The sequence below is a fragment of the Triticum dicoccoides genome, chromosome 6B (genome assembly GCF_002162155.2).
Source record: "Triticum dicoccoides isolate Atlit2015 ecotype Zavitan chromosome 6B, WEW_v2.0, whole genome shotgun sequence".
NCBI classification, from domain to species: Eukaryota; Viridiplantae; Streptophyta; class Magnoliopsida; order Poales; family Poaceae; genus Triticum; species Triticum dicoccoides.
In genome coordinates this window covers 667,754,874-667,825,952 of record NC_041391.1, presented here as the reverse complement: position 1 = coordinate 667,825,952, position 71,079 = coordinate 667,754,874, and the positions used below count along the sequence as shown (strand labels likewise).

Genomic DNA, 71,079 nt, shown 5'->3' with positions numbered 1-71,079 from the left:
AGTCATCAAAAATCAAGTACTACGCGCATGCTCCTAGGGGGATAGATTGGTAGGAAAAGACCATCGCTCGTCCCCGACCGCCACTCATAAGGATTCACAAGCCAGGTACACTTCATGTTTCAAATTTGTTACACAACTTTAACCATACGTGCATGCTACGGGACTTGCAAACTTCAACACAAGCATTTCTCAAATTCATAATCACCCAACTAGCACGACTTTGATATTATCACCTCCATATCTCAAAACAATTATCAAGCATCAAACTTATCTTAGTATTCAATTCACTCAAAAGAAAGTTTCACATATCTTGAATACCAAGTATATTAACATTAAGCAAATTACCATGCTATTAACGACTCTCAAAGTAATCTAAGTGAAGCATGAGAGATCAATAGTTTCTTTAAAACAAATCCACCACCATGCTCTAAAAGATAAAAGTGAAGCACTAGAGCAAAAATTATCACGCTCAAAAGATATAAGTGAAGTACATAGAGTATTCTAACAAATTCCAATTCATGTATGGCTCTCTCAAAAGGTGTGTACAGAAAGTATGATTGTGGTATACTAACAAGCAAAGACACAAATAATACAAGACGCTCCAAGCAAAACACATATCATGTGGTGAATAAAAATATAGCTCCAAGTAAACTACCGATGGAAGTGGACGAAAGAGGGGATGCCTTCCGGGGCATCCCCAAGCTTTGACTTTTTGGTGTCCTTGGATTATCTTGGGGGTGCCATGGGCATCCCCAAGCTTAGGCTCTTGCCACTCCTTGTTCCATAATCCATCAAAAGAATTCACCCAAAACTTGAAAACTTCACAACACAAAACTCAACAGAAATCTCGTGAGCTCCGTTAGAGAAAGAAAACAAAAGACTACTTCAAGGTACTATAATGAACTCATTCTTTATTTATATTGGTGTTGAACCTACTGTATTCCAACTTCTCTATGGATTATAAACTATTTTACTAGCCATAGATTCATCAAAATAAGCAAACAACACACGTAAAACAGAATCTGTCAAAAACAGAACAGTCTGTAGCAATCTGTAACTAACGCAAACTCATGGAACTCTAAAAATTCTACCAAAATATGAAGTCTTGTACAATTTGTTTCTTGAACAGCATCAAAAATAATCAACACAAAATCACGTTCCTGTGATTTAACAAAATTATATTCGTGCATGCAAAGTTTCTGTTTTTCAGCAGAATCAAATCAACTATCATCGTAGGTTATCCTATAGGTTCTACTTGGCACAAACACTAATTAAAAGACAAAACCACATCCAAACAGAGGCTACATGAATTATTTATTCCTAAACAGAAGCAAAAACAAAAAACACAAAATAAAATTGGGTTGCCTCCCAACAAGCGCTATCGTTTAACGCCCCTAGCTAGGCATAAAAGCAAGGATAGATCTAGGTATTGCCATCTTTGGTAGGCAATCCATAAGTGGCTCTCATGATAGTTTCATATGGTGATTTTATTTTCTTTCTAGGGAAGTGTTCCATTCCCTTATTTAAGGGAAACTGGAATCTAATATTCCCTTCCTTCATATCAATAATTGCACCAATTGTTCTAAGGAAAGGTCTACCAAGAATAATAGGACATGAAGGATTGCAATCTATATCAAGAACGAAAAAATCTACGGGCACATAATTCCTATTTGCAACAATAAGAACATCATTAATTCTTCCCATAGGCTTTTTAATAGTGGAATCCACAAGATGCAAGTTTAGAGAGCCATCATCAAAGTCACGGAAATCTAGCAAATCACACAAAGCTTTGGGAATAGTAGAGACACTAGCACCCAAATCACACAAAGCATGAAACTCATAATCTTTAATTTTAATTTTAATGGTAGGTTCCCACTCATCATAGAGTTTTCTAGGGATAGAAACTTTCAACTCAAGTTTTTCTTCATAAGATTGCATCAAGGCATCAACAATGTGTTCGGTAAAGGCCTTATTTTGACTATAAGCATGAGGAGAATCTAGCACGGATTGCAACAAGGAAATACAACCAATCAAAGAGCAATTTTCATAATTAAATTCCTTGAGATCCAAAATAGTGGGTTTAGCAACATCTCGGTTTTTATTTATTTCAATCCCACTTTCATCAATTCTTAGAACGCCTTCTAGGTAAAGGAAGATCATATTCAGTTTCATCAAGATTTATATTGCAAAACAAAGGTTTAATGGGGGACACATCAATAACTTTTAGATCTTCATCTCGATTTTCATAGGAATTAGAAGAACACGCTTTAATAAAGGCATCTTTGGAAGCATGCATCCTAGTGGTTCTTTCTTTGCACTCATCAATGGAAATTCTCATGGCTTTGAGAGACTCATTGATATCATGCTTAGGAGGAATAGATCTAAGCTTTAAAGAATCAATTTCAAGAGAAATTCTATCAACGTTCCTAGCCAAATCATCAACTTTAAGAAATTTCTCTTCAAGTAAAGCATTAAAATCCTTTTATGAATTCCTAAACTCTTTAACACTACTCTCAAATTCAGAGGGCATCTTATTAAAATTTCCATAAGAGTTGTTGTAGGAATTTCCATAATTATTAGAAGGTTTACTAGGATAGGGCCTAGGATTAAAATTCCCTCTATACGCGTTGTTTCCAAAACTATTCCTACCAACAAAATTCACATCCATAGATTCATTATTATTCTCAAGCAAGGTAGACAAAGGCATATCATTTGGATCAAGGGGAGTATTTTTAGGAGCAAACATCTTCATAAGTTCATCCATCTTTTCACTCAAAACATTAATTTCTTCCATAGCATGCACTTTTTTACTAGAAGATCTTTCGGTGTGCCATTGAGAATAATTAGCCATAATGTTATCAAGCAATTTTGTAGCATCTCCTAACGTAATTTCCATAAACGTGCCTCCCGCGGCCAAATCTAAAAGATTTCTAAAAGCAAAATTCAATCTGGCATAAAAATTTTGTATGATCATCCATAAATTCAAACCATGAGTAGGGCAATTGCGAAGCATTGATTTCATTCTTTCCCAAGATTGGGCAACATGCTCATGATCAAGTTGTTTAAAATTCATGATATCGTTCCTAAGAGTGATAATCTTAGCGGGAGGAAAATACTTAGAGATAAAAGCATCTTTGCACTTGTTCCAAGAGTCAATACTATTTTTAGGCAAAGATGAAAACCAAACTTTAGCACGATCTCTAAGTGAAAACGGAAATAACTTTAACTTGACAATATTGTTATCCGTATCTTTCTTCTTTTGCATATCACACAAATCAATAAAATTGTTTAGATGAGTAGCGGCATCTTCACTAGGAAGGCCGGCGAATTGATCTTTCATAAAAAGATTCAACAAAGCGGTATTGATTTCACAAGACTCATCATTATTAAGAGGAGCAATCGGAGTACTAAGGAAATCATTATTATTGGTATTCGAGAAATCACACAATTTGGTATTATCTTGCGCCATGGCAACAAGTAATCCAACACACAAGCAAACAGAAAGGCAATGGGAAAAAGGCAAACGGGAAAGAGAGGAGGAGATTGGGAAAGAGAGGGAAATAAAATGGCAAGGGTGAAGTGGGGGAGAGGAAAACGAGAGGCAAATGGAAAATAATGTAATGCGAGAGATAGGGATTGTGATGGGTACTTGGTATTGTTGCCTTGCTTGCGAGAGCCTCCCCGGCAACGGCGCCAGAAATTCTTCTTGCTACCTCTTGAGCACTGCGTTGGATTTCCCTGAAGAGGAGAGGATGATGCAGCAAAGTAGCGTAAGTATTTCCCTCAGTTTTTGAGAACCAAGGTATCAATCCAGTAGGAGACCATGCACAAGTCCCTCGTACCTACACAAAACGATAGCTACTCGCAACCAACGCGATTAGGGGTTGTCAATCCCTTCACGGTCACTTACGAGAGTGAGATCTGATAGAGATGATAAATAATATTTTTGGTATTTTTGATAGATAGATGCAAAGTGAAAAGTAAAAGGCAAAGTAAAAACAAAGCAAGTAAATAAAGCAATAGAGATTGATATGATGAGAATAGACCCCGGGGCCATAGGTTTCACTAGTGGCTTCTCTCAAGAGCATAGATATTCTATGGTGGGTGAACAAATTACTGTTGAGAAATTGACAGAATTGAGCATAGTTATGAGCATATCTAGGTAATGATCATGTATATAGGCATAACGTCCGAGACAAGTAGATCGAAACGATTCTGCATCTACTACTATTACTCCACTCATCGACTGCTATCTAGCATGCATCTAGAGTATTAAGTTAAAAATAGAGTAACGCCTTAAGCAAGATGACATGATGTAGAGGGATAAATTCATGCAATATGATAAAAAAAACCATCTTGTTATCCTCGATGGCAACAATACAATACGTGCCTTGCTGCCCCTGTTGTCACTGGGAAAGGACACCGCAAGATTGAACCCAAAGCTAAGAACTTCTCCCATTGCAAGAACTATTAATCTAGTTGGCCAAACCAAAAAGGATAATTCGAAGAGACTTGCAAAGATAACTCAATCATACATAAAAGAATTCAGAGAAGATTCAAATATTTTCAGTAGATAATACTGGATCATAAACCCACAATTCATCGGTCTCAACAAACACACTGCAAAAAGAAGATTACATCGAATAGATCTCCACAAAAGAGGGGGAGAACATTGTATTGAGATCCAAAAAGAGAGAAGAAGCCATCTAGCTACAAGCTATGGACCCGAAGGTCTGAAGTAAACTACTCACACTTCATCGGAGGGGCTATGGTGTTGATGTAGAAGCCCTCCGTGGTGGATGCCCCCTCCGGCGGAGCTCCGGAACAGGCCCCAAGATGGGATCTCGTGGATACAGAAGGTTGCGGCGGTGGAATTAGGTTTTTGGCTCCCCTTCTGATCGCTTGGGAATACGTAGGTATATATAGGAGGAAGGAGTATGTCGGTGGAGCAGCAGGGGGGCCATGAGGTAGGGGGGGCGCGCCCAGGAGGGCGCCCTCCACCCTCGTGACCGCCTCTGGCACTTCTTGGAGTAGGGTCCAAGTCTCCTGGATCACGTTCGGTGAGAAAATCACGTTCCTGAAGGTTTCATTCCGTTTGGACTCCATTTGATATTCTGTTTCTTCGAAACACTGAAATAGGCAAAAAAACAGCAATTCTGGGCTGGGCCTCCGGTTAATAGGTTAGTCCCAAAAATAATATAAAAGTGGAAAATAAAGCCCAATATTGTCCAAAACGGTACATAAAGTAGCATGGTGCAATCAAAAATTATAGATACGTTGGAGACGTATCAGATTTCTATAAGCAACGTTGTCCGCCACCTTCATGGATATGTTCTTCATTTTAAAGTGTAGCTCACAATTAGTGTTATCCATGATGTCATCCACAGGGTATATCTATCCAGCAGTGCCTCATCGCCCGGGGCAGAACCCACGCTGCTTCTCGACATGGATGGGACGGTGCTATCTAATGTTGGAACTGCTAGCTGCTGCCGCTGTTGAGACCCCCCTTTCCTGGCTAAGTGAGTCGATATGCTGCTGCTGCCGCTGGAAAGCAAGTGCCAACTCTGCGTGCCTTGATTCTAGGCCTTGAAGGCGGTCTGCTTCCTTCTTCCTCTGCTCCTCCTCCAGCTTCCTCTTCTTCTCCTCCTCCATCTTCTTTCTCACACGGCTTCTGTAGTCGGCATTCCAGTCTGCAAAGCCCTCAAACCACGGAACAACGCCTTTACCTCGTATTCTTCCCGGGTGTTCAGGGTTCTTCAGGGCGCGCGTAAGCTTGTCGTTCTCTTTGTTGGGCGTGAAAACCCCCGTTCAAGCCTCTTCTATTGCAACAATTAAATCGAGGTCGGCTCCTTTAAGACTTGCCCGCTCCAAAACCTTGCCTGTATTTGGGTCCAACATCCCCCCATGCGCATAGAACCAAGTCCTACACCTGGGGGGCCAGCTCAATGTAACTGGAGTGACCCCTGCATCCATCATCTGTTGCTTAGAGAGATCCCACTTAGGTCGGGCCACCTCGTAGCCACCTGTCCCCGGCTTATGGTGCCATATCTTTTCGCGGCATTGATCTTGTTTATTATCGACCGTTCCTGAGCTACTTCCGATTCCTTGAATTTCACGAAAGTGTCCCAGTGATCTCTTACCTTCTCCAGTGTTCCCTTGAATTCTTGAGCCTTCTTTCCTCCTTCGACGTACTTGTTCCATATAGTTCTCTTGTGGTTGTTGAATGTTATCGCCATCTTCCTAAGAGTAGCGTTCTTGACTTTCTCCACATCTGCATCTGTGAAGTGATCTGGTAGCGTGAAATGTGACATGAGAGATTCCTAAAGCCAATCTTTTGCTCTTTGGTCAACAAAAGTAAGATCTGGACGTTCCTTTGATGGCTTCTTCCATTCTTGAATGGAGATCGGGATTTGGTCCTTCACAAGAACTCCGCACTAACGAATGAACTTGCCCGCATTCTTCTTAGGCTCGCGCGGTTCGCCATTAGATTTGATGGCATCGATGTTGTGCTTTATGCCATCTTTCAACTCTTTGGCCGGACCTCGCACTGTCCTGCTGCCTGTAGAAGATCTGCTCGATCCGGAGGGATGAAAGAAGAAAGATCGATCCGTTAATATATATATATGCAAAAAAAATTAAAACATGTGATGATCGCCTGCTTCTATAAATATACCTTGCCGGTATTTGCTATTTGAAGATCATCATAGTTCTGGACTTCATCTATTCGTTCGTCTTCATTGAATATCATATCACCCTCCCCGGTATTGTTCAGATATTGTGAGCCTTCATCTTCTTCATTCTCATCTGGTCGGCTTGGGGAGCGTATGATCTCGAACAGGGCCTCTTCTACTTCTCTACCGGTATTGTCCGCCATAGTTTTTATTTAACTAATCCAGAAGAAATATAAAATAATTTAGTATTCAAATTAGAATGCATGCACCCAATCAATAAGGAAAAACTGAATCATAGTACATAATATGCATCTCGAATAATCCAGCTAACTAATATGCATCATCGAATATAATCTCGAATACGTACATCGTCTCGAATATTATCGGATAATATAATCTTGAATACATCGTCTCGAATACATCGGTAGCTAATACATATCAAATACTATCGAATAATCTAGTTCACCCGCGGTTCCTGAGGCGCGAGCGGTGGACACCTAAAGAGAAGGAACCATCACAGTATCATAGTTTGGGTGAGATCCCCGGAGAACTTGCCACGTATTGGAGAACCTGACGTCCAACGCAACCATGTAGCGATGGACATGCTCGTCCTCCTCCCTGACACGGTGACGTATCACCTCCGGTGGGGTCGGCTGCCTTCGCATCGAAAGTGTCCCAAGCAAACACCACCAAAGGAGCTCCGGGTCGACGACGGGACCCGGGGCCTGGTTCCTCACCAAGCGGCACGCCCCTGAAGGTAGCACCTCCTAGTGCCAGCCCGGCGAAGCCTAGTCCCGGACATCGCTCCTCTGAAGCAGGACGTCATCGCGAACGGGTTGACGGCGAGCATGCAGGCCGGGCATCGTTGACGTCGAAAATAAATTCTATGCAAATGTAACATTTTTTAAATGATTGGATTGTGATTTCTTATATACGAGGAAAACTTTTGGTCCTTGGCTATAGGAACAGGATTCAGAATCATAACAGATTCTCTTAACCTTTAAGGGATTTAACAAAATGGCTCCATGCAGGATGTGCAGAAAATGGTCCATATTTTTCCTGATCTCATCTACCTTTCTATATGTCACGTTGTCTAGCGTCAAAGGATTCAAGAAAACCATGGCTTCATCATTAGCCGGAAGTAACAGGCGCATAATGGTACGAAGCACTCCAAGTTGTTTTGGAACGGAGTCCCGGATAGGATAATTAGCTTTTTGGTACGAACTTCAGCAAGAGCCTTCCGAATATCGCTATTTGGAAGGCCTTTGCTGAAATTCGTACCAAAAAGCGAATTATTCAATCCGGATCTCCGTTCCAAAAACAACTTTGAAGAGCTTCGTAGCATCATACGCCTGTTACTTCCGGCTAATGATGAAGCCATGGATTTCTTCAGTACTTTGACAGACAATGTGACATATAGAAGAATATATATATATATATATATATATATATATATATATATATATATATATATATATATATATATATATATATATATGACTGGGCTATTCTGTTACCCCTCGGCCCTATATAGAGTAGCGACCGAACCGGCGGTACTGGAGTGAAAGAAAAGAAAACATGGGAGCCCAACTCCTCAAGCCCATCATCGTCCTCATCCACAACCCCACGACCCGCCTCGCACCTTCTCCCTCCCGGCCGCCGCGCGCGTCCCAGCCCCAGCCGCCGTGCGCCTCCGACCTCCCGGCCGCCGCGCGCCTCCACCTTCTGTCCACCGGCATGCCTCCACCTCCCGTCCGCCGCCGCACCTCGACCTCCCGACCACCGCGCGCGTCCATCCCTGACTGTCGGCACGCCTCCACCTCCTACATGTCGCCATGGACCTCCATCCCTGGTGCGCCGGCCCCCTTTTCCCCACCGCGCCACCGCCCCCTCTACCTCACCGGGTCGCACTGCGTCCCCCCTCCTCCGCCTCACCGCGCCTTCCCCAAGCGCAACGCCGTCGACACAATTGCAGGGCCAACTTGCCGCTGACCACGCAATCTTCCTCAAGGAGCTCGTGTCCAACGAGACTGTAAGGAACAACTACTCGAGTTCTGAACTTCTTACTCAGTCAAGCTAGTACTGAGGGAAAATTGACTGAAATGTATTGCAAATTATCTCTCCGAGACCCTGACAATTATTCAGTCCACGCCGCCACGCAGTCCAACTGCATCCGCCATCTCAGCGCGACCTCTTATACCTTTGCAACCCTGTGTCCTGCCATCCACCGAGTAGTCCAACCTCAGGTGCGGCCTTGTGAGCAGCATGTTGGGGGTCCTCTATTTCTCTTATTGTTGCTCCAATCCGCAACACCTCATGCCATCTTCATCTCTGCAGGGCCATGTTCTGAGAAAATCCCCTGAAGCGAAATTGTTGTCGATAGCCATTGACCATGAAGCTTCTCTGCCCTGCTGCTACTACTACATGAGGTGATCGTAGTGCTCAGTTATTTTCGTGTGATGCCGCTGCTTTAGCCAACTCTGAATGCATAGGTGCCGAGTGTGCTGCATTAGCCATTTTTATTATTAACACGTACATCTAGCTTGTCTTGAAGCTTCATGATGTGGAAAAAACATTGGGGAAACTTCATGTTCTACATAGATGGAGTTCTGTTCGGCTCCAATTTGTGTCATTTAGGTTGTTCTCTAGCTAGTATCTAACAAAAACGAATTAGTCACTTGAGCGTTTTAGAAGAAAAAACTGAAGCTGAAATATCCCTCATGTTTTGTCTGTGCTTACGTATGTAGACATGATTTGTATGACAAAGAAGCTCTGCTAACTTAAATAGATTCAGTCGCATATATCTTTGTATGAAAGTACAAGCATCGGTCAGGACTTCTTTTACAATGTTGCTTATGCTGAGTTCCACTACAAAAATGTATACTTTTTCTCTGAAAAAAGTTACTAATATAAAGTTTCCCTTCCTGTCTATTATAATCAGTACTGATGGACATATGAGGTCGTGTGGCCACACTTTTTTTGAAGGCGTATCTCCATGCAATTGCACCTTTTTCCCTGGTCCTTTGAGAGGTGACTGACCTGTTGTCTATGCTGCTCTTTCAGTAACTGGAATGTTTTCATGTGGAACTATTGCAAACCAAACATGCCCTAAGCTTGGTGCATATCACGACTAATGGCAGAACTAGGATATTGTGCACATTACAGTGTTGAGAAAGAGAAGTAGCTGGTTGAACACTCCAGCAAAGGTCAGGAATCCACTATGGAAGCTTAATCAGAGCTTGCCTTAGTATCTGGAATCTTGACTGTAGTAGTGGACCATGACATGAGTGTCCATGGTTGAAAAACCTTGACTGAACCATGACATTGTCGTATTTGTGCTACTTTTAAGTTATGCATTGCTCAGTGTTTCAACCACAGTGGGCACTAGTGCTCCCTTTCTTAAGAATTATCATCAATTATAGGTTTTTTGCACCACAAAATTTTGATTATATTGATACCTAATAATAGCATGTGCTCATTTTTGAATTGAAACAAAAAGAGTCTCTCTAATAATAAATGGGCTCTCTAATAATAAGTTCTAAGGAAATAAATATAGAAGTTCATATTTCAAAACAAATGAAGTATTTTGGAAGTAAAACAAACTATTTCAAAGTACATAAATTATATTTAGGTATCTTTGTGTACTTCAACATTACTGTACATGAACTTGTTCTTCAATGTTAAATATAGAAGCGCTGCAGGGGCGTTTGCCGGCGGAGGGCGGAGTGTCGACAACAACCACCTCTGCCCATCCTGCTCCTCCTCATCGTGTGACCGTCTCCTTGGCCGCCCTGCACCTCGACGTCAAGCACTGCCCTCCCATGAGAGATCGGACGGACAAGGTGCTCCTGCCATATTCTTCCCGTGGATCCAGCTCCTGTTCCCTGCCGACAGTAGGAGACATGAGGTCACCTCCGGCGCTGCTGGTGGCATGAAGGCCGTCAAATGGTAAATTTTCTGACCCTTGTAACCTCAGGTACTACTACAAAGCAGAAATGATCTCTGTAAGTTAGTTAATAGCACCATGATGTGCCTGTTGTGCTGCAAGACTGCTAGTTCTTCAACTAAAAATAAATATACATTTCGCTTGGCATGCTTTCTGGATGTGGTATTACATGATACAGTCCCAAAAAAGTATAAATTTCTTCTATTGTCAGTTCAATTTTCTCTAGTATGTATGTTCTGAAGATGATGAGAGAATGGTCTGGTGGAGATGATGCATGTTTGTTTGCTTTTTATCATGATATATAAAAAGATGCTGGTAGCTCTAGTACCTATACTACAACAGCTCATTGAAAAAAAAATCAGTTCGATACATACTTGGAAAAAAGTTCAATACTAAGTGTTCTCTGCCTATCCTTACATTAGCTAGTCTTCACCATGTCCAGATAGTGCCTAGAAGAAGTTAACTCATACATTTCCATAAAACTATGTACTGATAAATCAGAACTCGTGCATTTCCATAAAATTCTGTAAGTATCGTGTGTGTGCTGTTACAAATCTGAAATATTTTTCCAATCATACTATTGATGCAATCACCTAAAAATGTTGAAGAAAAACTCTGCAAGTTTGGTGCATGTGCTGCTACAAATCTAAACTTCTTGTCCAGTCATTCTAGTACTGATGAAGATCGAGTTGACTGAAATAATGTAGTCGATTCCTGAGACCCTTACTAATCCTTCTATATATAGAAGTTGTGCATGATAGCCATACATGACTTTTGTCTTTGTTCCCTGCTTGTTTTATGTAAAATTCTTTGAACTGATTTAGGTGATATATTTGGACCCTTGCCTCGTTAGTACAACAGCACGCTCCACAGCCCGTCAGGAGAAGAGTTGCATGCAGGCCACCCTCTGCTCCGTCCTCGATCCGGCGTAGTCATCTCCCTCTCATCCTCTCTCTGCTCCGTGTGTGTGTGCAGGGAGTGGAAGGAGATAGTGCAGGGGAGTGGGAGGTCCTTCCATGGTGAATTCATAGGCATCTTCCATGAAGATTGTGAACTCTCTCGATTATTGCTTGAGGATTTATGTTGGTCTGTTCACTGTAGTTCCTGTATAGCGGCGTCCTCTTTTTCTAGTGTTCCTCTTTTGATGTTGTTGCAGGTGTTTAATAACCCACTGATATGATTTCTGGAAACAAGCTTCAGTACAGAGAAGCTTCGGTATGAGAAAAAATGGGTCGTCACTTCATCCATATGCAACCTCCTGCGTGGTCGTACGTTTTTATTTGGAGCTACTTGCTGTGTGGTCATCCATATGTGTATTGTGTTGTCAGGTCATGTGCAAGTTTGTTACAAGTTCATTTATATGTTGGTAACCACTGTTATTGCTGCTAGCTATCGATCTGACTGTTGTATTACTGTAGCCCCTTCGCTGGCTTAATCTCCTACTATTTGCTAGCTTGGCATTGTAAAAACATGACAAGTTCACAACTACAAAAGTTGTAAGTTCAAACATGGCATACTACATAACTTTGGGAAAAAAGCTCAGACGAAAAGAAAACACAGAAATTCAAATGGTAAAAGTTCCAGTCGCAAAATGAGAGAAGTTCAAAACATTGTTGCAAAAAATATTGAGTTCAACAAAAAAAGGAAACACACATGATTTATTTTTTTGAAAAAATATCATTCAGTTCAATGATATAAAACATCCATGCTCAAACTGTTGACGAAGTTACGGGATAAACAAATTTTCCTATTCAAGTGGAAGCTCCCAGTATATGATGGATGTGGGAGTTATTTTTACATTCACTGTTCGATGCTTCTCTTTATGCAATGTTTTATGTTTTCAAGTGCTCGATGAAAATTTATGTTCCTAGTAGTTCATGTATTATTGCCTGAGGAGTTCATGTGTTACTGGCCAGTAAGTAAACTTATTAATCACTCTCTCAAGTGTGATGAAAAAAATGCTTGAAAAATTGTGAATGCCTCTCGCCCTAATAGAGCGTGATATTCGCTACTAAACGGGGCCACTTGGAACGTGATCTCTTCGGACCTGTAATTATCCGCGTGCGGAATACCACATCCAGTGTGATTTTTCCTGTACAGCATGCTTCCCGACTGGGGATTATTCCTCTAAAGGTTGTGCTGCTTCGCTCAATGCGGCTCCACTCTATTTCCATTTTTCGAAGGGTTTCCTCGTAAATGAGGTTCAATCCGCTGCCACCGTCCATGAGTACCTTTGTGAGGCGAAAGCCGTCCACTATTGGACTGAGGACCAGTGCGGCTGGTGCTCGTGCTGTTCGGAATTTAGGTTCGTCACTGGCATTAAAGGTAATAGCCGTGTCACTCCATGGGTTTATTGTTGCTATTTGGTAGACTTCGGCAAGGCTGCGGGGTGTTCGTTTCCGCATATTATTTGATGCAAACATCTCGAAGACTGTTAATACCGTACTGGTATCCTTAGGCTGATGCTCTGGAGCTAGAAGCTCTTCGCCACTTTTGGCCACCTGCCGTAGTATCGAACATGCTCTAAGGCTATGAGTTGGAGTGGCGCCCTCTGTACTATGAATTTTGTAGGGTTCATTGAGCCATCCCTCCAGTACGGTTCCATGCCCTATAGAGGGTTTCTGCTTTTTGGTATTTAACCCAGGTGCCTGGCGATGATGCATCCTTTTATTTTGGACTGGGATTGTATTCAGGGCCGGATTGTCCCAAAAATTGATTTCGGTTTTCCAGGCGCTTTCCATCTCACGGTACTTTCGTACTATGGATGCCAAGTCAGCGAAGCGTGTAATTTCACGACGACTTACGGCATTGAGGATTCCCTTGTCCGTGCAATTATTGCAGAAGAATGTAATCGCGTCCTCCTCGCGGCAGTCCTTTATCCTGTTCATAACCAGGAGGAATCTGGCCCAGTAATGGTGTACTGTTTCTGCGGGCTCTTGCCGGATTTGGGATATATCGCTTATGTTTGGGTGGGCGGGTGGAATTAAATCCGGAACCCCGTCCAATCTCAGGCTTAGGGGCCAAGAAGTTTCTGAATTCGGAAGCTTGGATTCTTGGATGTTGTCCAATGCATCTAGCCTGCTGCCTGACTTTAGGTTCAGGGCTTGAGTTACGTCCTCCCCTCCGCAGGAATCCGGCATGGAGGGATCGGGAATCCGGACATAGATAGTCCTTAAACTAGAGGAAGGGTCGCTGTATTGCTCCTCAACCACGGCAACGCGGTGGGTAACCTGGGGAGAATTGATCTCTCTCAAATTGGTTTTAGGCCCAATCTGATCGTAGTCTGTAGCGACTCCCAGGGCGGCGATGCGATCCAAAAGCTCGTTTACGGAAGAGAGCTCCGTCGGATCTAACTCCTTGGAAAGTTCGGAGCTAACGTGAAGATTGCTTTCGATGACCCGAGAAGTCATCGTCGGCGCAGTGGCCGGACAGGCGGTCATAAGGAAATCGCATAGCCGGAGAGTTTGGCCGATAGCCAAAGCTCCTTTAGCAACAGTGTCGTCTTTAAAGACGGGATGAGGCATCCTTTCTGATGGCGACGACACAGAGGAACTCTCAATGAAAGCACCAATGTCAGTGTCAAAACCGGCGGATCTTGGGTAGGGGGTCCCGAACTATGCGTCTAGGCGGATGGTAACAGGACACAAGGGACACGATGTTTTTACCCAGGTTCGGGCCCTCTCGATGGAGGTAAAACCCTACTCCTGCTTGATTAATATTGATGATATGGGTAGTACAAGAGTAGATCTACCACGAGATCATAGAGGCTAAACCCTAGAAGCTAGCCTATGGTATGATTGTTGTTCGTCCTACGGACTAAAACCCTCCGGTTTATATAGGCACCGAAGAGGGTTAGGGTTACACAGAGTCGGTTACAATGGTAGGAGATCTACATATCCGTATCGCCAAGCTTACCTTCCACGCCAAGGAAAGTCCCATCCGAACACGGGACGAAGTCTTCAATCTTGTATCTTCATAGTCCAGGAGTCCGACCAACGGTGATAGTTTGGCTATCCGGACACCCCCTAATCCGGGACTTTATCGCGAGCTTTGCTATTATAGTTGGATCTTATGATGTTTCTCCCCCTCTACTCTCTTGTGATGAATTGAGTTTCCCCTTTGAAGTTATCTTATCGGATTGAGTCTTTAAGGATTTGAGAACACTTGATGTATGTCTTGCCATGTTTATCTGTGGTGACAATGGGATATCACGTGCCACTTGATGTATGTTTTGGTGATCAACTTGCGGGTTCCGCCCATGAACCTATACATAGGGGTTGGCACACGTTTTCGTCTTGACTCTCCGGTAGAAACTTTGGGGCACTCTTTGAAGTACTTTGTGTTGGTTGGATGAATATGAGATTGTGTGATGCATATCGTATAATCATGCCCACAGATACTTGAGGTGACAATGGAGTATCTAGGTGACATTAGGGTTTTGGTTGATTTGTGTCTTAAGGTGTTATTCTAGTACGAACCCTTGAATAGATCGATCCGAAAGAATAACTTTGAGGTGGTTTCGTACCCTACCATAATCTCTTCGTTTGTTCTCCGCTATTAGTGGCTTTGGAGTGACTCTTTGTTGCATGTTGAGGGATTGTTATATGATCTATCTATGTTATTATTGTTGAGAGAACTTGCACTAGTGAAAGTAGGAACCCTATGCCTTGTTTCCTACCATTGCAATACCGTTTACGCTCACTTTTATCATTAGTTACCTTGCTGTTTTTATATTTTTCAGATTACAAAAACCCATATCTACCTTCCATATTGCACTTGTATCACCATCTCTTCGCCGAACTAGTGCACCTATACAATTTACCATTGTATTGGGTGTGTTGGGGACACAAGAGACTCTTTGTTATTTGGTTGCAGGGTTGTTTGAGAGAGACCATCTTCATCCTACGCCTCCCATGGATTGATAAACCTTAGGTCACCCACTTGAGGGAAATTTGCTACTGTCCTACAAACCTGTGCACTTGCAGGCCCAACAACGTCTACAAGAAAAAGGTTGTGTAGTACACATCATAGGTCAACTTTCAACCTTTTCAGAAATTATTTGTAGTGCTTTTCAATTTCAGGGTCATTTAGTTCAAAAAATCAATAAATGCATGAAAAGTAACAAATGAAGTCAAAAAGTGTTGAAAATCGATGACGTGGCTTTCAATGGTGCATACTAAACGCACAAAAAGTCTGGAGTTGAAATAAGTTTAAAAAATGAAATGCCTTTGTAACAGATGAGTTTTCATCCGAAACCTTGATACTTCGAAAGAGATTGTCCATTTTGTACATGAAGTGGATCCAGTTTTCACCGTAACCCTCTCAAATTTTTAGCACATTCTATGTGGGTGAAATGATGATACCATGCCATCTTTCAACCTTTTCAGAGTTCATTTGTACTGCTTTTCAATTTCAGGGTCATTTAGCTCAAAAAATCAGTAGATGCATGAAAAATAGCAAATGAAGTCAGAAAGGGTTGAAAATTGATGACGTGGCTTTGAATGGTGCACACTTAACGCACAAAAAGTCTGGAGTTGAAATAAGTTTAAAAATGAAATGCCTTTGTAACAGATGAGTTTTCGTCCGAAACCCTGATATTTCGAAAGAGAATGTCCATTTTGTACACGAAGTGCATCCAGCTTTGTCGTAACCCTCTCAACTTTTTAGCACATGCTATGTGGGTGAAATGATGATACCATGCCAACTTTCAACATTTTCAGAGTTCATTTGTAGTGCTTTTCAATTTCAAGGTCATTTAGCTCAAAAAATCAGTAAATGCATGAAAAATAGCTAATGAAGTCAGGAAGGGTTGAAAATTGATGACGTGGCTTTGAATGGTGCACACTTCACGCACAAAAAGTCTGGAGTGGAAATAAGTTCTAAAAAATGAAATGCCTTTGTAACAGATGAGTTTTCGTCCGAAACCCTGATACTTTGAAAGAGATTGTCCATTTTGTACACGAAGTGCATCCAGCTTTGTCGTAACCCTCTCAACTTTTTAGCACATGCTATGTGGGTAAAATGAGGATACCATGCCAACTTTCAACCTTTTTAGAGTTCATTTGTAGTGCTTTTCAATTTCAGGGTCATTTAGCTCAAAAAAATCAGTAAATGCATGAAAAATAGCTAATGAAGTCAGAAAGGGTTGAAAATTGATGACGTGGCTTTGAATGGTGCATACTAAATGCACAAAAAGTCTGGAGTTGAAATAAGTTTAAAAAATGTAATTAATTTGTAACAGATGAGTTTTCATCCGAAGCCCTGATACTTCGAAAGAGATTGTCCATTTTGTACACGAAGTGCATCCAGTTTTTGTCGTAACCCTTTCAACTTTTCAGCACATCCTATGTGGGTGAAATGATGATACCATGCCAACTTTCAACCTTTTCAGAGTTCATTTGTAGTGCTTTTCAATTTCAAGGTCATTTAGCTCAAAAAAATCAGTAAATGCATGAAAAATAGCAAATGAAGTCAGAAAGGGTTGAAAATTGATGATGTGGCTTTGAATGGTGCATATTGAATGCACAAAAAGTCTGGAGTTGAAATAAGTTTTAAAAAATGAAATGCCTTTGTAACAGATGAGTTTTCATCTAAAATCGTGATACTTCGAAAGAGATTGTCCATTTTGTACATGAAGTGCATCCAGTTTTTGCCGTAACCCTTTCAACTTTTCAGCACATCCTATGTGGGTGAAATGATGATACCATGCCAACTGTCAACCTTTTCAGAGTTCATTTGTAGTGCTTTTCAATTTCAAAGTCATTTAGCTCAAAAAATCAGTAAATGCATGAAAAATAGCAAATGAAGTCAGAAAGGGTTGAAATTGATGACGTGGCTTTGAATAGTGCATACTGAACGCACAAAAAGTATGGAGTTGAAATAAGTTTTAAAAAATGAAATGCCTTTGTAACAGATGAGTTTTCGTGCGAATCCCTGATACTTCGAAAGAGATTGTCCATTTTGTACATGAAGTGCATCCATTTTTTGTCATAACCCTCTCAACTTTTTAGCACATGCTATGTGGGTGAAATGATGATACCATGCCAACTTTCAACCTTTTCAGAGTTTATTTGTAGTGCTTTTCAATTTCAGGGTCATTTAACTCAAAAAAATCAGTAAATGCATGAAAAATAGCTAATGAAGTGAGAAAGGGTTGAAAATTGATGACACGGCTTTGAATGGTGCATACTGAATGCAAAAAATGTCTCGAGTTGAAATAAGTTTAAAAAATAAAATGCCTTTGTAACAGATGAGTTTTTGTATGAAACCATGATACTTCGAAAGAGATTGTCCATTTTGTACACGAAGTGCATCCAGTTTTTGCAGTAACCCTCTAAACTTTTTAGCACATCCTATGTGGGTGAAATGATGATACCATGCCAACTTTCAACCTTTCCATAGTTTATTTGTAGTGCTTTTCAATTTCAGGGTCATTTAGCTAAAAAAACAGTAAGTGCATGAAAAATAGCAAATGAAGTTAGAAAGGGTTGAAAATTGATGACGTGGCTTCGAATGGTGCATACTGAACGCACAAAAAGTCTGGAGTTGAAATAGGTTTAAAAATGAAATGCCTTTGTAACAGATGAGTTTTCGTCCAAAACCGTGATACTTCGAAAGAGATTGTCCATTTTGTACATGAAGTGCATCCAGTTTTTGCCGTAACCCTCTGAAATTTTTAGCACATGCTATGTGGGTGAAATCATGATACCATGCCAACTTTCAACCTTTTCAGAGTTCATTTTGTAGTGGTTTTCAATTTCAGGGTCATTTAGCTCAAAAATATAAGTAAATGAGCTGAAAAATACCAAATGAAGTCAAAAAGGGTTGAAAAATTGATGACGCTTGTCCGAAGGACAAAAGTACACGTTTCCAATGCCAAAACACATAAGCACCCTAACTATTACAAAGATTCCCTACGGTTTGTCCAAAGTGGGACTTTCCAGATATATAAGTCCGGAAACTCACTAGAGAAGAAAGTGATGATAGTAAGGCCGATCACATCCCAGAGTGGGATGTTTGGGTGTGAAACTTTTTCTTCGCGTGTGTCCCTCTGCGCCATAACCATGGACAATCTTCATCATTTAACTAGATGCTCGGGTCAATATTCACTGTGAGGGAGCAATTTCATGAAACTTTTCATAATCTTTTGACATGTCTGTCTTGTCATCCACTCCCACGATGTTTATTTTCCCTGAAAGAACTATGTGGCGCTTTGGCCAATCATATGATGTATTCGCTTCCTTATCTTTTATTTTTATTGGCTTGGTAGACATGTCCTTCACATAGAAAACCTGCGCCACATCATTGGCCAGGACGAATGGTTCATCTACGTATGCAAGATTGTTGAGATCCACTGTTGTCATTCCGTACTACGGGTCTTCTGTTACCCCGCCTTGTGTCAGATTGACCCATTTGCACTGAAACAAAGGGACCTTCAAACCACGTCCATAGTCAAGTTCCCATATGTAGCGACCATGATCCGAATGGACCAAAGTCTCTGTGCATCAGTGTCATCCCTGGACCGGCAATGCTGACACGCACAATACTCGAGGAATTATAACAGAGTTCAATCACACACTTATTACATCGAGTCCTCATAAAGAGTATGATTACACAAAAATATCATGGCTGAAGGCCATCTAAACTAAATAATTATGGAAGCTTCGAAGGTAAATGAGTCCATCAACTCCAACAGCATAGCTGAGTGCAAAACAACGACCTATCGCACCTTATTCGTCATCTGAGTAGTCTACAACATGAGACGTTGCAGCCGTGTAGGTCAGCACATGGAATATGCTGGCAGAGTTACACTGTAAAGCAATGAAATGCAAGAACTATATCTACATGCAATATTTGGCTAGTGGAGGCTGTAAGTTCATGGTTTTGCATAAAGCTAGTTTTTTCCTACAACAAAGGAATAAATTTATTTAACTACTCCCAAGTTGCCCAATATTTGAGAAGGTAACCCCAACTCAAATCCCAATTAAAAGTATCATCATTAAACCCAATTCGATTCATTAAGTAAAGTGATGAGATCACGTCAATAATTAAAGTACCAGATACTCAAGATGTCCATAACAGGGGACATGGCTAACCATGATTAGTTTATACACTCTGCAGAGGTTTGCGCACTTGTCCCCACAAGACTCGATCGCCTCCCTTGAAGTCCTCGCACTGCCTAGTGTTTGAGAACGGGATGACCGAGACACAGTCTTTCAGAAGCATTTACTCTCTACTCCGAGCGGACCAGTACACCTACAATCCCCCTACATCTACTAGTCCACCTCTTCAAGAGCTCACACAACTTACTCAACTATGCCAGAGCCCATAATGGCTTGTGGCTGCACACGGAAGTTTCTAGTTATGAAATATAATATGATCCCTTTGAGTCTGGGTGGCATTCCATAGGATGATCACACGGGTTCCCCGGGATCTCCTAGGACAGCACTGGATTCCCCAGGTGTCCGGCCAAGCCACTGGTATATCCCTAGGGTGCCCCAACCATTCCACCCAGATGTATACTAAAGTTGCCACCTTAATGTTCTCCCAGATTAATAACTCTCACAACTTCCATGAGTATCTCGATCCAATCCCCGTCTACGAGCATGGCTAAGCAATATATGACATAACGAATAAACCCGGGGTGAATCAAAAAGGCAATAGGTACCTACCTCATCAACTACATAGCAATACCCACATATTCCCAATCCTACTCATGCAATCTTTGAGAGGTGAGGAACTTGTCCTTCCAGCTGAGACGTCATTCTGGACATGAGTTGGTTCTTGGCAAATCAAACCTTGATTGATTGCCCATCAAATTCTATTCAACTTACTACTCTTTTGATTAGGGTGTCTGCTTCTGATCTTCTAATTTGAAACCATATATTCCTTAGTATTTAAGCCTTGAATTATTCGGATAATTCAATAATTTGATGCCTTTTGCATTCTTTATTCTTCAGGTAGAGTACCGTTACTCACATCAGATCCTTTGTGGTCCGCTATATCCTTTTGTGTATCATTATCCAACAGTTCCGCATATTCTAAATCCTTAAGAGTTCTTCCTCTATCACAAATGCCTTCGGCAATGTGGTATCATTTAAATCTTGTTGTCTATATTCTGCTTTGAGATGTTATCTGTTGCTTATGTAAGTGTTTGGTATAGATTCGTAAAATACCCCTACGGGTTGAACCTATGCCTTCCCTGATCTATGTGACTGAAAGTTTTCACGATTCATACTCTTCTGGTGTTTTTCCAGATAAAATTTCAACACTACAACTTCATCAAATGCGAGAAGTGAATGAAGGGTTATGCGTTGAAGAAGTGAGAGTCGACCTTGAACTTTGCGTTCATGCTCATGGACATGATGTAGATATTATCATGGAAGCTTCTCTTAGAGTTAATAAATCCCCTTGGTATAAGTTCATCTTATATCTGGAATCTGGTCTTTTGCAATCTTGGTTTCGACCATGTTGTTCTACTTTGATTTCATTCTCAGACAAGTTAAAGTGCTTGTCTTCCACAGATCTATACACTAGTCTAACCTCTATTCTGATCTACCTTCAGGTTTTCCCTCTGGTATCTCGAAACTATCACGGAACTATATAACTTCTTATGAGTTCTTCATTAATTATTATTTCTCACCAATTCCAATTTTTCCTGGGTTCTGAGTTGTTAGTCACTCGAGGACACTGGTAAGTGAACTGAGACCGCACTACGATTCAACAACTCTTAGTAATCTTCATTGCTTTTGAGTTTATACTCAATCATGTCATTTTTTCTAGTCGATTGACTACATCATCATCATCATGCTAAAGCTTGATAGTGCTACCTATGTCTTTGATCCCTGGAACACAATCCCGACAATGCGCTAAGCTACATCAAGCTTTTAACATCATATTGTTTGTCTCGAAAGGCAACTCTAAATCTGAGGTTGCATCTTGCATGTGGTTCTAATAACCTTTTACTTCACCATTCCTTTGGCTTGATGTCATCGCCGATCGATTACATCTTCATGGAACCCTCGACAAAATTTGTCGTGATCATCGCCAATATTTTGACTTCTTCCAAGATATGAATAGAATTCATGATGTGAAATATCATCCTTGCCCCTCGATGATTTGTGTTACCATCAACAGCATTCTTGCCTTCCCTCCAACACAAACTTGTTCATGTTTTGTGTTGTACATTGAGTTCCTTACTATCCAACTTATGTTATGTTCTACCTTGGAGTATTACCATATTTTATGTCAAGGATGTTGTGAGAATTTCTCCACCTATTAATTCCTGATACAGCAATACTTCTTGCCATCTCCATTCATTTCTTGGTCCCCGTGTTGTTTCTAACCGGGATACCGACAATTGAACTATGATGTGTGAATTCAAAACTTCTAGCAACCATATTGCTTTGAAGTGAATGGTCGATAGTTTCATTCTAAGTCTTTGGTTATTGAATCACCATTCTAACATTGAGCATGCTACTTGGTCGTTATTTCCAGGTGCACTCTCGTTCAATGTTTAGTTGTTGATGTTCTCCTCAAACATACTTCATTTTATACTTTGGTGTGTCCAATGCTATCACCTTGTTCATTAAAATGTGGAATCCATGTTTATGAAATGTCGATGAATTATTGTTGAGCCCATGGGCCACATCCTCATCTTCTCTGTGGTTCATGATGAACATTTAAGCTAGTGTTGGAAACTTTTGAAAGCATTATCCTTGTGCCTAGCTCATGAAGAATATGTATGTTGCAAGAAGTATCCTCTCTAAGTTTGCATGCATTGGGTGCAAGTTACTTCCGTGAATACGAGAAAAGTTGTTTCGCTTCCTCTGGGATCATCTCAATTCAATCATGCATGTGCGAAGTATTCTAGGATTGATAGATTTGCTACCTTCACTCCATATGTATTACCTAGCACGCCAAGCCATTGATTGATTTGTTCAAGGGAAAAGAAGTTCCTTTGTAATAGCTAATCCGGACTTACACATGGACTTTGATATCCTCGATGATGGTTCCTAACCAGAACTCAGTTACCCTTTTCGATGTAAGACTTTCATGTGGACACGAATGTCTTGACATTGTGTTCATGTGTCTTGCAATCCAACTCATGTTTCAGAACTTACTTCCATAGATCATTTCCCAAAAAATTTGCAACTTCATCTCATTGATTTGTGTTGCACCCTTGTCTTCTCAAGCATCGTGAGTCTGTGGTATCCTGACACCAATCGGATCTGAATCTCGTGCAGATATAAGGTTGGAACATTTTCCAAGAATTATAACATTGTTCTATATGTAACCCGTAAGGTGATGTCATGTCAAACACACCTGCCCGGAGGACCTATTGTTATAATACCTTCTGTATCAAGGTTAGCCATTCTTCCATGGGGAAATTGTATGACTTATTTTATAAGTTGTTCCTGATGGATCCTTTGTGTATTCAAAGTTTGACCTTTACCTGATGACCATGTCAATGCTATCCTAAAGCATGTTGGTGATACTCTGATCATCAACAAGAACATTGGAAGTGCAATACTAATTTTTTTTCTTGATCAATTATCCAAACACTGGTGTGTGGATAACGTCATGAATTTCCTCACCCCTTTACCGAAGTGGTTATCTACTTGCTGTCCTGCCATGTATATCATGCTCTGCTTGTTCTTGTGAAGGATATACTCCTAATACTTGTGTGTAAACACATTTTCCTTTCTATTGGTCTGATTAATTTGATAATCACATTTTCCTTTCCATTGTTTTGTTTAACCTTTCTTGTGATCTCTATGATATAAGCAGTAATATTTCCCTGCTTATGTAAATGCCTCGATTTTACAACTCTGTCAGCAAGTCCCGGTTACTATTATTGATAACATTCCAGTGACCGCTGAGGAAGAGAACTTTGCCTAATTGTCCGCCTTGTTTCAATGAGCAGGATTGAAACCTGACTATCCTGTACATCCCTATTGCCAAAGTTATTCCTCGCGCTCGTATGTAATTCACTGGCTACCTTCTAAGTGATCTATTCTGGTATCAGGCACAATACTTATTCTCGTTGCTTTGGACCCCTTTCACACTTTGTTTCAGACATCAAACGATTGTCTATATGTTTGAAACTTCTTATTGTACCTTCTTACTTTGCTCTCGATGTGTTTTATTTGTTCAACTCGAGAGATACTCATGTGTTCATTCATGGGATAACCGCAAATGATTACCCCTTATAGCATTCTATAGTTGTCAACCTGCCCCTTACCTATTCGTAAGTACGATGGAATTCCCGAAGAAAGGATGTCGACTTCATCATGATGACCTGAAGCAGAGAAATGAAGACATCAACATAATGGATCGACCTCCTCGAGAAGAACAACCAAGACCGAGAACACTCGCTAGAATTTCGTAACCAAAACCTTCCCCCTTTACTCCGCTTCTTAAATCTCGGGATGAGATTTCTTCTAGTGGAGGAGATTTGTAACACCCCGGTAGTTAAGCTACAGTAACCGCACACTAATGGTGCCATGTCATCGCAATCAAATTGCTAAACCTCACTTTGTTCCAAACCAAGTTCAAATTCAAACCTCACTTTGAAGAAGAAGAAGAAGAAGAGGAGGAGGAGGAGGAGGACGACGAGTCCTCCTCCTTCATTTACTCTGTTTCGGTCTTCGTGTCGATGATACTTGCTAGCTATAGGTAGATTCAATCATCAGTATGCGTGACTAGTATGCGTCTCCCGTTCGAAAGGGTTACAGTTATAAATATGCATGCATTTGCATATTTATAACTGTGATTCTTTCGAATTGTCCAACATTATCCATGGACAGCCCGAGTATGTGTAGATTGAATTCGTTTTTCCATGCTCTATTCCGGATCCGATGCAGAATTTCGTTAGAGCCTCTCTGTTGTTCTCCAGGTATACATCCTCTCTGTTTATTGCCGAGACGTGTATCAGGAGAACATCACGGAGGTGATGCCAAAATTTTGCGTTGGATCAGCGCAGAGCATGGAAAAATAAAACCAATCTACACATACTCGGATGAGATTATGACCTATCTTTACCTATTAGCGTGTAGGTTGCATGGACATAATAAAATTGACAAACTTGATTAACTTGTGTTTAGTAGGTAGGCAAGATGAGTGATCGTGTGTTGATGTACATCCGTCACACTCAGAAAGACATGACCAATGAATGGTAGAACAACGCAAGCAGTCTTGTGTCGTGATCATGATGCAAATCCAAATCGACTAGGCTTTTGACTCGAAAACTTTTTTGTCAAGATTCCAACTAAAAAACTTACTGGTCAGGAAATCAAAAGCAAGCAAAAGAAAATCATGCTCCTACAAAGGCGCAGACCAAATTTCAACGGACCATTCATGTCGCATGTCGCATGCTCACGTCCAGTGAGGCAAGCGTGCACGTGTTGTGTTCTCTTTCTCTTTTCGTACCCATCGTTTAACGGAGTGGAGAGACTCCACGTATAAGTTGGCTTCACACCACCTTCAGTTCTTGGATGGGGCTAAAATTGCACCTATACTCTTGTCATTTATTCACGAGCCTTTAAATTTATTTGAAATTATCTATTGGACCAAATACAAACATACTATCACGTTAGCTTTTCTAAAGAAAAAAACATGACATGTCACGCTTCATCATCTTTGTCTAGAGTTTTCTTTAAGAGATGGTTAGAGCATCTACAGTCGGGCACCCCAAACCGGCCTTAAACACCCGGGCGGCCGGCACGGTCACTGACCGGTCATGAAAATCTGACCCAGACGGGCACCTCAAACGGGCCTTAAACGTCCGGGCTGACTGGCACCCCTCATATCCAGCCCAAATATGAGGCTGATATGGGGCGCCCTGGAGCGCCCGGGTGCGTCCACCACGTAGGACTAAAGATGGATTCCACGTGAAGTCGCCCAGAAACCCGGTGGTTTGACGAACGCCTCCTCCACCGCTGCAATGTGAACGTCGCGTGGCGCCGCTCTGACTCGCCGCCCGAGGCCAAATCCAGCTATTTAAGTCGACCGACGCCCCCCAACCCTAGCCCATCCACTTCCTCCCTCTCCGCGCCACCACCCGAGCCCGTCTGCCTCCTCTCCCCCGCTCTCCCACACTCTCTAGCATCTCCATGGTCTGACAGAAGATCACCACGTGCGCTATGCTCACGCCGGAGCGCTAGAGGCAGATCGTGGAGGAGATCCAGGCCAAGCGCGCCACCTGCATCGCTGTCGGGCTGCCTCTGGACTCGCTGGAGCCAGAGGAGGAGGAGGAGGAGGAGGAGGAGGAGGAGCTGCCGAAGTCGATGGAGGTGGCGGGTCCGGAGGAGGACGAGACGGAGCAGCCTGCTCCGGGGTTCAACATGGAGGAGGCGGAGGCGGAGTTCGCCATCGCCCCTGCCACGGAGACGGCCGAACAACATGCGATCCCGGAGTCCATCCAGGATGAGGCCTATGTGGGGACCAACCGGCAGTTTCTCTGGTAGGACCAGGCGGCGACCGACGCACTCTTCGCCGAACTCGACGTGAAGATAGAGGAGGAGGCTGGAGCGGAGTAGTCGGAGCTGCAGCTACCGCCCATGTACCCGGAGCCGGGCACGGAGATAGTCGACATCTCTGACGAGGAGTAGCTAGATGATCTACATAGTACGTAGATTTTTTCTTTTGCGCGCTTTTATATGAATTTAAGAATTTAGTATGAGGTGTTCAAATGCACTTGTGTTAATTTGAGGAGTGCTCGGTCACTGTCTATAGACGCGGCGTCAACGGACATTTTTAGGGGTCATATTTGTCATATGCGGCTCTAGATGCTCTAAGATGGGTTGTGTATTTGTTTTTTAGTCTGCGTAACCGATGCAGTTGCATCATTCTAGGCCATGGGAGACCAACATTCATGGTCACGGCTTCTACTGGGCCGGAAGTTTCGGCCCGCGATATATACCGAAACCGCGATCGCACTCTCCAGGTCCATCCAGCGCGCCCTCCCTCCCTCCTCCCACCAAGCGAGCCAGGAAGGAAAGTCGCCCAGCAGCGCTTGCACCTTCAGCAAGAGATTTGTTTATTCACCACAAGCGACTCATTTGTTTATCAAAAGATTTATATCTGAGCTTGACATGTGCAAGGAAAGTCGCCCAACAACGCTTGCACCTTCAGCAAGAGGGCCAAGACGATCACCAAGAATACCCCACCGGGTTTTGCAAAGATCCATGTGAACGCGGGAGTTCGCTTGGGTAGAAGAGGATCAGCGGCGGCAGTCTGCAGGGATAGACAAGGGAATTTCTTAACAAGTTCATCATTGGTGATCCAAGGTCTTGAAGATCCAGCCACCCTCGAAGCGATCGTATGCCGCAAGGCACTGGCGTTAGCTGAGAACTTGCATCTACAGAGCTTCATTGTGGCATCGGACTCAAGACAAGTTATCTCAGATATCAACAAGGATGCTCGGGGAAGATATGGTGTCATCATTAGCGAGATTCGCCTTCAAGCAGAACTTTTTCAATGTCTTTTTACTTTTAAACGTAGGGAAGTGAATGTAGAAGCTCATAGTTTAGCTAAATTTTCTTTGTCTCTAGATCCAGGACGCCATTTTTGGTTTGGCCAATCCCATGATCTAAACCGCATCCCACATGTTGTGGATTTTGATGAATAAAGACTAGTTCTACCCCTAAAAAAAAAGCGAGCCAGCACCTCCTCCCCTCCGCTCCGCCGCCAAGGCCGCTGCCGCCATCGCCGCCGCGCCCTCGGCCCGCAAGGGCGAGACCTACACGGACACCAAGCGCCGCGACGACGTCCGCGGCGCCAACATCGCGTCCTCGCGCGGGGTCGCCGACGCGGTGCGCACCTCGCTCGGCCCCCGCGGCATGGACAAGATGATCTCCTCCGGGGACCAGGAGGCCATCATCACCAACGACGGCGCCACCATCCTCTCGCGCATGTCCCTCCTCCAGCCCGCCGCGCGCATGCTCGCCGAGCTCTCCCGCTCCCAGGACGCGGCGGCCGGCGACGGCACCACCACCGTCGTCGTCATCGCCGGGGCCCTGCTCCGCCGCGCGCAGTCCCTCCTCGCCGCCGGCGCCCACCACACCGCCGCCGCCGACTCCCTCCACCGCCTCGCGGCCCGCGCCGTCGAGGTCCTCGAGGGCATGGCCATCCCCATCGAGCTCACCGACCGGGACTCCCTTGTCAAATCCGCGTCCACCGCGCTCAACTCCAAGGTCGTCTCCCAGTACTCAGGCCTCCTCGCCCCGCTCGCTGTTGACGCCGCCCTCTCTGTGGTCGATCCTGCCCACCCAGAGCTTCTTGATCTTCGTGACATCCGCATCATAAAGAATCTCGGCGGCACCGTCGATGATACTGAGCTTGTCCACGCTCTTATCTTTGACAAGAAGGCCAGCCATGCTGCCGGAGGACCATCTAGGATCGAGAATGCCAAGATCGCTGTCATCCAGTTTCAGATCTCACCACCCAAGACTGATATTGAGCAGAGCGTCATCGTTTCAGACTATGCACAGATGGACCGCATTCTCCGTGAGGAGCGGAATTACGTCCTAGGGATGGTTAAGAAGATCAAGGCGTCTGGATGCAATGTCCTCCTCATCCAGAAGAGCATCTTGCGTGATGCGGTGACCGAGTTATCGCTGCATTATCTCGCAAAGGCTAAGATTCTGGTGGTCAAGGATGTAGAGAGGGACGAGATTGAGTTCATCACCAAGACTCTCAACTGCCTGCCAATTGCCAACATTGAGCATTTCCGTGAGGATAAACTTGGGTATGCTGATGTTGTCGAGGAAGTGTCTGCTGGAGATGGCAACATCGTCAAGATCACTGGTATCAGGGACATGGGGAGGACTGCAACTGTGCTTGTCCGTGGGTCCAGCCAGTTGGTTATTGATGAAGCTGATCGCAGTCTCCACGATGCCCTATGTGTCATCAGGTAATTTGACTTCCACTGAAACAATCTTCTCTGTTATATGTTTGAAAGGTTCTCGATTGTAGGCCTGCTTTTCTAGGTCATTTTTTTAATATATTGATTTAGGTGAAATATTAATCTTCTTAACCATCTCTAGATTTAAGTTACTTTACATCATTTAACTTGAATCTGCATATCAATGTGTAATTTTTAGTTAAATGCAGTCCATTAAGATGATAGAATCATACTCCTAATTTTCTATTGGGGCTGTTCATTGCAGTAAATTGTTATGTGTTACATAAACGAACATATGTTCTGCTATAATCTGTTTATTTACGTTCAACAACATTGTTTCATTAGTTCAAAGCACAAACAATTACAGGATCTATGCATTCTTGTAGGTTGGATTGCAATCCTAAATGCCAATTTTCTGCCACGTTGCTTGCACATATATTGCCATGTTCTCTTTCTGCCATGATCATCCTGGTCTCCTTCTGTTATGTTGCTTCCACATACACTTCCGCAACAACTTCTGTAGAAAATAACCAGATTCCCTTTGACCACTTTATGATGTAGTAGTCATGTAGGGAACTACTTGGAGCATGATTTCGCTAGGTGATTATGTGTGACACTGAGCCAAGTTTGATTGCCCTGAGTTACGCTCTCATGCTATTTGAGTGATTGCTCAGTGATCCCGTCATGTGTGGTGCTTTGTGTGGGCGATAGACTTGTCACAAGATACTGCAGCATTATAGCAGATCACTTATATAGCTGTTAAATAATAGCTGATCAATTATCTTATAATGAAGATTGGAATGCAAATGTTCTATCAGTGGCATGAAATCTGATGATAGGCTTTGCTCTTCACGGCTGCTACTTATGATTTAGCAAGATGATTTAGGAAGCTGCTTTTTGTCATTTGCTAAGTTGCACGTCATGTCTGTTCATGGTTCTTTACATTGACCCTTTGTCATGTATGCTTGTGTGTCTGAACATTTGGTGCTTTGTCTGGACGATAAATAGATTTGTCAAACTAAATTTCATAAGAGTAAGTGAAGAGGGTGCTGTGTGTGGAAGCTACCTTTGAGCTAGGTGGAGATGATTTAGGGTTAGCATAGGTACCTACCGCCACTAGCAGCACTTCTGTATTTTATTCATGGGCTGGCTGGGTTAGCCCATTTTCACACATAAAAGTTGTGTTTGCGTGCAGCGTTTATACCATCCTATCTTCTGACACTCCCCATCTGCTTCATGACCACAGTGAAGGTGACTCTGTCTCTCACCCTTCACCTCAGTCCTCTGTATTGCAGCGCCAGAATCTGATGGCTATACCAAATGGGCTTAGTGCTGCAGTAGGGCACTAGAGTGGCTAGGCAGCAACTTTTGTTAGTTCTAATCTTGTTAAGAGGTAGTAGTTAGTATCTGTGCATGCATGTTGGCAGGTTATAATTATTCTAGTTCCAGCAAGATGGCCAGTACTCCCTCTGTAAACTAATATAAGAGCATTTAGATCACTAAAATAGTAATCTAAACGCTCTTATATTAGTTTACGGAGGGAGTAGAATGTAAGCTAGCACTTGGTCAGCTAATTATACAAGCGTGAGCTGCATGTAAGTTAGATGCCAAAGTCATCAGTTTGGCTGGTCACGCGAAGTAATAGTTAGCTTAGCTGTTTGAGAGTGAGCTGTAGGTGTAGGTTGGTTTGTAAGTGTCATGTGGGGCACGTCCTACAGGCGTGGGCCACGCGGCCAGGAGCAGCAGCCGTCGGCCGCATCAGGCGAGGCGTAGGCTGGGCAGGAGTCCTGGTCCTGATACATTAGTTCCTAGAATAAAAGACTAATTTGTTACGTATAGGTTTCTAGTTTGTTAGCAGCCCATGGGGCCTTTATATATCGTATAATCAGCACCCTTTGAGGGCAAGCAATAAAGTTATTATCTCCTACCTCTTCCTCCGTCTCCTATCCTCTCCTCCCGCACCATTGAGCAGCCAGGCAAAAACCCTAGCGCTCCTATCCACCGAGACTACGAACTACGTAGTCGAGGCCCCGTTGTCTTGGGCACTGAGGCCCTTGACAACTTGGTATCAGGTTCCAGCCGCTCCTCGGCCTCCTCCACGCTGCACCCGCCGCCCCGCCCACCTCCATCGCCGCCATCCGCCGCCGCCTCGGTTTCTTCCGCCATGTCGGAACCCACCACCGCTAATTTGGCCAAGATGATCGAAGCCCTGATTGCAACTGTGACATCCCTGCAGTCGTCCGTGGCAGCCCTCCAGAAGGAGAAGTCGGCCTCCTCGTCAGCCGCCGATATCAGCCACGACGGACAGCACCACAACGATCGGCCCCCGCGGTTTCAGAAGATGGACTTCCCCAAGTTCGACGGCAAGTCCGACCCGCTCGCTTTCGTCAACAGATGCGAGTCCTTCTTCCATCAACAACGGATCGCCGAGGAGGAGAAAGTCTGGATGGCGTCATACAACCTCGAGGGTTCTGCCCAGCTGTGGTACATGCAGGTCCAGCGTGACGAGGGCACTCCGCCGTGGCGCCGCTTTTCCGAGCTGCTCAACCTCCGCTTCGGGCCTCCTCTGCGCGCGAACCCGCTGGGCGAACTGATGGCGTGCAAGCGCACGACGTCCATCGTCGACTTCCAGGAGCGGTTTGAGGCGCTCCTTCCCCGGGCAGGCTCCTTGTCGGAAACGCAGAAAGTTCAGATCTTCACCGCAGGCCTCCAGCCACCCCTCAGCCTCGACGTGGAAATCCATAACCCGCAGTCCCTCGCCGTCGCCATGAGCCTCGCCCGCAAATTGGAGCTGCGCGACCAGTGCGCGCTTTCCGCCGCGCCACCGGTGCGTTTTCCGCAGAAGGGCATTCTGCCGACGCCAGGACCACGCCTCGCGCCCCCCGCATCGGCCCCACCAGCCGCACCCCAGCATGGCCACAGTCTGCCGGACAGGCGCCCAATCAAACGTCTCTCCCAGACAGAGATGGAGGAACGCCGTCGCCTGGGCCTATGCTTCAACTGTAACGAGAAGTTTGGCAGGGGCCACAACCGCGTGTGCCAGCGCATCTTTCTCCTCGACTTAGCGCCGGACGACGACGACGACGACGCGGCCTCCGCTACTGATGATGCATCGCGGGCCGGCCCTTAGATCTCGCTCCACGCAATCTCCGGGGTGCGCACGAGCGAAACCATGCAGATGCATTACTCTCGGGGGTGTCTCCCTCCTCGCCCTGATCGACTCAGGCTCCACCCACAACTTCATCGCCGAGGAGGCGGCCGCTCGTGCTACGCTGCCATCCCCCACCACTGAGAAGATGCGCGTCACGGTGGCCAATGGCGAGCGCGTTCCGTGCCAGGGCGCGTACCACGCCGTGCCCTTCCGCATCGGCCAAGAGGAGTTCTCGAAGGATTTCCTCGCCTTGCCGCTCGCGGGCTACGACATCGTCCTGGGCACGCAGTGGCTGGCGACGCTCGGACCGATCCTGTGGGATTTCCGCGCCCTCTCCATGACATTCTGGCGGAGGGGCCATCGGGTGTGCTGGCGCGGCATTGCATGACCAGACGGGCCAGCCCTGAAATCATGCAGCGGCCGCGACTTCCTCGACGCCATCATCACCGAGTTCGACGGCATCTTCGCTGAACCCTCCGGCATGCCATCGCCCCGCAGCCGCGACCACGGCATCACCCTGCTGCCCGGTTCCGCCCCGGTGGCCGTCCGTCCGTATCGCTACCCGGCCGCGCACAAGGACGAGCTAGAGCGTCAGTGCGCCGCCATGCTCGCCCAGGGCATCATCCGAGCGAGTTGTTCCGCATTCTCGTCCCCGGTACTGCTGGTCCGCAAGGCCGACGGGTCCTGGCGCTTCTGCATCGACTACCGCGCCCTAAACGCCATTACTGTCAAGAATGCGTTTCCGATCCCGGTGGTGGACGAACTCCTCGACGAGCTCCGGCACACTCATTTCTTCACCAAGCTCGACTTGCGCTCCGGCTACCACCAGGTGCGGATGCGTGCGGAGGACATCCCGAAGACCGCCTTCCGTACTCATGACGGCCTCTACGAGTTCCTGGTGATGCCGTTCGGCCTCTGCAACGCGCCGGCAACGTTCCAGGCCCTCATGAACGATCTGCTGCGGCCGTACCTGCGCCATTTTGTTCTCGTCTTCTTTGACGACATCCTCATTTTCAGCGAGACATGGGCTGACCATCTCCGACATGTGCGCACCGTCTTCACCGTCCTGCACCAGCACCGGCTCTTCGTCAAGCGATCCAAATGCGCATTCGCCGTCGAGTCGATCTCATACCTGGGTCACACCATCTCCGCTGCAGGAGTGGCCATGGATCCGGAAAAGGTGCAGGCAGTGGCCGAATGGCCGCAACCACGCTCGGCGCGCGCGGTTCGGGGGTTTCTCGGCCTTGCGGGGTACTACCGCAAGTTTGTCAAGGAGTTTGGCGTGGTTGCCGCGCCACTAACGGCCCTCCTTCGCAAGGATGGTTTCTCCTGGTCACCGGAGGCGGCAACAGCTTTTCACGCCCTCAAGACGACAATCACCACGGCTCCCGTCCTCGCGTTACCGGATTTCACGCGGCCATTCATCGTCGAGTGTGACGCCTCAACATACGGCTTCGGGGCCGTCCTTCTTCAGGACCAACACCCGGTGGCTTTCTTTAGCCGGCCAGCCGCGCCACGTCACCGTTCCCTGGCAGCATATGAACGGGAACTCATCGGCCTGGTGCTCGCGATTCGTCACTGGAGACCGTACCTCTGGGGGCGCCAATTTGTGGTAAAAACGGATCACTACAGTCTCAAATTTCTACTTGACCAGCGTTTGGCAACCATCCCGCAGCATCATTGGGTCGGCAAACTACTGGGTTCGACTTTACCGTGGAGTACAAGGCCGGTAGTACAAACACGGTGGCGGATGCCCTTTCCCGTCGCGACACGGAGGAGACGTCGATCATGGCGATCTCGGGTCCTCGCTTCGACTTCATCGATCGCCTCCGGCAAGCGACGTCCACAGATCCGGCGCTCGTCACGCTGCGTCCGGATATCACGGCGGGTACGCGGCAGCAGCCGTGGGCTCTCTCCGACAGCCTCGTCACTTTCAACGGCCGCCTCTACATTCCGCCGTCGTCCCCGCTACTCCAGGAGATTCTCAGTGCCGTGCACGATGATGGGCATGAAGGCGTCCTGCGCACCTTGCACCGTCTCCGCCGCGACTTCCACGCACCTAACCTTCGCAAGACGGTGCAAGAGTACATCCGCACTTGCAGTACTTGCCAGAGGTACAAGTCCGAGCACTTGCACCCCGCTGGGCTGTTGCTGCCGCTGCCGGTGCCCACGGGCGTGTGGACTGACGTCGGCATCGACTTCGTGGAAGCGCTCCCTCGCGTGGGCGGGAAGTCTGTCATCCTCACCGTGGTGGATCGCTTCAGCAAGTATTGCCACTTTGTGGCGCTGGCCCACCCGTACACGGCAGAATCAGTGGCGCAGGTGTTCTTCGCTGAGATTGTTCGTCTCCATGGCGTGCCGCAGTCCATGGTCTCTGACCGCGACCCCGTCTTCACCTCGGCTTTTTGGCGGGAGCTCATGCGCCTCACCGGGACAAAGCTGCACATGACGTCAGCGTTTCATCCACAGTCGGATGGCCAAACGGAGGCTGCTAACAAGATCATTGTGATGTACCTACGTTGTCTCACCGGGGATCGTCCCAGGCAGTGGCTCCGGTGGCTTCCCTGGGCCGAGTACATCTACAACACCGCCTACCAGACAGCGACCCAAGAAACTCCGTTCAAGCTTGTGTATGGCCGTGACCCTCCCACTATTCGCTCTTACGAGCCGGGCGACACGAGGGTAGCCGCAATGGCCAGGAGCATGGCGGAGCGCGACGAGCTTCTCGAGGACGTCGTCTACAACAGGCACAAGCGGTCTACAAGTCCTACTACGACAGACGCCATCGGGACATTCGGCATGACGTGGGCGATTGGGTCTGGCTTCGCCTTCGCCAGCGCGCCGCGTCCTCTCTCAACTTGCCAACCAGGGGCAAGCTCAAGCCACGCTTCTATGGGCCGTACCGCATTTCAGAGGTCGTCAACGACATGGCTTACCGCCTTGAGCTTCCGGCACGCTCGCGCCTCCATGACGTGTTCCACGTGGGCCTCCTCAAGAAGTTCTTCGGGACGCCTCCAACTGCACCGCCGGGTTTGCCTCCGATCCACAACGGAGCGGCTGTTCCAGAACCGGAGCGCGTGACTCGTGCGCGCCTAGCACGCGGCGTTCGCCAGCTACTCGTCCACTGGAAGGGTGAAGCAGCATCATCAGCTACATGGGAGGATCTTGACAGTTTCGTCGAGCGCTACCCCGCTTTTCAGCTCGAGGACGAGCTGCTCGTCGAGGGGGGGAGAGATGTCATGTGGGGCACGTCCTACAGGCGTGGGCCACGCGGCCAGGAGCAGCAGCCGTCGGCCGCATCAGGCGAGGCGTAGGCTGGGCAGGAGTCCTGGTCCTGATACATTAGTTCCTAGAATAAAAGACTAGTTTGTTACGTATAGGTTTCTAGTTTGTTAGCAGCCCATGGGGCCTTTATATATCGTATAATCAGCACCCTTTGAGGGCAAGCAATAAAGTTATTATCTCCTACCTCTTCCTCCGTCTCCTATCCTCTCCTCCCGCACCATTGAGCAGCCAGGCAAAAACCCTAGCGCTCCTATCCACCGAGACTACGAACTACGTAGTCGAGGCCCCGCTGTCTTGGGCACTGAGGCCCTTGACAGTAAGTCTTATAGGAGTCATGTCCTTATTGTAATACCAGCTTGTTGTAGTGTATAAGATTCATACCACTAGTTGTATGTGTGTGTGTGCGCTGCATCCTTTTAAAAGGAAATCCTAGTGAGAGCTAGTAGCTAGCTCCAACACCTTTTACTGCCTTAATGCTTGTGATTTTCAACGCTGCCACAGTAGTAGGCTTTGGTGTAATCGTTGCATAACAATTTGTGGGTACACACATCAGATCTTATGAAATTGATAATATTTTCTGAGCGAATTATGTATGTCCTCTAATTGCAATGACTGACCATTTTAATGAAATTCATGTTGCGAAGTCTAGATGTGAGAATATTGATATGTTGGGCTGGTAGGACTAACCTTACAACTTCTGTTGATTCATAATAATGATGGTTGCTTCTGTCTGGCTTTTACTTAAGAAACAACTGCTTGGAGGTCTTGTTTGCCCAAATATGGGCAGCCTGCCCTCCTGGTCTGTATGGCCTTGTGGGCATAAGTATAAGGACAGTTAAAATAAGTATATGCCTTTGGCATAAGTAGACGTGTATCCTCATGAAATGACCATTCTTGCTCATGGTGTATTTCAAGATTGTGCATTCTTTTGTACTACCAGTATTTATCGTGTTGCATCTTAGCCTACAATTTATTTTTTTCTTCAGTGTTTTGATCCTGTTCATGCTTGTTTTTATGAAGGTGCTTGGTGAACAAGAGGTTTTTAATTGCTGGTGGCGGTGCTCCTGAAATAGAAATGTCAATGCAACTGGCTGCTTGGTCAAAGGAGCTCCATGGGATGGAGAATTACTGCATCAAGGAGTTTGCTGATGCACTTGAGGTCATCCCTTATACATTGGCAGAGAATGCAGGGCTCAACCCAATCGCCATTGTTACTGAGCCAAGGAACCGTCATGCCAAGGGTGAGAAGAACGCGGGCATCAACGTGAGGAAAGGCCAGATCACAAATATCCTGGAGGGGAATGTCGTGCAGCCGTTGCTTGTGAGCACGAGTGCCATCTTGCTGGCGTGCGAGTGCGTTAGAATGATCTTGAAGATTGATGATATAGTCACTGTAAGGTAAAGCCCGTAGAGCGGATGATCCTTTTTAAGGCTGTATTGTTGTGGGGGGACGAACACTTGTTACATAGGATGTGTTATGATTTTGTGGCTTTGGTCTGTGACTCTGTGCTGAAGATATTGTTATCTTGTATCAGTAAGAAGCATCCAACATTCTACAGCAACAATATGCACAATTAACCCGCATAGATCTTAAGTAGTTGGAAGTGAAATAATTCATTGATTGTTCACTGAAAATCCAGATTTGTTTTCCTTGGTTGGGCATCATCAAAGTTTGTTGTCGACCTGGCTGTAGCGATCAAAAGATCAACTGTGTTGATGGCTTGTCTGCTGTTGGATGCGCGATCAAAAGATCAACCGCCTTCTCTTCTTGTCTGATGTTGGATGCGTCTCCTCAAAGCCGCTCATCCTCTCATGCACACGCGTCATCCTTCCTGCTCGCAGCAATGCCCCTATGTAGCGAGTGGTAGCATCGCCATGGTTGTTGACGCTGTCGCAGCACATTTCATTGCCGTGGCCATTAAAGCATTGTCGTGGTCGTTGAAGCATGCCTAGCAGCATTGATGTGACCGTTGCAGTTTGCCTCGCAGCATGGGCAGACGTTGTCGTAGCACACTTCATCGTTGTGGTCGTTGAAGCATGCCTAGTAGCATCGTTGCGACCGTTGCAGTATGCTCGCAGCAACCGGGTTGCCCTCACTGCATTGTAGCAGTTGTTGCACCAAGGTGCTGGAAGCACGTCGTCGTAGTACCGATGGCCACCCTCGGATCTACATGGCAACATGGAGCGCCGCCACAACCCTCAAAGGCTGTCACAGAAGGCCCTTGCATCATGTTGTTGCAGCATGGCGACTGCCTTCGTCGCAACACGGTGTCACCGCTAGAAGCATGTCGTCGCAGTACCGAAGGCCACCCTTGGAACCCCATCACAACATGGCTTCATCGCATGTAGCATGACGTCGCAGCACTAGCAGCCGCCCCTCGCAGCACCACTCGTGCCGCCATCCCTTGTTGCATCTGCAGGGCCTCTTGCAAGAGCTCGCCGCCTAGCGCCGCATTGCAGTATGAGTGGACTAAGCAAGCAGCGAGTGGAATGTCGACCAACAATTGGAGAGGGCAAAGAGGAGAGCTGCATTTTGTCGAAGGTGTGGAGGAGAGAGATGAGAGAGGGATGGGGGAGGGATCTGGCGGGGAAGAAGATGTGTATGAGCGAGAAGTTTCATGACTAGTGGATAAGGTCGAGGGGAGCGCGGTGTATGGGTCCAACCGGGACACATGGTTACAGTCACTCGGAACAGATGGAGGGGGGTTGAAGTGCTCCGCACGATCGTGTGAATCTGGTGGTGTCCGAGGTGGTCCACGAAGCAACTGCGTACAACCAAAACAAATCGTTTGCCTATGTTTATCGAACTTTGTTCAGTATTTGTCATTTATGTGTTCAATACAATTGAATTTGAAGTGTGGTGTTTGACATCATGGATTTGTATATGATTGAATTTTGAGCATATTGCCGCGGATGATCTTATCACGTGAAGATGAGCTAAGATTTCAAAAATAAAACTAAGCAAAAGTTGTTTTGTAAAGTTTGAGAAAACAATCTTGAATATGTAACATGCTCTTGACTATAGTTGGGAATTTTACGGATATTCAATTTGGCTCCCATGTCCGGATACACTTGATATTACCCCGTTCTTGAGATTTGCACTAGTAGTTGTATTAGAAGTATACTTCCATTTGATATGACCTTTTGCTACAGTTCGATGGGCCACGTTCTCAATGCACAAGGCTTCCAACCGTTCGGGTTGCTCATGGACTCACACGCAGGGAAACTTGTACCGGCAAGTCAATTTCTTTTTTCCCGGCACAGGTGTGAGAGGGGCGACGACGATGGCACATCTTCGGTTCGGTTCAGTGCTTATAGTCATTGCTAGATGGTCTACGGATTTGGATGTAATTTTTATTTCTAGTGTTCTTTGTATAAAGTTGATGAATAGATCAAAAGTTTATCTCTCAAAAAATAATTTTCTTTTCTGCCACAACGCCATTCATTTAACACATTGTCTTGTCCTAGAAAATACATTGACGTTTGCTAATCCACCTTGCTCGATGTGATTTCCTTGCTAAGTACACAACTAGCATGGCCTGATTAGAATATCGATCTAGTGGCGGGCGCCTCGCCCACCACTTGTAGGTCTTTTGCCCTCGCCATTGATAGCTACAGTAGTGACATGTGTCCGGACTGTCTCATATCCGTCTTGCATATGAACTGTATATGAAGTGTGACAGATAGCCCAGACAGTTCGGATTTGGAGGGTCCAGTTGAGTGATGTTTCTGGGCCTGGACATTTAGGAAGAAAGTGGGGTCCGATTGTAGATGCTCTTACTCCACTGCTTCATACCGGAAAGAATATAATGACCTCCTGTCTAAAAAAAGATAATGACCTCGCTAAAATTGTTAGCGCAAGAAACCTCCATCAAATTGCCAACCATGAATCGAGCCTCACACCATTCCTTTCTCAGTTAAAATCCCATAACTGAAAGCTCTGTTCATGAGTGTCAAGATACCTATCTGAGAAGGCCCAAATGCAATCACATGCCCTCTTTCCCTACTAATTTGTCATTGGCACTAATAAGGTGCATGATGATTCATACTTCCACCAGCCAGTGGGTTATACATCTGCCAGGGTTCAAGCATCCATGCAAGGTTACTGGGTCTGAAGAGTGTGGCTCCGAAAAAATGCATGCATTTTTCAGATGATCTGTCTCCATAGTGGGTGGCTGGGTGCTCTAGGTGTCCATAAGTTTTGCTGTCAGGATCTTAGTGTTGAAATAGCCTCAAAAGCTCAACTGGGTTAGTTGGATGCAATGGCAGGCATAATTTTTCAAGCACATTTATCTTAATACCCATGCCAAGAGAATCTTCTGCTGCCATGCTCCAAATATCTATGCCTACTTAGCTAATCAACCAGAAGCAACTTGAGCTAAGAAGATCCAAAGATCTCCAACCCAACTTGGCACCTATAAATAATCCCCACAATGGAATACTTGATCCCATCAGTTTCTACACCACGAGCACATACTAAGAAGGCAATTCTTCTACTTGCACAAATGGCCTCCATTGTACCCCTTTCCTCTCTACTGTGTTTGTTCTTGTGTTGTGTTCTTGCCAAGGGAGACATGAAAGTGGCCCCTTCGACAAATGGGGCTGATGATAGAGGCCGGTCTCTACAGTCAAGTCATGTTTCCAGTGTGCTTGGATATGGGGCTTACGGCGATGGACGCCATGACGACACAAAGGTATGCATCGTGTATAGTGTAGTGCAAAATCACCTCAAAATACATAGCATAATTCATTTTACTAGAAATGAAAATGGATACTACCTGTGCATCCACTTCTTGTAGGAATTGTCAAAGGCGTGGGCTGCAGCTTGCTCCTCATAAAGAAGCTCGGTGGCACCGTCGATGATACCGAGCTTGTCTGCGGCCTTATATTTGACAAGAAGGCTAGCCATGTTGTCAGAGGGCCAACTAGGATCCAGAATTCCAAGATTGCTATCATATAGTTTCAGATCTCGTCGCCGAAGACTGATAGAGCAGAGTGTTATTGTGTCAAACTATGCACAGATGGGCCGCATCCTCCGCGAGGAGCGTAATTACATCCTAGGGATGGTTAAGAAGATCAAGGCGTCTGGATGCAATGTCTTCCTCATCCAAAAGAGCATCTTGCGTGATGTGGTGACTGAGTTGCCACTGCATTATCTCGCAAAGGCTAAGATTCTAGTGGTCAAGGATGTAGAGAGGGACGATATTGAGTTCATCACCAAGACTCTTAATTGCTTGCCAATTGCCAACAATGAGCATTTCCGAGAAGAAAAACTTGGGTATGCTGATGTTGTTGAGGAAGTGTCTGCTGGAGATGGCAAGATTGTCAAGATCATTGGCATCAGGGACATGGGGAGGACTGCAACTGTGCTTGTCCATGGGTCCAACCAGTTGGTTATTGATGAAGTTGATCGCAGTCTCCATGATGCACTATATGTCATCAGGTAATTTGACTTCCACTGAAACAATCTTCTATGTGTTATATGCTTGAAAGGTTCTTGATTGTAGTACTGTTTTTCTAGGTAACTTTTAGTATGGTGACTTGTAAATTATGTGAATTAACTTAAATCAGCAGAACGTTGTTGAATAATTATTCATTGTAGTAAACGGTTACGTGTTGTAAAAGAACATCCACTCTATATGGTGCCAGACACATAGGGAACCATAGAGATCATAGGTTCACTAGGTGATTATGTGTGACACAGAGCCAAGTTTGATCGAGCTCACTTACGTTGTCATGCTATTTGAGTTACTCTCGATGATCTGGTAATCTCCAGGCTGGCATATTGCAATTGGCAAATGGTGTGCGGGCCATATATGTCTGCTAAGTTGTATATCGTGTCTATTCATGGTACTTTATGATAACCCTTTGTCATGTGTACTTATGAATCTGGACATTTCGTGCTTTGTGTGGATGATAATAGATTTGTCAAATTAAATTTCATGAGAGTACACCATCAAAAAATTCACAAGAGTAAGTGGCGAGTCTGCTTTGTGTGTAAACTTTCACCTTTTAGAGCTAGCCTACTACCTACCGCCACAAGCAGCACTTCTGTGTTTCATTCATGGCCAGAAAATAGGGTTTTTGTGCAGCGTTCACTCCAACCTTTCTTTTGGCACTCCTCATCTGCTTCATGAACACAGTGAAGGCTGATGGATCCCTTCTTATGGGCTAAGGGCGGCAGTAGGGCACTACGGAGTGGCTAGGGTGCACGTTTTGTTAGTTCCAATCTTGTTACAAGCACTAGTAGTTAGTATCTGTGCGTTATGGACTAAGTAGAATGTAAGTTAGCTAGTAATATTAGCTACTCCCTCCCTTCACTATTACTAGTATTACAAGATGTTTTGATATTTCAATATGAACTAAGTGAACGAACACACTAAAACATGCCTATGTAGATCTAATTTAAAAAAAAGTTAGAACATCTTTCTTAAACAATGAACAAAGGGAGTAGCACTTAGTCGGCTGGAGTTAATTTGGCTAGCCCCATACATTGTCATGCATCCATATGTGACAACATGAAATTCTTATGAGAGCTAGTCGCTAGCTCCAATGCCTTTTATAGCCTTTTGGAACATTGGTGTGGTATTAACATGGTTGTTTTGGATATTACGATGACCGCCTCATCTTATGCCTGTGAATTTGAACACTTCCATAGAGGCTTCTGTATGATCAATGCATGACAATGTGTGGGTGTACGCATCAGATCTTATGAAATTGTATTGTTTTCTCTACTCTTATAAAAAACGAGTTAATGATGATGGTGTGTCTGCCATCTTGCAATATAGACCGTCCGATCTATATCTGACATATAGAAAGCAAACTATGACAATTTTGCAAAATGATACCCGCACCTCTCTCCACATTTGCAGATAAGGCCTTCCATCATTCATTCTTATCTTCCACAACCTCATTGTTGAGCAATTAAAAAAGGAAGCTGATACGTCTCCAACGTATCTATAATTTATGAAGCATTCATGTTGTTTTATTATCTGTTTTGAATGATTACGGGCTTTATTATACACTTTTATATTACTTTTGGGACTAACCTATTAACCGAAGGCCCAGCCCATATTGTTGTTTTATTGCCCGTTTCATTATTTCGAAGAAAAGAAATATCAAACGGAGTCCAAACGGAATGAAACCTTCGGGGGCGTGATTTTTGGAATGAACATGATCCGGGAGACTTGGAGTACAAGCCAGGGAAGCTTCGAGGAGGCCAGGAGATAGGAGGGCGCGCCCACCCCCCTGGGCGCGCCCCCTGTCTTGTGGGCCCCTCGAGGCTCCACCGACCGACTTCTTTCGCCTATATATTCCCTTATACCCTAAAACCATCGAATACGAAGATAAATCGGGAGTTCCGCCACCGCAAGCCTCTGTAGCCACCAAAAACCTCTCAGGAGCCCGTTCCGGCGCCCTGCCGGAGGGGGATCTCTCACCGGTGGCCATCTTCATCATCTCGGTGCTCTCCATGACGAGGAGGGAGTAGTTCACCCTCAGGGCTGAGGGTATGTACCAGTAGCTATGTGTTTGATATCTCTCTCTCTCTCTCTCTCTCTCTCTCTCTCTCTCTCTCTCTCTCTCGTGTTCTCTCTATGGCACGATCTTGATGTATCGCGAGCTTTGCTATTATAGTTGGATCTTATGATGTTTCTCCCCCTCTACTCTCTTGTAATGGATTGAGTTTTCCCTTTGAAGTTGTCTTATCGGATTGAGTCTTTAAGGATTTGAGAACATTTGATGTATGTCTTGCCGTGTTTATCCGCGGTGACAATGGGATATCACATGATCCACTTGATGTATGTTTTGGTGATCAACTTGCGGGTTCCGCCCATGAACCTATGCATAAGGGTTGGCACACGTTTTCGTCTTGACTCTCCGGTAGAAACTTTGGGGCACTCTTTGAAGTACTTTGTGTTGGTTGAATAGATGAATCTGAGATTGTGTGATGCATATCGTATAATCATGCCCACGGATACTTGAGGTGACAATGGAGTATCTAGGTGATATTAGGGTTTTGGTTGATTTGTGTCTTAAGGTGTTATTCTAGTATGAACTCTATGATAGATTGAACGGAAAGAATAACTTCATGTTATTTTACTACGGACTCTTGAATAGATAGAACAGGAAGGATAACTTTGAGGTGGTTTCGTACCCTACCATAATCTCTTCGTTTGTTCTTCGCTATTAGTGGCTTTGGAGTGACTCTTTGTTGCATGTTGAGGGATTGTTATACGAACTATCTATGTTATTATTGTTGAGAGAACTTGCACTAGTGAAAGTATGAACCCTATGCCTTGTTTCCTAGCATTGCAATACCATTTACACTCACTTTTATCATTAGTTACCTTGTTGTTTTTATATTTTTAGATTACAAAAACCCATATCTACTATCCATATTGCACTTGTATCACCATCTCTTCGCCGAACTAGTGCACCTATACAATTTGCCATTGTATTGGGTGTGTTGGGGACACAAGAGACTCTTTGTTATTTAGTTGTAGGGTTGCTAGAGAGAGACCATCTTCATCCTATGCCTCCCACGGATTGATAAACCTTAGGTCATCCACTTGAGGGAAATCTGCTACTGTCCTACAAACCTCTTCACTTGGAGGCCCAACAATGTCTACAAGAAGAAGGTTGTGTAGTAGACATCAGAAGCCTCTGGAACAATCTGGCATGGTGGCTGCTGTCGGCGCCGTCCATCCCCATGCATCCGCATCAATCCGACCATCAGTCACCACCATGCCCCACTTCTCCTCACCTTATCTCTCCTCTTTCTCGAGATATCATTAGTTTTTACACATGGGATTACTCCTGCATGGGTCAATCGTAACAATTGTTTTGTAAAAAAATGCATCTTGGTGTTTCTTGCAATGCATGGGCATCTTGCTAGTCTGAGCAAAATATTGTTGTCCTCTTATCATAATGACCACTCATTTCTTTTTAAGGAAACTCGTGATGTGAAGTCTAGATGAGAATGTGTATGCTGGGCAGGCAGGTTTACCCTACAACTTCTATTGATTCATAATTAGATGGTTGCCCTGAATTTTACCGAAGAAACAACTTATTGGAGTAGGCGATTTTCCAGATCTTTTTACCCAAATATGGGATGACCTGGCCTCATGGTCTGTATGGCCTTGTGGGCTCAAGTGTGATGAAAATTAAGATAATTTCCACGCCAGTAGGCCTTGAGCTTAGGTAGAAATGTATCCTCAGGAAATGATTATTGTTGCTCATGGTGTATTCATTTTGTAGTTTTTATGGTGCTAAGCACTATTTTTAGCTTACAATTTATTATTTCTTTAGTGTTGATCTTGTTCGTACTTATTTTTATGAAGGTGCTTGGTGAACAAGAGGTTTTAATTGCTGGTGGCGGTGCTCCTGAAATAGAAATGTCAATGCAACTGGCTGCTTGGTCAAAGGAGCTCCATGGGATGGAAAGTTACTGCATCAAGGAGTTTTCTAATGCACTCGAGGTCATCCCTTACACATTGGCAGAGAATGCAGGGTCAACCCAATCACCATTGTTACTAAGCTAAGGAACCGCCATGCCAATGGTGAGAAGAACACGTGCATGAACGTGAGGAAAGGCCAACTCACAACCATCTTGGAGGAGAATGTTGTGCAACTGTCGCTTGTGAGCAAGAGCGCCATCTCGCTGGCGTGCGAGTGCATTAGAATGATCTTGAAGATTGATGATATAGTCACTATAAGGTAAATCCCATAGGGTGGGTGATCCTTTTTAGGGTTGTATTATTATGTGTGAGGGGATGAACACTTTGGCTTGTCTGGTTCTATCTGGCTTGTTGTTATGTAGGGGCACCGAGTTACAATTTTATTTGTGAATGTGGCTCTTTGATGTGTTATTTTTAAGAGTTTCTTCAAGAGTATTTCTATCGCTGCTATTAGCTCCATTAAAATTATTTGATGCTCCTCCATTACTAGGATAAGGGAGTCTAGGAGCATAACCATTATTTTTTCCAGTTGGGGTTATAGATATTGCGAGCAATAAAATTCACATCACTAGATTCTTCATTAGTGATAACATTCATGTTTACCTCTTCTTTACCTTTTATCACGAAGATACGTTTATCCAGTTTGGCTGTCAACTCCATGCTACTTTCTTCAATGGCATTCACCCTCTTGGTGATGGCTCTCTCAACATGCCATTGGGCATGGTTTTCTTACATATCATCAAGTAGTTTCTTGACATCATCTATGGGCTTTCCCATGATTGTTCCTCCTGCAGCTGTATCAAGCATAGTTTTTGACATGTGATTTAAGCCATTATAAGAGATATGAAGGATTAACCATTCCTCCATTCCATGATTAGGACAGTTCCTTATAGCTTCTTTCATTCTATCCCAGGAAAGTGCTAGTGGCTCGCGTTCTTCCTGCTTGAAACCTATAATCTGAGAACGTAATTGCATAGTTTTTGCAGGTGGACTAAACATAGATAAAAAAATTGCTGCAACAATCAGCCCAAGAAGTAATAATGTCTCTAGGTAGAGATAGAAGCCATTCTTTTGCTTTTCCTCTTAAAGAGAAAGGAAAAAGACACAACTTTAAAGTGTCAGGGTCGTAATCTCTAATGCGTGTCATGTTGCACAATTCAGTAAAATTATGCGAGCGCATACCGGCATATTCAGAAGCAAAGCCTCCAAATTGGTCATGTTGAACCATGGAAACTAAATTTGGTTGGATCTCATACTCAGTTGCAAAACTCCCAAGATTACGAGCCATAGTAATCTTTTTGGTTTTTTCAACTGACAAGACTTGCAACAAAAGTAAAACTTAAACTAAAAATAGAAAAGTAAAAACAAAAATTGAAACTTAACTTCAACAGAAATTCTAAACACAAAGACTAGGAATACACAGCTCCTTTCCGGCAATGCCGCTAGAAAAAAGGGCTTGATACCTCCTTTTAGTGATCCGGTATTGGAACAGAAAAGTGTATCCTACACCTATTTCCTCAGAGCTGACCCTAGGTAATCGAACCCACAAGAGGGGGATTCCCTTGAAGCGATGGTCCCTAGCAAGCTTATGTTAAAGGATCAATTCTAGCTTCTAATCGGATCAAGGAAGCATATAGTGATTCAAATATGTATAGTAAAAAGAGGTATGGGTATGAGGTCGTAATGCTTACAACCATGTATTGTGTTGGGACCAGATATGATCTTAATTTGTGCGGTGGAAGTCACCTGTCGAGATGTGCTTGTTACGAACCAAAATTGGGGATGTGTCCAGATAACATCTTGACCGACATGAGTCCTACATCAAGAATCAGTTGTCCTACCAGAGGCCCAATCCATCAGGCGAGGTTTCCTCAGTAATTAAGATAATAAAATCGAACAAGAGCTTTGGGCATTTAATGACTACACCTCATGAATCCCCGAGGATTGGATTCATGTTACCCTATTGAACCTTACTGTCACCGTTTGTTCGGTATAACACTTCACATTCTCCTTGCTCCTATCCTCATCGGTGCTCGGTCTCCATGATCTTGGGTACCTGCAGGGATGAAGATCGCGGACAAGACAACAGACATCTACGGAACAATTTTATTTCACACATACAGGATGTTAATTCAAAGCCCTTCCATTGATCCCCACAATAAATATAGAGGGTTGCAAGGCCTATGCCTCAACCCATACCTTATCGAACTACTCACACATGGAGATCAGATCGCGAGAAGAAAACATTGAAGAACACATCTTGAAGATTGATTGATTGCAAATATGTCTTACAATGGATGCCTTGTGCGATGCATGATTACAAGTATGAACTAGATGAGGAAGCACTATGGTGGTGATGGTGGCTATGGAGATAGAAATGGCGGCGGCTAGGGTTTGTGGATGATGATGAAGATGATGATGTTCTGGCTTTTGCGGACGCTCCCCTGTTGACATTTCGATGGGGTCCCCTTTCTAAAAGTTGCCTAGGTAGACAATATGCCTCAGTTTCCATGCCACACGGGCGCTTGCCGTCTTTTGCCTTGTCTTCATAGGTGCGGCTCCCGGTGATTTCTTCTTTCTTCATTTCCATTCCCTTGCATATTCCCACATGATTTATTTCCTTTGTAGCCCATTTCCCATGGGAACACATCAAATATAAGATTTGTGGAATCCTTTGCATTCATTACTCATTAGTAGCAATATGGGAGCGAACATCTCTTTTTAAATGAAATATCTCGGTTTAAACAAGGGTGGATGAGTGTAAAATATATCACTCATCAGTATGCACGGGTTATTTTCTCCTCCATGATTTATTTTCATATATAGGCAAGGACAGTCAACAGGCTCTTAGCGACATGGCCGAGCACCACTTGCCAACATGGACAACGACCACTATGCGCTAATGACATGGATGACCAAGCGCTCATCAAGATGATGACGACCATGCTCTGCATGATGTCCACACACTGACTGTTGCCGAAACATTCATGAGAGGGTACAACACAACACTATATTAGCCAGGTGGTTCATGCTATATTAGAAAGAAAGAGTGTTCAAGAATAAGACGGAAAAAGAACTAAAGCGGTCAAGTGGTTCATGGTGTTGGACAAGGAAAGAGTTTTCATGAAAATAAAACGAAAAAAGAAAAGAAGAGTATTCTAGGAAATAAATAGGAACGATAACTAAAGCTAGCGAGCAAGGAGGAGGAAGAAGATGAGGCGTCAATGATGAACGCATTAATGTTAACATGGTGTTGGTTGGCGCCAATGAATGGGTTGCACAAACTGGCTAGGAGTAGAAGTTCTAGGGAAGGACAAGGAAGAGAAGAACTACAAGTATCCCTTCTAGCAATGAATGGTGCGTGGGCTTGAGGTGGAGCTTATTTGTGACTAGAAATATGTTCAGGTTGCCACTATCCTCCCACGTTGGTGTGTATGTGCGTTTTTTCCGTCTCATCAGTTGGGACATATCATGTTGTTTCATCATGACATTGACATGTTGAACCGAAGGCGTTGCATACTCTAAATAGATGTGAGATATGATAAATGGAGAAAAATATTGGCACCTGTTGTGACACAATTAGAAACCCTAGAAAAGATGACATTTTACTACGTGCATTTGCAAAGTTGAATGAACCTTTGAGAATGATCTCTACAGTTATTTGTTGTTTTGTGGCAATAGTATGTGTTAGTTAACCCATTCTATATATTGTAAATATGAAAAATTTCATCCCTGTTGCAACGCACGAGGGTGAGGTGGGCGTCATCTAGTTTTAAAGGAGAGGTCTCCAGTGAGAAATGTCCCTCTACGGCAGGAAACCGAGCGGGAAGGGGAGGATCCGACAGAAAAAGAGAAGGGTGCGTGGTGGGGTGGTTTTTTTGTGTTGGGCTGAGTGTTCAAGATAACATGATGGATAGTCCGGACAACTATTTATGCAGGAAGAAGACTAAGAATGGTGATGAATGTAATTCTCTAGCTGCATGGGATATGGCGTGCCGCCCCAAAAAGAATGGTGGACTTGGAGTCATTGACCTAGAAGTTCAAAATAATGCCCTTCTGATGAAATATATTCATAAATTCTACAACATGCATGACATACCTTGGGTGAGATTGATATGGAAAACTTACTACAACACCTCGGTGCCACACGCAACGGAGCCATGTGGCTCATTCTGGTGGCGCGATCTGATTCAACTCATGCCAATTTTTTGAGGCATCACGAAAGTTCAAATTCATTGTGGCACATTGACGCTCGTTTGGAAGGACTACTCGAACCAATCGATACTCTCAGAATCCTTTCCTAGAGCATACTCATTCACCATAGTCGAGGACACTTCGGTCAAAGAATTCCTCCTTGCTGGTGACTTGCAGGAGATCTTCCATCTTCCTTTATCTGTATAAGCCCATGATGAGGTAAATGAAATGCAAACTGAGATGATCAACACTACCATCTCTAATCAAACTCATGATGTCTGGGTTTACATCTGGGAACCAGCAACCATTCGGACCACTGCAACTTTTATTTCAGAGAAGTTGTGTCGCACGAGACATTTAAGTGGCCGTGGAAATCCAAAAGCATACCCAAGATCAAGGTGTTTGGTTGGCTTCTATTGTCTGACCGCCTCAACACCAAAAACATGTTCAACAGAAGGCACTGCAACATTGGAGACAAGGTGGAGAGCATATAAAAGAAACAGTGGAGCACTTATTCTTTCACTGCGCATTCAGCAAGGGATGTTGGAGAATCCTGTACATTAACCGGATAAGCATATGTGGCACCGGTGACTGCACCACCAGATGAAAATTCAAGGGACATAATCCATTTGGAAGGGGGGTTGTGGTTCTTTTGAAGATTAACCTTCAAGTGTAGTTGAATTATGTACTCATCTGCTCTCTCGTCTCTCTCACTCCGCCCTTTCTTAGGACATTTCTAACCGATCCCCAATACGGCCATAAGGGAGTAAAATTTTCAGTTTACTCCCTTACGGTGGACCTAGCTCACACTGAAGATGTTGTGCATACACTGCCTGCTAACCACACCCCCATGGTATCCATCTTCGTAGTCTTGGTCAAAAGCGTTGCAAATAAATTTAGCCGCCTTCAGATTTTTGGTGAAAACCATTGCAAAAACATGGAGTACCATCCACCTTTAGAGTCTTGGCCGAAAACATTGCAAACTTGTGGACAATCTCGCAGAAGATGGAGCTATGTCTACAAAATAGAGATGCCTACATGTGAGATGCTAGTACAACCCTATAAAATTTCAGTGTAGTACTTTCAAATAGTTTCCCCCATTCTGTTGAACAAACAATATGGCCAAAAAATAGCACTCCACTGCAATGCATGTGTTGTACACAGAAAAAAGATTGACAAACAACAAAATTATAGACATGTTAACAAATAAAATTTGATAAAATGAGAAAACTTTTTAGAAAAACAACTACACATCTATTAGCTTTCCGTAAATGGATTATGCCACTGCCTCCAAAAGAATGGTACATGACACATATATTCGCATGAAAAAATATAGTAAGCTCATAATAATTTATTTTTTCAGTGACAAACACACAATTTAAGGTTTTTTTAATACCTCAGTTAGCGTTCCCACTGAAAACACATGAAAATGTAGTTGTACCTGTGCTTGTTCTCCTTCTCCTCCCCTTTCCCTCCTTCCACCCTTCTGTTCCGTCCTTGGGCAGATTATGGCATATGCGCCCTGGTGCAAAACATAAGCTTCATGTAATGGACCTATGGTCTCCGGGCTACGGCCTGTTTTGAAATACATAAGGTAGAAAGCACTCTACCTTTCATTTCAAAAAAAAACACATGAAAAGAAAAACTCTACCCACTTTTAGAAAAGAGGTAAATACACCCACGGTCTTAGAACTTGCATTGGATGGTCACTTTGGTGCACAAACTTGCAAAATACGCGTTTGTGGTCACGGAACTTGCTAAACGGTGCAAATACAGTCACTCCCTTCATACGCAGTCGTATGTGGAAACGCCAGCGTGGCATGGGCCCGCTGTCAGCTACCATGGCCTTCCAGCGAGGCATGCGCGCGGTCACTTTGCAGAAAACCCCGTGGGTTTATTATTTTTTGCGCAAAAAAGCCCCTAGAGACGCGAGAATAGAGCGCTTTGCAAATAAGCGTATAGGTACCCCAAAATCGCTGGCAGCCCATTGTAACTCCCCACCGCTTCGTCTCCCTTCTCTGTCGATCGTTCCAAGGCGCTGGCGGAGGCGAAACTGCAGCACGGCACCCGTCGTCGGAGGAGATGGAAGAACCGCGCCACCGACGGCCGGGGGAAGCAGCACCCACATATGGTGAGTGATCCCATGCGTCTACCTCCTCTTTTATTTACCTATTTTGTCAGCCCGCCGTGGGTAGGATTTGTGTGGTAGGATCGGTGGGTTGTACCAGTTGATTGAGATGTTCAGACTTTGATTCGAGCGCGTATTTGCCCTATGGATTAGTTGCGACCGGCCAGAACTCCTGCTTCTCCAATCTGACCTAGGGTTTAATTGGGGTTTTTCAAGGAGGCGTATTTTTGCTTCAGAAAAGTTGATGAAAGTAATCCAGAATTCATGTTAGGCACGGTATGTTGACAGATTTCGTCGTTGATGCAGTGTTTTAACTAAACGTATGTGGAACTGAATGTGTGCTTTCTCTATAATTAGCATGTCTGAAAAAACTGAATATTTGCTGCAATTTAACTGAATATGGCTGCACTGTTCATAACTGAATGTGAAAGTTCTGTTTTTACTGAATGTGAGTGCTCTGTTCTGTACTAAATGTGAGTGCTCTGTTTTGTATTGAATGTGAGTGCTCTGTTCTGTACTGAATTTGATCATTCCAGTACGTAATTGAAGTTTAATTATTTGACAATGCAGGACAATTTGATGGCTTGTTCACTATTGAGATCCATCACAATGTTTTTCTTTGTGTAACTGGAAGCAACATGACATACATGGATTATATGGTTGACTGGTTTGACAATTGTCAGAGTGACACTTGGTCAATGTTGTGGATAAATGATTTTCTTGTGCAACTAGGATATGACAATGAGGGCAGGCCTAGCGCAGTGGTGAAGTCCTCCCCACTTGTGCCAAGAGGTCCTGGGTTCGAACCAGCCTCTCTGCATTGCACTTTGTAGGGGTAAGACTAGGTTCCTATAATCTCTCCCCAGACCCCACCTTGTGTGGGAGCTTCTATGCACTGGGTCTGTCCTTTAACTAGGATATGACAATGAAGTGTCCAAGACTAATGTGTATTGGTGTCAACCAGGAAACTCATTTGGTGAGGGCCTGAAGCTTATGACATGCGATGCAGACATTGTTCTTATGATTGTTGCAACAATTGAGCACAGTAACCTGGTACTGGTTGTAGACCATGGTGACACACTTCAGTCAGTAACCACAGATGATGTGCTGATACATGGAGTGCCTGATTTGCCAAAGGTTATAAGTCCAACAAAACTAAGGCATGGTAAAGAAAACATCAGCTATTCAGAGAAACAACCCAGTACATCAGAGAAGCTTTCAAGCCCAGTAAAGAGGTTTATGCCATTTGGAGAAGGATCTAGTTCTCGTATTGCAGTTGAAGAAGAGGAGGAAGAGTTTAACATTAGTGACAATGGTGAAAGTAGTGGTTCAGAGGGAAATGGAGAGGATGTAGAGGCCGAGACAGATGAGGATTTCTATGAGAGTGATTATGAAATAGCAGTAGGTGATGATGATCTTTTTGATGCCAATGTGGACAAAGATTTTGATGATCACAGAGAGAAAGAAAATGTGCAGGACTTTGAAGGAGAACTTCCAGAAGATGCATTAGAGGATAGTCATTTGAACTTGTCAAAAGAAGAGAAAGAGAAGCTGAAGCACAAATTCAGCACTTTCAACCCAAGCACTGATCTTAATGCACCTGTTTTCAAGCTTGGGATGGTCTTTGGAGATATGAAAGAGTTGAGGCATGCTCTCGTTGCATATAGTGTCAGAAATAGAGTGAAGGTGAACAAGCGTAGGAATACTTCAAAGTTGTTAGAGGCTGTATGCAAGCCAGGTTGTACTTGGTACTTGAAGGCAGGACATGATAACAGGTCAAGTAGCATTCAAATAAAAAAGTACACTGACAAGCATACATGCACCAAAGCTTGGGACCTGAGAGTTCTTACTACACCTTTTCTTACTCACAAGTTCAGGAATGAATTCAGAGACAATGAGAAAATGCCTCTTGAGGGAATTTTCAGAGAAAGTTGAGCAAGAATTCAACTTGGTTGCAAAGAGGACCAAGTTGGGAAGGGCAAGAAGGGCAGCAGTCAAGCAGATTAGGGGAGAAGATGATGATCAGTACAAAACCCTATGGGACTATGGGCAGGAGCTTAGAAGAAGCAATCCAGGAAGTCAGTTCTTCTTGTGCACAAAGGAGGTGTTTGACAACAAGGCCAAGATGACAAAGGACCACTTCTCGACATTGTATTGGTCTTATGATGCATGTAAGAGGGGGTTTCTTAAGGCTTGTAGGCCAATCATTTTCCTTGATGGGTGCCACATTAAAACAAGATACAAGGGGAATTTGCTGGCAGCAGTAGGAATTGACCCAAATGATTGCATATTTCCTATTGCATTTGGCCTATGTGAAGTGGAGTCAACACACAGCTGGAAGTGGTTCTTAACTTCATTGAAGGATGATCTCAACATAAGCAACAGTACACCATATACACTTATGAGTGACAAGCAGAAGGTGGGCACACTTCCTTCCATTTTATGCTAGTGTTTTCTGTTAGTTTATGCAATTATTGTTATTGATGATATTGCTATTTTGTAGGGTTTAATAAATGCAATTCAGAAAGTTTTTCCTTATTCAGAACACAGAAATTGTGTTAGGCATATTTACCAAAATTTTCACAAAGTCCACAAGGGTGAGCAGCTGAAAAATGACTTGTGGGCTATAGCTAGATCCCCAAATGAGATGGCCTACACGAGAAGCATGAATAAGATCAAAGAGCACAACCTTGATGCTTACAAGTGGGTTGAGAAGTTAGCTCCGAAAACATGGATCAAAGCTTTCTTCGACCCATTTTGCAAGTGTGACATATTATTAAACAACATGTCTGAAGTCTTCAACAGGTTTGCATTGCCCTCCCACCTTCCCTTCATATCATGTCAAACAATGCCATTGGGTACTAACATAACATGAACATATGAAAATATTTGCAGTTATATATTGGATGGAAGAGAGCTACCGATTAAGTCAATGTTGTATTATATTTTCACGAAGCTCACAAATAGGATAGTTGGTAAGCAAAGGGAGTCAGAAAAGTGGACAGGAAGACTGCGCCCCAAGATTCAGAAGAAACTCGACAAATACATTGAGTTGGCAAAGAATTGCAGGGTGCAAGAGTACGATAGAGGTGTGTTCAAAGTTTTCTCTCTACAAAACTCATACACAGTGGACTTAAATATGCTAAGCTGTGATTGCAAAAGGTGGGTACTGTCTGGCATCCCTTGTCATCATGCAATAGCAACTTTCAGGCATGAGAGGATTGAACCAGAGAGCATGGTTCACTCCTGCTATACAGTGGAGGAGTACAAAAAGTGTTATGGATATAACATGATGCCGATGAGGGATACAAAGCTATGGGAGAAAATGAACGGGATTGATGTGTATCCACCATTGTACACAAAAGTTATGGGCAGGCCAAAGAAAAATAGGAAGAAAGATCCAGAAGAGAAGAGTGACAAAAATGGAGTAAAGAAGGTGACCAAGCATGGTGTGACCATGCATTGTTCAATATGTGGAGCAGCTGATCATAACAAAAAAGGACACCATAATCATGTTGATAATACTCCAAATGAAGAAGCTGCTAGGGAATCTGAAGAAGAGTATGATGATCCATCAATACTTGCTGTAATACACTCGTACTCTTATGCTCACTCCCATATACTTTTTCAGATTTAGGATACACTAAGTTCATACATTGCTTATCTTGTGTAGAACATAATGCCACGCAGGGTATACCCACGGCTGGATCCAACACAAACACCTGATTGTATGGTGTACAAGATGCAGGAATAGGCAATCATGATTTCACTAATTAACTTGTACACACTCATAAATCACTAGTATGTGTGCTCGCACTTGCTCTGTCTTAATTTTTGCAGGAGAGGTTCACGCACCCACCCCCTAGGGAATTTGGTCCCTTGCCTGAGAATTTGGTCCCTTGCCTGAGTCTACATTTATTGCAAATGCTAGAGAAGCAATGCCAGTAGGCAGAGTGACAACAGCAATGGCTAGGGGGAGGGGGAGGAGTCAGCAAGCAGCACCTGCAAATGGAGAGGAAGCAGCTGAGTCAAGTCAGCAAGCAGCAGCTGCAACAAGACCCAAGAAAAAACAAGCAAGAGGGGGAGGCAGTGTAGGGAGAGGAGCAACAAATGCTGCAAGAGGAGGAGGAACTGCTGGGAGGGGACGAAGAGATGTAGTAGGCGAGGCCTTTTCCAACTTTATTTTGCTTTGGTTTTCTCAATACTCAGACTGTATGAAACTGTATTTTGCTACGCTTTGGTTTATGCTATGACAGTGCTAGTAGTTCAAGAGGCCTCCCAGATCAATATTAATTAAATTTCTATGATTTCTGTAATCTGGTTTCAATTGGTTTATTTTTGAGATTGTTTTGACAGTGCTTAATTTGTAGAACTGCTGCTGCAAAATGTATTTAATCTGTGTCGTCTGATGCAAAATAATAGAAAGAGCAAAAAAGGTAGGCTACCTGGGATTCGAACCCGAGATCAGCCAGTGATAGATGACACCACATAGCCAATTGGGTAATGATAGGATTCTATTACATTTTCCCGATCTCTCCCTTTTCTCTCATATAGTGTGCATCGTCTCTTTCCTCTCCTCCGCCGCCGGTACGACAGAGGATGTCCATTGGAGGGCGTGGCCGCGATGGCGCGCCGGCGCCTGGCGCGGGCAGCTCCAGTGCCGGCTCAAGGCGCCGTGCAGCCGGTTCTGCGTCCGGCGGGTTCGGGTCATCGTCCCGTGCCTCTGGGTCATCGTGTAGCCGCTATCTATAGTTCAGTAGCCACTATCTTCAGTTATGTTCAGTTAACTAAGCTATGGCTATCTTCAGCGCAAAAAATAATAAACCCACGGGGTTTTCTGCAAAGTGACCGCGTGCACGCCCCGCTGGACGGCCATGGTAGCTGACATCAGGCCCATGCCACGCTGGCGTCACCACATACGGCTGCGTACGAAGGGAGTGACTGTATTTGCACTGTTTTACAAGTTCAGTGACTACAAATGCGTATTTTGCAAGTTTGTGCACCAAAGTGACCATCTAGTGCAAGTTCTAAGACCGCGGGTGTATTTACCTCTTTAGAAAATTCGTTCGTTCCTTCTCATTGAAATAGCGCCGACAAGAAAAAAAATAGGATAGATACTTGCATGCGTTGCTCATCTCGTTTGCACATAAACAAAATACATTCGTCGACGGTGTACATCAAAAAGATGCTTCCGTGTGACTACCAATACTGTTGCAAGCATTCTCATCACGCCCCCACAAGCATCACAAAGGAAAAAAAAAACAATCCTGCCTCTAACAAAACATACAGAGTTTTTCAGTAGACAACCGAATCTTGAAAGAAAATTGGTGATTTCTATGGTCAGAACTATCGAAAAGATCCAGTCGATTGCGCTGGCCTCCATACATAAAATACGCTCAAACATTTATGTTAAAGTTGTGTCGAATACAGTGTACAAGATAGGTTACAGTTGGACTCTGAGTTGTATTGTGTTTACATAGAATATAGAGTTGTGTCATAATAGGACACTTGTATCCTAGGCCTCTCATATATAATGAGGGTAGACACACGATGTAACCTATGCCAACATAATAGCACAGAAACGCAGGGAAAGCCAGCGGCATGTGCCGGCGTCCAGGGACGACCGGGTGCGGTATTCTAGCGGTGTCATGGGGAGAAGCACCCATAGTCAGGCCCCGGGATGTAACCATATCGGTGAACCTCGTTAACAAATCTCGGTGTCATGCTCGTGTGATTGCTTGGTCCTCGGATGATCAATAGTATGCCTCGGATTTAATTCTAACAATTTAAAGACATCATGCATCCCTAGCTCAAACACTGCATGCTTTTATTCAAGAGACCTAGATGGCTAGATGTGGTCAGCCCCAATACCCATGGGAGCCAAGTCCTCCCTAGGTGAAAAAGCAAATTCCACACAAGACATAGCAATGCATATCCATCATCCCTCGCCTTCTTCCAGAGCAGCCCGTAACACATTGTCAGCCACGAAATTCTCGTGCTCATCCCACAGACGGAATACCTCAAAAACGGTTGTTTGACGGAAAGTGGCCAAGTTTTTCTACATTATTCATTGGCAGCGGCATGCAAAAAACATCTATCTTGGGAACAAAAACAAACAACATCCCATTTAACAACAAGAATACAAAAAACATAATAGATTCTATTACCTTATTCAATGACCACATCATTTTGTCCCCATCGTACTGCCTAGTAATCGCGTGGAGCATACACACTCCGGATTCATCCCTGCAAAAAATGGCAAACAAACATGTCATCTCCACCAGGTGTCCACTTACAAAAACATTGGGAAACTTACAAACATTCATTTACCTTATGAAGATGTCGCGGGTTATCTTCGGGAACTTGCGCTTCCATCTGTCAGCTGGACAATGCCATTTCGCAAAGAATTCATTTAGACAGCTGAACAAAGCTTTGGGAATCTGTGACACGGCCTCCTGGTGGGTCGTGTGTCGTAGCTCTGCTCCCGCAACTTGGGCACACAATCCGCCGTCACCACTGCTTGGACGTCGATCGCCACTATCCGCTCCCACCGCCAGAGACCTCATGCGACGTCACCAAGCACGCACACCTGCTCGAGTTGCTTACCACCTAGTTGTGCCAGTAGTGCCCACGCTCACCAAGACAGAGAACGCACACACCACCCAGCCGTTTTCCGGCGAAATCGAAGTGGATATCCCTGTCCCCGAGGAGCATCAATCGGGCGGCGGCGGCCAAGGCCAGGAGGAGAAGCCTGGCACCGGTACCGGCAGCGAGCACGTGATGATGCAACTGTTCAAGTTCATCGCGTTGAAGCTCAAGGGTGGTCGCCTTGGCAAGGTGATGAAGCCGATCGAGCTTGTAGTCAAGGCGTCGTGGAAGCTGCTCGCCTGTATACTTGGTATGCATGTCGAGTCCTTCATGTCCGTCGACGCCAACCATTAGAAGACCACGATCCCATCGGTGTCCGAGTTGGTTAGCTCCGGCGCTAAGTTTGCGCCACCAAGGGCAACATGTCCAGTGCGTCAACTATCGCCTTCAGCCGCAAGACAGCGACACTCTACCTCCCCGCGGTGACCCTCGACGGCAACACGGAGGTTATCGAGGAACGACGAGGCGACCAAGTTGTGGAACGGCATGAGCCGGTCGGTGCAACACTCCAAGGTGCCAACCATGGACAAGGTTATCGAGGACGAAGCGGTTCATCATGCGCAAGTACGTGCTTAGCTCGTGGAAGATGCTCACCTTCCTCACCGCCACCAGCATGCTGCTGCTCACCACGTTGCAGGCCTTCAGCTCAGTTTACATGTGCTCCCGATGGGGGTTAGGTGACGTCATCACCGTCATATCGGGGGCGGAGAGTCCCACGCCGTCTCTGTCCGTCATGTACACACATTAAATACTCCATGTTCGTGTCCGGTAATATCGCATACGTCCCAAATCCCAAAGCAAACGAACGCATACCAGGAGCGAGCGAGCTCGTCCACGCCAGGCAATTTCCGCATTTCATTAGTGCTTTTGTAGCCTCGATCACATAAGCTAGTAGATTGTTGGAACTTTTGTTGTTTGCTCTACCCTCACATTTTTTTATAGAAGTGTGTCCCCTCTTTTGTAAATATAATATTAAGGGCCTGTTCTGATCTCCTCCCTCTCCACCAAAGTTCGGGAAAGCGCGCTTAATCGAGCGCTTATGCGCGCCTACGCGCAAGGCGCTGGCCTACCGCCTCGCATAGGCCATGTGCGCTCGTAAAGGCGCGACGCGCGCCTAGGCGGAGCGCTTTTCTCGCTGAGGCGAGCTTAAGTGCGCGGAACAGCGCGGAACGGGCGCTTAATGGCGCAGAACGACGAGAGGGGATCCATCGGGGAATCGGGATAAAGAGGCAGGGAGCCACGGGATGAAAGGCAGAGGGTCAAAATCGAGCCCGTGTTAGGGTTAGGGTCTCCTCTCCTCCATTCCTCGCGCCGCCGGACTCTCCTTGGGGCCGCGAGACTCTCCTCGCGCCGCCGGCAGCAGCACGCCCTCCGCCCTGGATCTGAAGCTTCTCCTCGCGCCTCTCCTGCTCGGGCCCTCCCCCACACCTCCAGTTGCTGGCCTTCGACCTCATCCCGCCGTGGATCTCGCGGCCTGGTCTTCTTCTCTTCAGGCAGGTGAGCCCCCAGATCCCCATCAATCCTACCTTCTCCTGCTAGCTTCTGCCTGTTGCTGCTTTGCTGGTGCTACTAGTTGCCGCTGAAGTGATGTTAGCTGCTGCTGTTTACTAGTAGACAAAGTAGTAGTAAAAGTAATACTTGGTGCTGTTGCTGTTTACTAGTAGACAAAGTAGTAGTAAAAGTAATACTTGGTGCTGTTGCTGTTTACTAGTAAAAGTAGTAGTACTTGGTGCTGTTGCCTGTTGCTGTTAATTTGCTGCTGCTAGCTGCTACTGCTGTTTGATGCTGCTAGCCTGCTACTACTTGTTTGCTGCTGATGCTAGCTGATGCTGATGCTGATGCTGGCTGCTGCTGCTACTTGTTCGTTGCTAATGCTAGCTGCTGCTGCTGTCTGTGGCTACTAGCTGCTAATTTGTGTTGTTGACTTGTTGTTATAGGATGTCAACATCAGAGAACACCACCGCCCAAACAGAGTCCGAAAGGCCGATAGCTCTGAAGAGGAAATCCAATGATGTTATGGGAGATGAAGGAGGCATTTAACAACTTGGAGAGGAACTACAAAGATACTATGGGCATTGTTGAAAAGAAGATGAATGGAAGGCTAGATTCTCCACTGCACATGGCCGCATATGTGTTGAACCCACACTATAGTTATGCAGATAGTCCGTCTTTACCACTGCAAATGAAGGATTTCAGGAGTGTGCTGAACAATACTATGCAAATGATCATGATACTTGCATGCTGGTTGTCAATGACGAGTTTCTGAAATATGAAAACAAAGAAGGAACTTTTGGAAAGAAGCTTGCAAAAGCATGTGAAAATAAAAGCTACAGCCCCGGTATACTTGCTTGCTCCTGCCCACTAGTTGCTACTCTTTTCTTGCTGCTGCTATTGAAGTATTGATGCTTGTTCCTTGCTGCTGCTGCTACTATTGATGCTTGTTTCTTGCTGTTGCTGCTGCTATTGATGCTTGCTTCCTGCTGCTGCTGCTACCATGCTACTGCTGCTGCTACCTTGATGCTGCTGCTAGCCTGCTACCATGCTACTGCTGCTTTTTGCTGCTGCTACTACTAACTTGCTACTGCTATATGTTCTCCGATTTCTAGTTGGTTGGTGGAAGCTTTATGGAGGAGAAACACCAAATTTGAAAGAAATGGCTATGAGAATCCTCTCTCTGACCTCTAGCTCTTCTGGTTGTGAAAGAAACTGGAGTGCATTTGAATCGGTATTATCTCTTCTCTCAATTTTGTCTCCTCATTTGTCTCTCGTTTTTGTTTTTAAATATGCTCATGCAAAATGATGTTTAATATGTAGATACATACCAAGAGAAGAAATAGGCTCACAACGGAGCGATGCAACAATTTGGTCTTCATAAGGTTCAACAATAGGATGTTGTCTAGGAAACAAAAGCTCCTAGAGAAGAAGAAATGGGATGTGCTCATTAGCACCGATGCTACCGAAGCTCAAGGATTTCTATTTGAAGGAGGGGATGATTATGCAAGCGTTGTTTATCTTGATGAGGAGGATGGAGGTGTTCATCCGGGTACGGGGATATCATGGGATCTACTTGGTGAAGCAATGGGAGCACAAGAGCAACTCCAACTTCGGAGGAGTGCAAGAGTGAGAGACCTTGAGGAGGAGGAGTTTGAATCCGATCATGATGATGAGGAGATAGTGGATGAAGATGAGATTGAGTATGAGGATGATTGAGAGGCATTGAGCATTTGAGCTAGTGATCATTGGCTCATTGCATGATGGTTGGCAGCATCATGCCATTAAGTGATCAAGTTATCATGCATTTGCATTCATGCATTTGTCTTTTGTTTGTTATTTGTTATGTAAGAGACTATGATGGAGTGGTCACGGGTGAGACTATTGTGGATCGTGGTCGTGGTACTTTGGTTTGGTAGCACTAAGCAAGTTTAAGACTTTTATTTGTTATGTAATATGCTTGCTTGTGAAGTTGTGAACTTGTGATATGTTCTACCTATTACATTGCTTGTTTGCTACTTTGCTAGTTTGCTTTGATTGCTCATTCAAGTTGTGAACTTGTGATATGTTCTGCCTATTACATTACATTTTACATATATGAATGATGAATCTGATATATAATGCTTTGCTTGCTCCTTGCTTGTTGGTTGCTGCTGCTAACATCTTGTCATCTTCTCTATGATGTATTTAGCTGTTGCACAATGCATTGGAGGGAGACGATCAGAGGACAACATACAAAGAGGCAGGGGCAACATATTGGAGAGAGAACAAGGTTATAAACTTATAATTGTACCTCCAGTTTACATTCTAGCACTTTTTTTATGTCAAACTGCTCTTTTTTGCCCATATCCGTACAATTATATAGAAAACGCATAATTGCGCCTAATTGCGCCTAATCACGCCTAAGCTAGAAAAGCGCAAGTAGGTGGCCAAACGCATAATTAACGCCTAGCGCTTTCTCAAACTTTGCTCTCCACGCTTCACAAAATCCTGGAGCAGATACGAGCCGAACGAAAAAGCAGCGAGAAGCTAGCTTCAGGAAGCAGGGATCGATCGCAGTGTAAAATCGTGAAGCAGCCTCGGCCCAGCTGCACCGATTTGTGAAGCTGGAGCTGGCCGATATTACAAGCGAACTGCCACCGCCAAGTCATACGAGCCGAACTGGTACGCTCGATAAACTGATAGTTCCACGTTCCCTCCACTGTGCTCTCTCGCTACTCCTCTACAAGGCCGATTTTGGGCTGCCTCCAGTCGGCCCAACTAGCCCAAACAGGCCACAACGCTCCTAGCTGGGCTATAGTGACGCGAGAAACTACAAATCGAGCCGAACAGCTTTTCATCGCTGCTTGGAGTGAGAAGCTACTCTGAGAAGCTGAATTTGTGAAGTTTTGGGAAGCTAGAGGAGATCAGAACAGGCCCTAAGTTTATTCCTAGTAATATACATGCAGTAGGAGCCTTTCTTACTGTGACAATAGTAAAGAAAAATGACAGATAGTCCGGATAACGAGATTTCTCTCACATATATGCTCTGGATTTGGGAGAGGCCAGACTGTCCGGACGATTGAATTTTGTGGAGCTTACTGAGCGCCTATTTGATGTCCGAACATACCCAAATCGTATGAGGGAGAAATGGACTTCGACCTTCAAAATGACCTTAATCAATATTTGTTTAGTTCATTTATATATGCATTATAGGCTGTAGTAACGCACGAACGTTCTTCTATTTTGCTTTACGAGCGTTATTTGTAAGGCAACCCTTCACCTGTGCTTCAAATTTGAGGCTTCTTTTGGTTCATAGGATAGGATTACCATAGGAATAGGAATCTTGTAGGAAATGAGATGACATGTATCTCAAATCCTATGTGTAGGAATAGGAAACAAGATGTCATTTGATTGACACCAAAGGAATTTTTTCATTGAGTCTAGGCTCTTTTTTATTTTGCTATGAAATGTGGAGGATAGGAACCAATCCTATGTAGGAATAGGAATCCATTCCTATGAACCAAAGGGCTCTAAAGGAAAAAATCCTATAAGAATCCTATCCTCTGGAATTCCTATGAAATTCCTCTAAACCAAAGGAGGCCTGAAGCTGTATACAAGGTAGGTGAGAGGGTCATCCCCAGCCGTCCATCCGGAGCTGGAGTTTGCATCCCAGCCGTCGATTCGCGATAGAGGCGACGCCGCACCAGCGAGCGCGTCCTCTGCCCTGGCTGGCTACCACCCACCCCACCACCCCCTCCCCCGGGTCTAAAAAAATCCAGAGCCTTCCCCCATCCCACCCACCATCCCAATCCGACCAAACCCTAGGAAATCTGCCGGCCATGGCGATGTCGGATCTCGCGGCCGCGGTGATCTCCAAGGCCAACGGCGGCGTGGACGGCGAGGAGCCGGTGGAGATCCGGGAGGTGTGGGCGGACAACCTGGAGGCGGAGTTCGCGCTGATCCGCGACGTCGTCGACGAGTTCCCCTTCGTCGCCATGGACACCGAGTTCCCGGGCATCGTCTGCCGCCCCGTCGGCGCCTTCCGCTCCCCGGCCGACTACAACTACGCCACCCTCAAGGCCAACGTCGACATGCTGCACCTCATCCAGCTGGGGCTCACCTTCTCGGGCCCCACGGGCGAGCTCCCTGCCCTCGGCGCCGGACGCCGCCGCTGCGTCTGGCAGTTCAACTTCCGGGAGTTCGACGACGAGCGCGACATCTTCGCCACCGACTCCATCGAGCTGCTCCGCCACAGCGGCATCGACTTCCGCCGCAACGCCGAGCGCGGCGTCGACGCCCGCCGATTCGCCGAGCTGCTCATGTCCTCAGGTGTTGTGCTCAACGATGCCGTCTACTGGGTGACCTTCCACGCGGGATACGACTTCGGCTACCTGCTCAAAATCCTCACCTGTAACAGCCTCCCAGATACACAGGCTGGGTTCTTCAAGCTGATGAAGATATATTTCCCCACCGTCTATGACATCAAGCATCTCATGAAGTTCTGCAACAGCCTGCACGGCGGGCTGAACAAGCTCGCCGAGTTGCTCGATGTGGAGCGTGTTGGAGAGTCGCATCAGGCCGGGTCCGATAGCCTGGTCACGTCTTGTGCGTTCTGGAAACTCAAGGATTCCTTCTTTGCTGGATCAACCGAGAAATATGCAGGCGTGCTGTATGGGCTCAATGCAGAGAATGGTGTCAGTGCACATTGATGGATGATGCTCCCTTTGAATAGCTCTGTGAATGGGTTGATTTAGGACAGAAAGAGGTGGCGAGTGAGCTAGCAGGCAAAATGATGACCAACTTTGTAGGTTGAGCTTGTCTCACTCAATTAGTCAATTCCATTTTGTTGGATGTAATTTGAACGTAGTGTTTTTCAGTTATTCCCATTGAACTAGTGTTTTCTGCTTATGCTGTTAGCTTTCTCTTGCATATTACTTAAATAGAAAAGTATCACCTCTATATCTCCTGTTTGACCAATAACTTCAGTCCAGTTCAATATGGCAAAAAGACTCTTTTGCCATTGATATGTTTAAAACCTATATGTAGGTAATAGTACATCTAAGTTTTCAGAGACATACACTATATAACACTACAAGAGAAAATGCCACCATCCGTGTTCTGATGTTCACATTATATTCCTCAAGGCTAATATTTTAATTACCCAGTCAATATGCAAGTAATAACCACTGTCCTTCTGGAGAATGCCACGACATAATTTGCAATGAGAATAAGTGTTAATCTCCATTTAGATCTCAGTAATTATTATGCAAAGTCTTTTCTGATGCTGTCAGCAAGATAGCATGATTTTGGTAACCATAATAGCAATTTGTAGATATGTTCACTTGATTGAAAAATGTGTTGCTGATGGATTTTTTTGACTAAAGTGTTTTGTTATCTACTCACGAGTTTTCTAATATCTACTTCCTGCCTTGTGCTGGCCGATCAATTTCATGCGTGAGGTCCTGCATTTTTTTTACTACGCTGTTATTGCTAAAATATTTCAAATTTGTTCATACTGTTTTTTTTTTGTTCATTTGTAGCATGTACGGATTATGCACAGGAGTTAAAGTCCCAGTAATTTAATTTCATCCTGAACATGTTTTTTCATGATGCGATGCTGTAGATGCTAATTACCTCTTATTCTCCTGCGGGACTTGGACTTGGTATCTACTCCAAAGTACATTCAAGAGATATGCATAAGATTTATTTACTTTCTTTGCCAACAACCGACTAAGTAGGAAGGGGTCAAAAAAACAAAACAACCGAGCAAGTAGGAGAGTTCTCATCGCAAGTTACATCCTTTGACACATTCTCCTGCTTTGAAACCTGTACTATTAGATTGTTGATTGCTTTTGTGCTAACACACTCTTCTCCTTACTGAGTTGTCTTTTGGAGGTAAACGGCAGGACTGGTGGCTTTGCATAATTGAGGGGTATAGTTTGCCATTGTTGCTGTTTGCATCCAGTCAAAGAAAAAATGGAGACAGTATCTGCATTTAGCAATTAAATCTCCATTTACCCTTTTTCACCTAATTCACTTACATGCTTACTTTTGCAGCTCTTCCTTATTGGTGCAGGTTCTAGCAGATGATCTCCTGGAAGAAAATTAGGCTTAGCTCAAATCAGTTGCATCCAAACTTTATATATTGTTAAGGTTAGATCATCTATCCTAATTTGCTTCAACTTGTTTTATTCATTATGAGCATACTTGGTTTAATTTTTTCTGTGAAGGATCTTTACTTTGTCGGTTCATTAAGAGAGCTTTGTCGGTTCATTAAGACAGCTAGTCTAACCGAACTCTGTAAGGGGACCCTACAAAGTACAGACCGCCGAATCTTGACAAGGTTAGTTAGCGAGAATTTTTGCAAAATTAATCTTCCATGTTCTTCATGATGGTGCCTGTGCACATTGATGATGATACTCTCTTTGAATTATAGCTCTGTGCATGGATTAATTTAGGACAAAAAGAGGTGACAATTGAGCTAGCGGGCAAAATGATGACAAGTTATGTAGGTTAAGCTTGTCTCACTCAATTCCATTTTGTTGGATGAAATTTGAATGTAGTATTTTTTCAGTTATTCTTGTTAAACTAGAGTTTTCTACTTATGGTGTTTAGCTTTCTCTGCACATTAATTAAATAGAAAAATATCGCCTTCATATCTCAGACAAGGACTCCTCTGTTTGAACGATAATATAACACCTTTAGTCCAATTCAGTCCGGCAAGAAGTGCCAATTTTTTGCTCTTTTGTCATCGATATGTTAAGAACCACTCTTGCTGCATTGGTAGACTGGGGTGAAAGTACATCTATCTAAGGTTTCAGAAACGTGCACTTTATAACATTACAAGAGAAACTTCATCCTCCATGTTCTGATGTTAATGAGGATATTCCTAGGCCAATCTTTTAGGGTGTGTTTGGATGGTGGCCTGGGCGTTATGCCTGGAAAAATTTCAAGCCTGGGAGCTGCCTGATACGTTGGTGTTTTCATGCCTGGCCAGGCTAGCCTGGACTCGTTGTGTTTGGTTCATAGCCTGGCCTGGTGAATTTTTAAATGGGCCATAAAGTGACAAATGAACATGCAACGGCTGATTAGCCTTGGAATTGACGCCCAGGCAGCTGAGTTTGAGCGCCAGGCTACCCGTTTCAGATGCCTCGCCCAGGCTAAGCAAAATGCCTGGAGAAACAACTCAGGCTAATCAAGGTCCACCTGAACCAGGCCAGGCCAGCATCTGTTTCTCCAGGACATGAAACAAACACAGTCCAGGCAGTCCCCAGGCAGGCTCCAGGCCAGGCATTTTTCATCGAGGACTTGATCCAAACACGCCCTTAATTTACCCAGCCAATATGAAAGTAAATATAGCACTGTCCTGAAGAACAGTATCACATAATTTGGAATGAGAATGAATGTATCTTATTATTCCAATCACACCATCTTTAGCTATTTATTATTTGGTAATTTCCATTGAGATCTCAGTTATTATTATGCAAAATGATTTCTAATATTTTCTACAAGATAACATGATTTGGTATCTGTAATAGCAGCTCATAAATATCACCACTTGATAGAAAAATGTATTGTTTATGGATTATTTTTTTGGCTAAATTGTTCTGTTACTCGGTAGTTCTAAACTTCTAATATCTATTTTCTGTCTGGTGCTGGCCAATCAATTTCATGCGGGAGTTGCTGTAATTTTTTTCTACATGTGATTTCAGTTAGAGATATATTTTTTTGATACTGCACACAATATTTCAAATTCATTCATACTGTTGTAGTGTTATATATGTTCACATGTTCAAGTACAGATCATGCACAGAACTTGGAAGTCCCAGCAATTTAATTTCATCCTGGACATGTTTTTTCATGATTCGGATCAGTATAAGTAGACCTGCCTTCTGCTATTTCTGCTGATGCTAATTACTCCCTTCATTTCTGTATGCAAGGCCACTTCATATTTTTATGTTAACTTTGACCATTAATTTTACCAACAAAAAGTGAGTTATATGCCACAAAAAGTATTGTCATTGGATGCACATTTCAAAGAACTTTCCGATGATATATTTTTTATAACATATAACCCATATTTTGCTGACCAAAATTACAACTTAAAGTTTGACACGAAAAATGAAGTGGCCTTGTATACAGAAATGGAGGGAGTAACTTACTATATTCAAGAGATATGCATTGGGTTCATTACTTCATCTACTTTTTTTGTCAACAACTGAATAAGCAGGAGTTCTCATCACAAGCTGCATCCTTTGACACATTTTTCTGCTCTCAAACCCATATGACTATTGCTGATTGCGTTGGTGCTAACAACGTCTTCTCATTTGATTATGGTCCATTGCTTAAATGTGTCTTTTGGAGATAAAAATGGTAGGATTGATGGCTTTGCATAATTAAGATGTGTAATTTGCCAGTGTTGCTGTTTGCATCCAGTAAAAAAAAAGGAGACAATTTCTTCTCTATTCTACATTTAGCAATTAAATCTCCATTTGAATGGAAGAAAGCTAGGTTTGGCTCGAATCAGTTTGCATTCAAGCTTTAAATATTGTGAAGGGTTAGACCATCTTTCCTAATTCGCTTCAACTTGTTATATTCATTGTGAGCATAGTTGGTTTATTTTCTTTTCCCGAAGGGTCTTTACTTTGTCAGTTGATTAAGAGAGCTAGTCTAACAGAATTCTGTAAAGTGACCTTATCAAGTACAAATCACTAAAGCCTGATAAGTTTGGGTAGCAAGAGATTCACAATATAATCTTCCATGTTTTGCAGGTATGCCTCGACACGTACTTGTCTAGCATGTCATTCTTGAAGCGGGTGCAGTTCTGGCATTCTACTTATTTTGCCAATCTGTGCATATTTTTTACTGAAGGAGGCTACATTGTGTTACTGTATCAACATGAACCCCTCCATGTCATTGTTATCACCAAGGTGCCAGCAGCAACCATCTCCAACAACGAGGTAATTACTTTTTCAAATGTGTAATGCTTGTGAAGTAGCAATGTATAGCGTGGTTTTCTAAGGATGACTGGAAGACATTTTTATTACTGATCTCCACATAGATATCTCTATCCAGCAAGAGGAAACATGTCTGGTTTAACATTCTAGATGTCTTCTGCCAGTCATGATTGCATCGACAAAATATTTTCTGAGGATTACTGGAAGACATTTCTATTACTGATCTCTACATAGATATCTCTATCCAGCAAGCGGAAACATGTCTGGTTTAACTTTCTAGCTATCTTTTGCCAGTCATGATTGCATCGACAAAATATTGTCCAATTCACATTCCATCCAACCTCCGATTCCCAATTCGTCCCTTTGCTGATTCCTCATGATGGCACGAGAGAGCGTGACCTATGGGCCAGTCGCACCAGATGATGATGACGGTCGCTGTAGCTAGTCCACCTGTTTCAGGTTGTGATCCTGGTGGTCCATCGATAGTTCCTGGTGTCTTCTATGCCTATGCCTATCAAATTTGTATCCCTACTGCGCAGAGACACAACAAATAATTCATAAAATGGAACTGCATAATTCCAAGCCTCCAAGGTAGATAAGTAGAATGAGAAATATACTATTACTACTCATCCTTTGCTTATGTCTTGCTCCTTATAAAGGCTTGGGTAGTAGGCAGTGACATGAAGTCTTTCATCATCCGGTAGGTCAATAGATAAGAATCCATCGGTTATGAGCTTGGTCCTCTGGTAGGTTAGGGCTACAGCAGCTTTATCATTCCCTCGAACAAGATGAATTTGCTCATGTCGTTATTTGCGTTTAATCAAAGAAAATGGAAGGGGACAACATCTTCTCAATTGTACATTTAGCCCTTTTCACATGACTCATTTACATGCTCTGGGCTTTTGGCACATGATCTATTGCGCGAAAGAATTAAGCTGAGCTTAATCAATTTGCTTTCAAGCTTTAGATATCAATAAAGGACAGACCCAGTGCATAGAAGCTCCCACACAAGGTGGGGCCTGGGGAGGGATTAAGCTTTGGATATCAATATTAGGCCATTTTTCCTAATACACTTCCACTTGTATTCTTTGTGAGCATAGTTGGTTTAATTTTTTAATAGGTTTGTCCTTTGTCAGTTTATAAACGAGCTAGTCTAATAGAAGTCAGTAAAGAGAGCTTACAAAGTTCATAAGTATATATGTCCCGAGCTATTGCTGTTGATGCTAATAAACTTAATAACTGAATAAGTAGGAGAGTTTTCTCACTGCAATTTACATCCTTTGCTGCAAAATCTAAACAGGTTCAGGGCAATGTTATTGCTTCTGCACCCTACTAGTCATTTTGATTTGCAACCTAGTAGAATATTAGACGGTTGATTGCTTTGGTACTTACAGGCTCTTATTATGGCCGGGTCATGGCCAGTTGCTTTAATGTATCTTTTGGAGATAAAATGACAGATCATTCAGCACTGATGGCTTTGCATAATTTAAGGTAATGGAGGGCTGTAATTTGCCTGCATTGTTGCGTTCATTCAAAGAAAAATTCGAGGCAGTATATTCTCAATTCTTCATTAAGCCCCTTCCGTTATTCATTTACATGTTCTAGCAGACATGACAATCTCATGCGAGAGAACTAGGCTTTAGCTCACATCAGTTTGCATCCAAGCTTTAGATATATCAAGGTTAGACCATCTTTCTGTTCCATTCAACTTGATATGAGCATAGTTGCTTTTCCTTTTTTATTTGTTTATTAAGAGAGCTAGGCTGATAGAAGTATGTAAAGAGAGTTTAGAAAGAACAGATCAATGAAGCCAGAAACTTTACAAAATAATCGTCCATGTTTATGCAGGCTTGCCTGGCACTGTACTTGTCTAGCGGGTCATTCTCAATAAAAAAGTGGGTGCAACCTTGGTGCTCTACTCATCTTGCCAAGTTGTGTGCATGATTTGACTTACAATGCAGTTTCAATGGTTCAACAGGACCATCATTGCATTACTCTGACCGTGGCAATGCTCATCGCCAGCAGTAAGGCCTACCATCTGTAGCGACAGCTTGGTTTTCAACATGTGTAACACTTGTGCAGTTGTAAGATGTGTAGTGTGGATGCTAAGAATGACGTTTCTGTGACTGATATTTATGTAAGATGTGTGAAATCTCTAATCCTTGCATAGTGTTTTATCACAAATTATGATTTGGCAAAGTTCAGCAATCCACAGTTGCTAGCACCATTTTCTGTTGATTGTGGGTCGAAGGACTGTTGAAAGCCATTTATTTTGAGTGGAATTCCAAGCCATTGTGATGATCAACCTTTGGTCAGGTCAGATGCATCCTTGTGATCTTGTCGTGCGCGGCATCAGTGATGTGAATCTGTCTCCTCTTGTTGTACTAGGAACAAAGAAATACTAATGCCCGATGGATGCTTCCTACTCCTAGATGACATGAGAGCATGGCATATGAGATTGTGAGAGCCCTGCAGCCAGAAAGCAAATACCACATCTATGCTATGAGAGCATCCTGGCCAAGAAAGAAAATCCCGCCTCGATGCTTTCTAAAGATGGCATGAGAGCGTGCCATATGAGACCAATCAGAGCAGTAGAGACTGAGGGAGAGTAGCTAATGTGGTGGGAGTAAGAATGAGAGGCACGACGCCTGGCTGTGCAGGAACGTTGTGATTCCACAAATGCATAGATAATTCCTAGTGCCTTCCATGCCCATTCCTAATCATGGACTCAAAATTACCATATGGTCATTAGAATACTTAGGGGTGCGAAGTAAAATGAGAAATAGACTACTCTTTTTCTTAGAGATACCCGGCTTCTTATAGAAGACTTGGTGCTAGACAGTGACATGTAGTCATTACTCCTCCGGTAGGTCAATAGCTAATCATTACTTGATTATGTTCTTGCTCTTTGGGTAGGTCAGCGGATATGAAACCTGTATCAATTCTTTAACCTAACAATGAATTCTCTTTGAAATTTTTTACTTGAAAAGGAAGGTTTGTATTGCTCTTTTTACCTTTTACCTTTTAGCAAGATCAACACAGTTCACTGTTAAAAAGTTCACAAAAATAAATACAAATGGATGTCATTTCGTCTCCATAGAGAAAAGAAAATGTCCTAAGTAGAGCCAACATTCTCTAGTTTCATCTATTCCAGAGAAATTGAAGATGAATAACTATAGTAGCTGGAGACAAGAAGTCTTAAAAGACAGAAAATATATCTCATACATCACCAAGGCTATAAGAGCCACGCCACATCATTCGAC

At 44.3% G+C, this 71,079-nt stretch overlaps 4 protein-coding genes and 1 pseudogene across 12 annotated transcripts; all 5 read left to right on the top strand.

Annotated features, from left to right (window-relative positions):
* The first annotated feature begins 8,286 nt into the window (after nt 1-8,286).
* Nucleotides 8,287-11,996, top strand: LOC119326664. Of its 3 annotated transcripts, none has more exons than XR_005158102.1 (5): nt 8,287-8,917; nt 9,009-9,100; nt 9,735-9,877; nt 10,373-10,619; nt 11,442-11,996. XR_005158102.1 is itself a non-coding variant. In XM_037600286.1 (5 exons), exons 1-5 carry the CDS (start codon nt 8,774-8,776, stop codon nt 11,443-11,445), a joined length of 576 nt encoding a protein of 191 aa, XP_037456183.1. In that variant the 5' UTR covers nt 8,287-8,773; the 3' UTR covers nt 11,446-11,996. The 3 variants fall into 3 exon arrangements, 1 of the variants encoding a protein (XP_037456183.1); XM_037600286.1 differs by lacking the exon at nt 9,735-9,877 and adding an exon at nt 9,613-9,701; XR_005158103.1 differs by lacking the exon at nt 9,735-9,877.
* A 13,908-nt stretch (nt 11,997-25,904) lies between these two features.
* On the top strand, nt 25,905-36,519 carry LOC119321444 (T-complex protein 1 subunit delta-like). Its single transcript, XM_037595123.1, has 3 exons — nt 25,905-26,080; nt 27,275-28,531; nt 35,979-36,519. The coding sequence occupies exons 1-3, from the start codon at nt 25,905-25,907 to the stop codon at nt 36,358-36,360; spliced, it is 1,815 nt and encodes a 604-aa protein (XP_037451020.1). The 3' UTR covers nt 36,361-36,519.
* Nucleotides 36,520-39,554: 3,035 nt separating this feature from the next.
* On the top strand, nt 39,555-44,679 carry LOC119321443 (annotated as a pseudogene).
* A 14,876-nt stretch (nt 44,680-59,555) lies between these two features.
* On the top strand, nt 59,556-61,337 carry LOC119326763. The gene is made up of 3 exons (XM_037600379.1): nt 59,556-59,724; nt 59,993-60,111; nt 60,201-61,337. The coding sequence occupies exons 1-3, from the start codon at nt 59,625-59,627 to the stop codon at nt 60,594-60,596; spliced, it is 615 nt and encodes a 204-aa protein (XP_037456276.1). The 5' UTR covers nt 59,556-59,624; the 3' UTR covers nt 60,597-61,337.
* A 1,268-nt stretch (nt 61,338-62,605) lies between these two features.
* On the top strand, nt 62,606-70,024 carry LOC119323420 (probable CCR4-associated factor 1 homolog 7). Of its 7 annotated transcripts, XM_037597082.1 has the most exons (9): nt 62,606-64,791; nt 64,936-65,012; nt 65,090-65,202; nt 65,296-65,367; nt 67,631-67,819; nt 69,211-69,307; nt 69,425-69,497; nt 69,665-69,711; nt 69,795-70,024. In XM_037597082.1, exon 1 carries the CDS (start codon nt 62,699-62,701, stop codon nt 63,566-63,568), a length of 870 nt encoding a protein of 289 aa, XP_037452979.1. In that variant the 5' UTR covers nt 62,606-62,698; the 3' UTR covers nt 63,569-64,791; nt 64,936-65,012; nt 65,090-65,202; nt 65,296-65,367; nt 67,631-67,819; nt 69,211-69,307; nt 69,425-69,497; nt 69,665-69,711; nt 69,795-70,024. The 7 variants fall into 7 exon arrangements, with proteins under 7 accessions (XP_037452979.1, XP_037452977.1, XP_037452975.1 ...); XM_037597080.1 differs by having other exon boundaries at nt 65,138-65,202; nt 69,665-70,024; XM_037597078.1 differs by having other exon boundaries at nt 65,296-65,362; nt 69,665-70,024.
* The last annotated feature ends 1,055 nt before the right edge of the window (nt 70,025-71,079 follow it).

Coding starts and splice junctions, on each gene's coding strand:
- LOC119326664 (XM_037600286.1), top strand. CDS start 8,774: ATGTATTGCAAATTATCTCTCCGAGACCCTGACAATTATTCAGTCCAC. Junction 9,101..9,612: donor TGCTGCTACTACTACATGAG/GTGATCGTAGTG, acceptor TATTATAATCAG/TACTGATGGACATATGAGGT. Junction 9,702..10,372: donor TTTCCCTGGTCCTTTGAGAG/GTGACTGACCTG, acceptor GAAGCGCTGCAG/GGGCGTTTGCCGGCGGAGGG.
- LOC119321444 (XM_037595123.1), top strand. CDS start 25,905: ATGGAGGTGGCGGGTCCGGAGGAGGACGAGACGGAGCAGCCTGCTCCG. Junction 26,081..27,274: donor ACCAACCGGCAGTTTCTCTG/GTAGGACCAGGC, acceptor CTAAAAAAAAAG/CGAGCCAGCACCTCCTCCCC. Junction 28,532..35,978: donor GATGCCCTATGTGTCATCAG/GTAATTTGACTT, acceptor GTTTTTATGAAG/GTGCTTGGTGAACAAGAGGT.
- LOC119326763 (XM_037600379.1), top strand. CDS start 59,625: ATGCTGGTTGTCAATGACGAGTTTCTGAAATATGAAAACAAAGAAGGA. Junction 59,725..59,992: donor AAATAAAAGCTACAGCCCCG/GTATACTTGCTT, acceptor TCCGATTTCTAG/TTGGTTGGTGGAAGCTTTAT. Junction 60,112..60,200: donor ACTGGAGTGCATTTGAATCG/GTATTATCTCTT, acceptor TTTAATATGTAG/ATACATACCAAGAGAAGAAA.
- LOC119323420 (XM_037597080.1), top strand. CDS start 62,699: ATGGCGATGTCGGATCTCGCGGCCGCGGTGATCTCCAAGGCCAACGGC.